The 72,089-nt window shown below is 39.3% G+C and overlaps 2 protein-coding genes and 1 long non-coding RNA gene across 7 annotated transcripts; 2 read left to right on the top strand and 1 right to left on the bottom strand.

Annotated features, from left to right (window-relative positions):
- Window positions 1-680: 680 nt before the first annotated feature.
- esrrgr (estrogen-related receptor gamma-related) lies at window positions 681-26,084 on the top strand. 3 transcript variants are annotated; one of them, XM_031892097.1, is made up of 7 exons: window positions 681-1,384; window positions 12,320-12,693; window positions 18,106-18,222; window positions 18,725-18,844; window positions 19,209-19,370; window positions 22,305-22,574; window positions 25,022-26,084. In XM_031892097.1, exons 2-7 carry the CDS (start codon window positions 12,390-12,392, stop codon window positions 25,264-25,266), a joined length of 1,218 nt encoding a protein of 405 aa, XP_031747957.1. In that variant the 5' UTR covers window positions 681-1,384; window positions 12,320-12,389; the 3' UTR covers window positions 25,267-26,084. The 3 variants fall into 3 exon arrangements, with proteins under 3 accessions (XP_031747957.1, XP_012825111.1, XP_002938860.2); XM_012969657.3 differs by lacking the exon at window positions 681-1,384 and adding an exon at window positions 1,428-1,811; XM_002938814.5 differs by lacking the exon at window positions 681-1,384 and adding an exon at window positions 7,785-7,977.
- A 12,265-nt stretch (window positions 26,085-38,349) lies between these two features.
- On the top strand, window positions 38,350-41,950 carry LOC101735137. The gene is made up of 3 exons (XR_208944.4): window positions 38,350-38,511; window positions 38,918-39,143; window positions 41,499-41,950. It is a non-coding gene; the product is annotated as an uncharacterized LOC101735137 (long non-coding RNA).
- Window positions 41,951-42,273: 323 nt separating this feature from the next.
- shkbp1 (SH3KBP1 binding protein 1) lies at window positions 42,274-61,989 on the bottom strand. 3 transcript variants are annotated; one of them, XM_012969277.3, is made up of 18 exons: window positions 61,517-61,989; window positions 59,988-60,041; window positions 59,284-59,329; window positions 58,984-59,057; window positions 58,838-58,896; window positions 58,680-58,760; window positions 58,143-58,313; window positions 53,281-53,371; window positions 52,585-52,775; window positions 51,716-51,831; window positions 51,037-51,124; window positions 50,161-50,277; window positions 49,496-49,666; window positions 48,420-48,575; window positions 47,815-47,911; window positions 46,410-46,594; window positions 46,172-46,304; window positions 42,274-45,727 (listed from the first exon to the last, which is right to left on the bottom strand). In XM_012969277.3, the coding sequence occupies exons 1-18, from the start codon at window positions 61,573-61,575 to the stop codon at window positions 45,172-45,174; spliced, it is 2,445 nt and encodes an 814-aa protein (XP_012824731.1). In that variant the 5' UTR covers window positions 61,576-61,989; the 3' UTR covers window positions 42,274-45,171. The 3 variants fall into 3 exon arrangements, with proteins under 3 accessions (XP_012824731.1, XP_002938848.1, XP_012824732.1); XM_002938802.5 differs by having other exon boundaries at window positions 53,281-53,374; XM_012969278.3 differs by lacking the exon at window positions 61,517-61,989 and adding an exon at window positions 61,360-61,436 and having other exon boundaries at window positions 53,281-53,374.
- Window positions 61,990-72,089: the final 10,100 nt, after the last annotated feature.

Below are 72,089 nucleotides of genomic sequence, written 5' to 3' on the forward strand. Positions count from 1 at the left end.
ATATATGCGTTCCACCAACATTCAGTAGTTCCAAGTGAGTAAAGCCGCTATTGGAAACAACGGCCTCTGTTAAGTAATTCATTCCTCATACAGAAGTCAGGGGAACGCATGAGAATATGCTCACATATAGGAGCCCTAAATAAAATCTCACAATACACATCTGTTTCTATAGCATTGCAGAGTACAACAAAGTATAACTATTACTTAGGGCCCTTCACTGCACTTTTTTTTTTTTGTTTAAATGGGATAAGAAAAAAATAAAACATTGCATAATCAAAATAAAAAAAATTATTCTTAGGAACTCTCCAATATACATTAATGAGACATTTTTAAATTAGATACTGTATGCAATTAAGGTACAGGTATTGGATCCTTTATCCGGAAACCCGTTGTCCAGAAACCTCAGAAACCTGTCTCCCATAGACTCCATTTTAATCAAATAATTTGATTTTTTAAATCGATTTCCTTCTTTTTCTCTGTCATAATGCCTTGTAGGCAAAACAAGCCTATTGGGTTTATTAATGTTTTACTGATTTTTTAGTAGACTTAAGGTATAGAGATCCTAATTATGGAAAGACCCCTTATCTGGAATACCATTAGTCCCGAGCATTCTGGATAATGGGTCCTATACGTGTATTTGTATGCTGATTTCTGCACATGTGGTTTTAAAAAGGGTATTACAAGTCAGCTGTCTTCCAGCCAAGATACTTTTTTTTTCTTCCCATTGGCCATCCCCAACAAAATTGGCTATCATTCCCAAACTGCACACAACCTCGGTATGTACTTAACCAAAAGGAGAAAGAAAAACTTCAAGTGATTCTAATTGCTAACCACAGACCCTATGTTGCCATCTTGTCTCCTGTCCCCAGGATACCCTGGGCTTTGCACATGCACAATAGAGTAAAATTGGAACATAGAGGAAAAAAGCCACATTTTTGGTCTACTGCACAGGGCAACAGCAAGGATCCTGACAGAAAAAGATGTCATGAAGCACACAAGGCCAGTGTGATTATTAGGGAAGAGGAGCACCAGACTAGTCTGAGGTTAGCAATCATAATCATTGGGGGGTGCCTTAAAAATTGGCATCCCCTGCAACTTTCCTTCTCTTATAATCACAAGGGTGCCAATGTTAGGCATCACCCATTGATTGTAATCACTTACCTGATACCTGGGGCTGGTGCTCCTGTTATATAAAAACTGCACTGGCCTGGGGTACCTGCAGTCTTCTTTCTACTGTCTTTCTTCGTGATCATGGAGCCAACACATGTGCCAAAGTTCAGCTTTTCTATTTTTTATGTGCAAACGATGTGAAGGTAAAAGAAGGAAGAGGATCGCTCTCTCACAGCTACCCGGGGCTGGTGCGGTATCAGGCCTGGGGTATCAGGTAAGTGATTACAATTACGGGGGGGTCTAATATTTTTGCTACCCCCCCTCAGTGATTGTACCTTTCCCTTCTTCTTTAAAGCTGTTATTGCTATAAAAGGCAGCTCACAGAATATGGGGACTGAAATCTGTTTTTCTTTCAAGATAAAAATATCACAAAGATTTGAGCCTTGGAACTCTGCTTGCTGTATAACAAATTGATATGGCCTAAAATACTAAAACAGGGAATTTCACATTGTGTACCTTATGTGTGCAAGATGATTTTGTAATGTGCTTAGACGCAGTGTGTAGAGCACCTGAATTATTCCTGTTGTTAATGCCTAATTGGATTATCTCTGTCCTGCTGCCCATCTTGTCAACCTGGGAGGAGTAGGATGAGCAAACACACTCATCTGCATCCGCGGGCTTGGCCGGAGCACTGTGAACATGTAAGTGCAGATCCTGTCCACTGATCAATACTTTTAGGTTTATTATTATTGTGTGAATATTTTATTGGCAAGAGTGATGATTTACAGAGGGCTGGGAAAATGTTATGAATGGAAAAGTAAGTCCTTGCTGTGGATGTTGTATACTTTGTAGTATGACTGTTTTGCAAAAGTCTCCTGGCCAGAAACCTCTGCCTCACTCATGCCCTGCACAATGCCAAGACTATATCAATGTCTAATTCTTCTTAAATGTATCCAACAAGTGTACTGTTAGTAGCTAAATTGTGTGTATAGGTATTACATTTAGTGCATGACTGGTTTAAAAAAAAATATAGAAAATGGGTTATTTATTTTACTTTATTATTCACGTTTTAGTGTCTTGCTGCAAGTTTTGTTAGTTACACACACACTACATCACATACATGTGCTGCACCTTAAGAGGGTTTCTTTATAGCAGGTTCTCAACCTAGAGAACAGAGACAAGAATTTCTTATCCACCTCTATTTTTTTCTGGGAATGAGTTATTGTAAGTCATTTTTTGCTTAATTTAAACAGCTCAAAATAAAATTATCAATAAAAATAGTGGTCTTAGAGAAGCAGTTTGTTGGTAGCTGGGGTTGCTTAAATGCAAACAATTCTACACCAATAAAAAAATATGAACACTGACAAGTTGCTAGTAATAGGCTAAAATACTAGAAGGCAAAATTGTGTGCATTTAAATTATAATAACAAAGGTTTTCTTGACAATTTATACACCTTTTGCTGGTTCAGCCTATGCTGGTGAATAGCTAGTAAGGTGCAAGGCAGAGGGTACATGGATGCAAGGGAACATTGGAATTACCACCTACCTGGAAGAGGTGTTACTACTAGGGTTCCATATTTCCCAGCATTTGGAAAATGTAAAGAAGAACAACAAGAAATGACGCATGAAGCGCGGCTAAATGGTTTTTGACAATGCCCATTTTTGCAACCACACCCCCTAAATACCACTTCCATTTTTAAAAATTTGGCAGGTTATTTTGGCACTTTGAACACATTTTTGGGGGTTTTGGGGTCTTGTTTTATATAGTATTGCTAAAAAGGTGAAATTGCCATTTGAGCTGCAAGTCTCAGTTCCCCCAATAGACCTGTTTAGCTCATTAGTTACAATTGTATCTAAGTGCAGGTGTTGTCTGTTAGCTTTTCTGGGCTCTCTGCCAAGAGCTACTTATTTAGTTTAGTTTGAGAAACATTGTACCTTTTTTAGTGTTCAGTGCAGGAGATCAAAGGAAAATGAGGGACTTTTCAGTAAGAATCCAGGACTGCAGGCTGAGCTGTTAACATCAGGACTGTCCAGCAAAAATCGGGACAGTTGGGAGGTATGGGTTCCCTTAGTATGTTGCACCAACTCTGGCTTGTGTCTGTTAAATCGCACTATGTAATGAAGCACCTGAAAGAGATGCTTTTCACACAATGGAAAACTTGCGTTACAATTCACGGAAAAACATTTCAACACCAGTACATAGTAATTTACTGAAGACCACAGTTTCTGTGACTTGTATTTGTATCTTTAGTTTTAATGCTTTTTTGCCAAGCACAGGGCCCAGCACAGCTGCCCCTATTCGCCTGCCAACAATTTCATTTGTGTTGTGGTACTTTGTCCTAAAGTGAAACCCTGCCATTTTAACACAGAACAAAACCCAGAGAAGAGAGGGAGGCCTGAATCTAGATGCTTCCATCCAGAACTGCCCTTTCGTCAGGGAATGTCCCTGACAAAAGTTTCAATCAGGAACTAAAACGTTGGACTAAATAAAACCTCATATTTATTTAATTCTGCGACTCCTGCATGAAAATTCCTGCGTGTGCCGTTACTCTATATCTGTATACCTACTATTTTTTGCACTGGCACCCAGGTATCATCTGTATCTCATGGTGTGCAGCTTACTGGCAATTTGTATATATATATATATATATATATAAAATGCAGCAGACAGCACGCACCACAATTCAAATACAATTACCCTTGTGCCCAGTAAAACTTGGCCTATGAAAGTAGAAAAGACCAGCAGGGAGTTTCCAGTGAGTATATCATGTATATTATAAACAAAACAAAAAAAAAACAGAGGCACACATACATGCTAGGTTACAGCAACCAATTAAGGGACAGAGGCATGACTTTACTCCCACATTTCTTCCTGTTACAGTTAGAACCTTTTTTTCCTGTCAGTGAGTGAGCACAAAAATGATTGTGCATCAAGGTAAAAATATATATAAGGGCCATATTTCTGATATGTATATCTGAATAAGGATATATATTATCTGTTTGTTATGGTTAAGTATAATTCTCCTTGGTGATGTTACAAGAGTCATAGTTGCAGTGCAGTACAACCAAAGAGAGAATCCAGTTTACCAGTGTAAAGGAGAAGAATGACTCCCTCCTTTTGTGAATCTCTACCCCTTTTAATACAGGACATATCTTGCTGACCCTTCTGCTACTGATTGGCATTGCATTCATCAACTATGTTTATTATTTATATATACCATTAAGTCCTCCTCGATGATTTGGCTAACTAAGGGCTCTTACTGACAAGTTCCACTTGAGTTCAGCGCTTACATGTGTCTGTGTTAGTACAGCCCCATAAGGAAGAATGGGGTGCATGTCCACCTGTGGTGGATGAGAGGAGAACACCACTACAGTGGATCACAGGAAAAATATTTGTCTGTACAAGCTCTTACAGACAAAGGTGTTAAATAAAGGACCCACTTTATGTAGCATATTGTGGCGTTTGTGAGATGCTGCAGTTTTCCAGTTGGCCTCTAGATGGAACCCTACTCTCAACTTTTTTATGTAAATGCTGGGTTAATATGAATAGGAGACATTCAACAGACAGTTTAACACAGCTTTCCTAAAATAATAAATAAAAAACACAAATACAAAGGTATTGTAGAAATGATACAGTTTTTGTTTTGTGATTAACACAGATTTCCTGTAAGGATATCATGTATTGTTATAAGAAAGGATGGTATTAAGTTATTAGAAAGGATGGTCAGAAATATAGTAAAATTACAACACATGGCACAGGGTGTTCTAAGTTTGATTCCCATGAGGGGACTAGCTGTAAGGTTCAGGGCCACTCCTGCCATGCACGGCGATAACCTTGTCACAGATGGCAGTGTGTGGCACTTTATAGTTTTTTTTTTTTTATTTGGGAATTAAAAATTACACTATTGATGCAGCACCACCCCTCCAGCATGAAATAATAAAACATACAGACAGGTTTATTAAATCAATTTGTGTGTGGATACATGAAAGGGACCAGAGATTGCAAGCTCTTTGAAATCCCTGTATTACAGGTCAGTGCTATCAGGGCCAGGACTAGGGGCAGGCAGGGTCATATTTATATTAAGCCCTGTGCCTAGTGCCCCTAGTCTGCTCTCTATTGCCTTAGGTGCTTGTCGTCATTGTGTGACATCCCCCCCCCCCAGAAAGTCACTGCGCATGCGCTTCTCTATGTGTACATGTGGAGGGGCAAGGTGGCCAACTGGGTTGCCTAGGGCGTCCGGTCAGCTTGGCCGCCTCTGAGTGCTATATAAGTAAAGGATAGTGAATTTTACATAGTTTTTTGAGAGTGATTGGCTTTTTGTATGTAATCTATATCTTCAATAGTGTAAATGGGTTTTATTAACAATAATATAGGGATGCACCGCATCCAGGATTCGGTTCAGGATTCGGCCAGGATTCGGGCTTTTTCGCCAGGGTTCGGATTCGGCTGAATCCATGGTCCTGGCTAAACCGATAAATATCCACGTGAACGCATAAGGGAAAAAATTTTCGCTGTGCACGCCGACATTTACCCCTCCCAGATTCTGATTCGGTGGGGATTCCCTTGGGATGGATTTGGGGGTTTGGCCAAACCCAAAAATCTGGGTTTGGTGCATTCCTACAATAATACAAACATAAACTTATTTAAAGCTTTAAATTTATCACTAGCTACTTTCTACTCCATTGGTCCCATTTACTGTTTTTCTTTCTCCAGTGCCCCTAACTGATGCTCTTAATAGAAATTGTTGTCCAGGGTTTTCCTTTAAAACGTAATCTGGTCCCTTAAGACAGTGAAAAAAATAGTGTGTTACTATGTTATATAAAAATATAAATTATTAAGGATTTGTTCAGGGCTAGTTTGAGATCCTTGGGCCCCTGTAAAAGTATTCCTTCCTTCTTTGCATGTTTTTTTATTGGCCTGGAAGGTAAACATGCTGTTTGATGACAATGTTATTGATAAGTAAGAAGCATAAAATATAGAAAAGCTGGTATTTTTTCTGGAAAATGGGGTAACCCTAACCACTACCCCCATGATTATTGGTCATTTCATACTAAAGTTTTGTCTTCTGCTGTGAAAGGCCTTCATTTTGGGCCATGGTGGGCAGCCAGCACAATGCAGCTCATTCAAGCAACTTATTTTTGTTTTTACCCCACAATCACAGTTTACAACTATTTTTAATCTTTCCTAGTAATTCTGCCTGGTGACAGGTTTGCTATAAGCTCTATCTTAGCCTTTTTTTTATCTTATTTATTCTTTATTATTTTTATTTTTTATTTTTATTATAGAATTTCCAAGTGGGCTAAACATGGGACGAGACAGGAAATTAAACGAGACATGAAAGCCCTTTGGGGCAATTACCCAATAGCATTTCCTTGTGTCATTGCTATGAGCTACTTTTCAATATATTCCACCTCACAGCACTGCATGTGTTAATTTGTCTCACTCATCGCTGTGGGTCTGTACCCCCAGGGAAGAGACCGATGCTCAATGCATAAAAATAAGTCTTGATCTATTTATTTCTGCATTTAGGGTTGCTCTCCACTCCTGTGAGTAGTGAAGTATTGAACTAATTAACACATGCGTGGGCATATGTCCTAAATGCTCAAATGCAGTGAATGGGTAACAGGGTCACCAGCAACCTATGGGCTTATATGAATTGTTCTAAAAGCAGGAGCAATTCCACATGCATGCGTCCTAATCAGTGTGGGCAACAAGGCAAAACTTTGTACAACATGCCACTTAACCATAATAGATTTTGTCTTTGTGTAAATCAGCACTTTTTACTGACTTTTATATCCATGAAATGCAAGAAAATGAAACAAATATAGGTATAGTATCTGTAATACCGAAAACTCTAAATTACATAAAGGCCTTCTCCAATGGACTCTATTTTAATCAAATAACTGAAATTTTTAAAAATGATTTTTCTCTGTAATTATAAAACAGTACCTTGTACTTGATCCCAATTAAGGTATAATTAATCATTATTTGAGGCAAAACAGTCCTATTGGGTTTATTTCATATTTAATTCTTAGCAGACAGGTTAAAGTATGGTTATCTAAATTAAGGAGATACCCCATATCCTGAGCATTCTGAATAACAGGTTCCATACCTGTACAATGGTGTTTATCTGGAACTTTGATAAAAGGGTGTCAGTTTGTAGTAACAAATTTATGTGGGTACAGTAACCCAGAAAAAACAATCAGCAGTTAGCTGGCCTAGTATTATTAGAATATTAAAAGCAAACATAGGATCGGTTGCAAAGGGTGGAAAAGGAGGGGACAGGGTTGCCAGTACTGCACTTTTGTACCCCTTAGTGCTCTAGCATTTGAGGTCAGTAGTAAACAACCCTTTCTATAAATTACCCTTTTACCCCCCCAATGGCCACCTTAATTGCCCCATTGCACTACTGGCATACTGAATTCAGGTTGTAAGTTAGCCTCATTGATTTATAAAATTCATAAGAAAATATGTGGCTTATCTGCTGCTGGGAGATGTTGCTTTGCCACTGGGTGGGTATACCTGCACTAAAATGCCAACATCTTGTGTTAGGTGATTGCCGCAGATTTGGGTTATTCTTTCCTACAGAGCTATGCCTGCAAATAGCTAGCAGCCTGCTGTGTCCCCTCTATCCCCCCAGCACATCCTATGCAAATCCATGCGGGAGGGGTGGAGGGAAGGATGGAGGAAGAGCGGTGCAGTGACACCCAGCACAGTGTGTTGGACATTGGATGAGCAGAGCATTTTCCTGCCTGGAGTCTCACAAGTCAGTCAGGGTTACAGAACCTGCCCCTATCTATGGACTACCTAGAACTTTCTTGGCTAGATATACCTATGAACCAGCAGGACAAGGACCATCCAATATCGTAAGTAGTGAATAACTTATCTGCAGAAACTTATTGTGGCTGAACATAACCATACAGGATTTTATTTTCCCATTTAACAGAAATACAACTTTGTCAGCTTCAAACACAGTATTGTGATACAGAAACGGGCACTGGTAGAAAATTATTTTAAACTAAAAACTGAAAACAAAAAAAAACTAGCAGAATCTGCCCTGCCACAGCCAAGTCTCTGCCTTCTTGTTTGTTCTGGATATTATAGTGTTTTCGCTCTACATCCAGGTTGTGTCCTGAATCCACCACTTTGTACATTGTATAAATATTACTTCTGTTATTATTTGTTAAAAAAATTTCAACTTTTTACACAGTTAAGGAAAAGCAAACATTTTTTGCACTTAAATGTTGTATATGATTCCATTGGGTTAATCATGGTACTGACTTTGTAAATGAGAGCTTTAGATATTTGATAATTACTGGATTGCCTATGTAAGAAACTGAACACAATCAGATGTGTAAGAAATGCCAGTTAGTTCACTCTATCTGTAGCAGGATCTGTAGTTCAAATGGTTTCACAGGCACCATCTGTCGGACTTTGACGAATATGAAATCTGCAATTTTCCACAAATTATATTATTATCCGATAATCCTAAATCTCCTTGATTGCTCCTGATGTTTAGATAATTAAGATTTGGAAGTATTGGAAGAACACTGGTGGTAACTACTCAACTTCATGAGATATAGTGCAAGATCCAACTGAATGTGCATGAAACAGAGAATGGCAGTGCTCTGAAAGGGTTGGCTGGGAATCAAGAGGAATGTCAGTGTACTGTTATAAACCTCAAACAGTAGAATACATTGAATTCTGGAAAGCAAGGAAGTTAAGGCAATCAGACCAGTAAAACAATAAATTATTATTATCCTTTATAAAGTACTGGAATATTCCGTAGCACTTTATAGAAATGATACAGTTTAACATCCCTATTGCATTGTCAATTTTATGAGGAGTCAATTAGCCTTCTTATATGTTTTTCAAGTGTAGGATAAAACTGCAGTGCCTACAGGAATCTCACACAGATGCAGTGCCCTGGCTGGAATTTAACCTAGGACAAGCGCTGCTAGTCTGTTCACTGAATTAACTGCAGATACTTTGTACTGTGGGACACGCAAACCCCCTATATTTTCCAAGGGCATTCACTTGCAGGTAGATTTCCCTACTGTCATGCTGTAGTGCATATCCAACATGCTTTTACCTGTACAGCCACCAGTAGATGAATCCAGAGGTTTAACACAGTGTAGATAAAACCTAAATATTGTTTTTGATACAGCTTTTAAAAATACATCTGTGACTTTTGTCCAAGAGTCCTAGTTAGAGTGTTCTTTGACATTTCATGCAAATGCATATACATGTGGAGCATTTTATTATCATGCAACTGAACCAAACTAATAACTCTATTGTTCTTCCAGGTGTATCTAGTGTATTAAATAATCATTCACTCCAAATCTCACCCTGACTGGCCTTTTGGCTAAGTCCCAAATACCATATACCTACATAGCTAGGAGGGGGGCTTAATACGCTGGGAGTTTTTGTTATACCATTCAAAACAGAGGAATAACTAGCAGTTATTTGGCCACACAGCCAAATAAGCAAAATACATTTGTGGACAAAAGTACATTAATAAGAGATGCTGCCCAGTTTTCACTGAAGAATACATATTTTTACATAAAAAACAGCCAATATCCGATACAAGTGATGAAGAGGGACCTTACAATCTTATAGATAACTATAGAAAAAAGAGAATCTATAATCATGAACCTGCAGCTTCACTTGTCATAAGTCCAACCATTATATTTGTAAAAGATTTTATCCTATCATTTCTATCCCACAACCCAAATGAACAGAGTCTGGTCAGTTATAAGTTCCAAGGTGGAGCTCTAATTGGCACTTCAAGTGCTGTGTGTTTAATTGTGGGAACTACTGCAACACACAAAGATCCCCTCTTTAGTTCTTGAAGCCATTACTGATTTGCTTCCTATATTAGTTTTAAGTTTTATTATTAAGATTAAATTACCCCGTATGCGCAAATCATGTAGATATTGTTTTCAAATAATAGGAAAGAGACTTTGTTATTTTGCTTTGAGTGATGAAGAATGATAGATTTTTATATTTACAAATCACAGCAGGCACCCCTAGCCATCCATCTTATGGTAGTTACCATGCTCAACATTGGTACATCACCTAAAGTAGCTCTGCAGTAAGTAGAGACCTTGCCTTCTAGACGGAGAATGCTGCATTTGATGTTAAAAAAGTCTAGCAATTAAATTTGCATTCAAGGAGATTTTGTCTGTATTCCCGGAACAATTCTTGTGATACAGGGCCATCGCTTCATCTGAAGAATATTTTAACATCTTGTCTGATGGATATTGGAAACTAAATGTTTCTGTACTTAATAGAATTAAATTAAATTAGATTATTGGTTGACAAAGAAATCTGCTTTTTGTGTTTGGACCTGGATAGAGTTATTAATAGTAAAGATCAGCGGAGAGGGAGATGGTGGCTCTATGAGGTATAGTTTGCCCTTGTCCCTACCTGGACCAAGAATATATATTCTTACCTATGGGGCCCTCAAATATTTTTGCTAGCTCCTGCAGTGCTTGTTTTCTACATACTGTATTGAAGTAACCTCAACTGCATTTTAGGGGAAGCTGTAATTCACAATAATGTCTGTACAACTATAGGGCTGGGAATAGAGAAATAGAGTTCTATGCATGAATATTGTGCATAGGATACCTGTAACCTTCCAACTGCTTAACTTTAATACCCTGATCCTCTTTAACACTTTTGGCTGTAGATTGGCATCTAAAGGGTTGCAGATTGGATATCCATGATGTAAAGACATAATAGTGAAGGAAAAAAGTACTCTTGTTCCCTCACTCTCGTGCCCTAATGCCAGTCCTGTGATACAGTAGAGGTTTGTGTTGAAAAAGAGTCTCCAGAAAATAAAATGGGTGCAGGGAACAATGCATTCACCCAAAGAACTTTGTTTGCCTCAGCTCCATTAAGTTGTGATCTCCTGTATCCCCAATGTGCCATATTCGCTCACTTTCTGCACATGCACTGACACAAGTGCTTACAATTACAATTAAGCTTCTTTAGATAGGTGATCAGGGATCATATCCTATACATTTTATCTGTATTTCACTTTACGAGTGTTAAATTCAAACCAAACAAAACAAGCTCCGGTGATTGGATAAACAATATCAAGAGGGTGCTGACATCCAAATGGATAGAATCTATGTTAAGCATCTCTTTCAAAGGCCATTGAACTGTATTGATCAGGACGTCAACGGAGGAAAGGGAAAGACAGACAATCCTTTCATGTCAAGCCTCCATAATAGGGTTTCTTTCTGTCTGTCCTACCTTCTATCTGTGTTTATCTCTCTCCCTCCTTCTCCATACAGACAGTTGATATTATGGGATATTTTCTTTTTCTTTGACCCTAACAAATTTTCCTTGGAGATTGGGATCACACACTTGTTAGAGAATGCACTGGCAAGTACCAGTCTCAGTGAATGTTGAATGGTAGTTTTCTAGTTTACAAATATATCCTGCAATGCCAGAGGGAGTGCTGTGACCATATCTAATGCTCTAATTTGTGGCTAATGCTTCAGGGGAGTTGGTGAAGGGCATTTCATTTCTGGCATAGAACGTGTTATAGCAGCAATCTTTATCAAAATGAAGACCGGAAATTATATTACCTACCAGGCATTTTGATCAGCCAAATGCTGCTATTTTTAACCCTTCAATTTAAATGCTTCTTTCTTATTTTAGGCCTGTAGATGCTCTGGCAGTGAAATTGTTTGAGGTTTCAATGCCATTTTACAATTTTAAAGAACTGAAACAGGTAGAGCATTACTGGTGGATTAACATATGGGTCACATAAGAAATCCTGACAATGGAACACTTGTTAGGAGATGTAATAAGGTTTTAAGTTTGCCACTTGTTTAGTAACCCTTAGCAATCAATCAGCTATTTGTTTTTAAATAGCTGACCAGTAAATGCTGCATGCTGTTTGGATGCTAAGGGTTACTTAGACAACTAACACACTTAAGACCATTTATTACATTACCTCCATAGAACATAAAGCATAACAGAATATAAAATCTTTTCTCTTTCCAGTGCAAGCACTGATCCTGACTGATTGCATCATTGAAAATATCCTTAATCCGCTAATATTGCAACCAAAAAACTATTCATTCCCGTGCAATAACTAGTAAATGACTTGCTATTAAGTTGTTTGTTTTTTTAACTAATGATCAACATAAGTTCCATATGCAAATATGCAAAGTGATTTTCATTAAATTATAGGTACCTGTGTGGACTATCCCAGAGCCTGGGCCTTCAGGTGAAAGCTGAACCCTACAGCCCCACCTTTCAGATGGACACTGGAGGTTATTTCAGCCCAGGAGGACTGTCTGACACCAGCAGCAGTTATGGAGTATCTGTTGGGGGTCAGTCTCAAGGCCTTGACTCTCCTACTGCCCTGCTGGGATATTCTGACTCTGGGGATAAGATGCTTGCAGACAGCCCACCATCCCTTGTAGAAGACCCAACAATACAGTGTGCCCTACGATCTGTCCCCAAGCGTCTCTGCCTTGTTTGTGGGGATACAGCCTCTGGATATCACTATGGGGTAGCATCTTGTGAGGCATGCAAGGCATTCTTCAAACGCACCATACAAGGTAGAGATGAGGACTTTTCAATTTTCTCAATTTTGCTTCCCACAGGTTTTCCTCTTAATTAATAGTTTCTTTCTTCCTTTAACATCCTGTCAGATAAAAACCATATTGTCCTGTTGATGTTGTCCTCTTCCGACAGTCCTGCATAGACTGATTTGTCTCATGAGATAGGTGACAAGATCAGGCAAGATCCACTTAATTTGGCAACTTGTGTATTACCAGCTTTACATAGGCACCTAAACAATTCATCAAATCCTTATTTCTAATGGAGCCAGTGTTGAACATGATCATCACAGGCCTAGAATAATAATGACATATGCTAGAATATCTTGGAAAATAGGAAGCACTCAAAACATTCAAAACAGTGATGTATTCCACTCATTTCTGTTATTTACACACCTTGTTCCTAGTTAGCGTGAAAATCTGCGAGAGTGAATTAATATCTAAAGTCATGAATATTAATAGACCATTGAGTAACATGGCAGCCTGTCTATAGATATATGTCTCACATGAACCCAGAGCCACTGGTTCCACCCCCTGCCCTTACGTTCTGCACTAAGACAATGTAGTGTGACAGTTCTACGATGGAGGAGGCCAGAGGTTAGAGCAACGTAATTAAATCTTTATTGATCGTTTGTTGAAACTAAATACAGTATGAGAAAAAAAATACCCATACTTTCACAGTTTAACAAAATGCGTAAGTAACATATATGTTTTTTCTAACATTTGCAGACCATAATGAGACCTTATAAGCCAAAAGTCTGAAAGGGGTAAAGTATTCCACTGTGTGAGTTAGCCCCTTGTTTACATGAATAGAATAAAAACACAAGTGCACAGCGCTGCGGAATATGTTGGCGCTTTATAAATAAATGTTAATGTAATGTAATGTAAAAAGTGCTATTTCTCTTCTTTCTGAAAGAGACCATAGAAAAAGGTCAATTAAATGGTATAAAGAGTAATAATGGTATACATTTAATCCAGTACCAAATATATACACTGCTCTAAGTGTGATTTCTAGAAGTTTCTACTCCAGTGTATTATGTCAAATATATATATCAGTGCTCAATATACTTAATGCCAGTATGTATTTTTTACTGTAAGTGGGAAACCTAATAACCACACCTATAGCTTAGTGTTTACAAAGTCGTCCAGCATATTAATTGACTAAGCACACTCACTGTGCAAGCAACCTGTGTGCCAGGCTAATAACCCTTTGTACTGCCATATGCAAATACCCATCCACCCACTCAACCTCTGTGCATGTTTGATTAAGTAAAATTATAATGGTTGAAATTTATAAAAAGCATGCATAATTTCATTTATATTGCAAGTGTAACAGTATGCTTTTCATTTACAATCAAGGGAAGAGCAAACAAGAGGTGTCAGGAATTAGTTTGTAGTGATTTTGGGTTCAAAAGGATGTAATAACATACTTGCCAAGATACAAAACTTATGTTTCTTATCTTGAAGAAAGTCAGCCCAAATAAAGTTTTTACTTGTTTTGTCCAAATGGGGGTGGAAAAAAAATCTCATTCCAGTTCATTTTTTCTGTTTTACCAATAAACAGTATTCTACCCTAATGCCACATGTGTCTGTGCAGGGCATTAACAATAATCATCTATGGACAGAATCTTTTTACATTTCTCATTTGCCAACTTTTCCTTCTCTTTGTGCACTGAGCACCTGTCTGCTAGTAGTAAAAGGGGGCATCCATATGTTATGGCCAAGAAAGAAGCTTAAAATTGGTTAAATAATCCTATTGATCTGTGTGTGAAGGCAAAATGTGGCCAGTGTAAGGGAAATGCATCAAAGTTTAACCTCTTTGATGTTCCCCATCAAGCTTACGCCCTGAGTTATTCTGTTTATTGATCACTAATGGGATCATCTTGTTTGGCAGAAGGATAACAACTTCCTTCATCTGAGGATTACAGGAACAATTTAGTTATAGGTGTGTAGAAAGAGACTTCACTACCAGGGGAATATGATGATACTGTTCAGTCTCTGGTGAGACTAAATCAACAGTCTTTAATTTATGGCTCTCCTGATCTTCATATATCCCTGCATGCCTCAGTGTATTCTGGCTGGCGAGGATTCTAAGCATTGTAGTTCAGCAACAGCTAGGTAAATGAAAGTGAATGATATCTGAATGTAAGGGCTGGCTAACCATGGGAATTTCTTACTGGAAGCCACTACTGAGAGACCCAATTACATTTGCTCATAAGTACAAACTATAAGGGTATGTCTAAATAACCTCTATGTTTTTTTAATCTGTGGGTTATATATGCAATATAATAAGTAGTTGCTCTTTAAACTGAACATACAGAATACCCGAGAAAATATCCCCATTTTAGAATACTTCAGGGCTCATTTACAACTGCAGAGTGCAGGCACAGTTTGCTGCAGTTGTTGCACAAATATATGCCATTCTTTAAAGGAACTTGCATCTATAGACACTTCTCGCACTTCCACTTGGCACAGCAACTTTAATCCTGTCTCCTCTTGCAAATGATTTGCAGTGCACCTAGTGACACAGAGGAACACTGGACTTAACACCACCCTTGTAGCAGTAGCTCCAGGGTTTCCACAGCAGCCTTAGTCAATTGATACAAATCTGAGCCTAAAGAAATGGCCAAGCACCAGAAATATAACATCTAAACATCAAGCATTTACAGCTCAATAGTGTCTGATACAGAAGATGTCCATGTGCAACTACACAAGTTTTAATGCATCAGCAATTGCATTAGGCGCATCACCGCCGAACATCTGCAATGGTACTGGACTTATGGGAAAAAATGCTGCAATATGGGTAGAAACATGCTGACTTGTCCAAAAGGCCATCATAAGCAAATAATTCTATTTTTTTAATTATTTCCTTTTTCTCTGTAATAATAAAATAGTACCTTGTGCTTGATCCAAACTAAGCAGTTGGATTTTGGTGGAAAAAGCAATCCTATTGGGTTTATTTGTTTTTTTAGCAGTCTTAAGGTATGGTGATCTTATTAAGCAACAATCCCCTATCCAGAAAATCCCAGCTCCTAAGCTTTCTTTATACAGTGAAATCTCAATTATACATGCCCTGATTTTAAGTTTTCCCTCATTTTACACTGTTTTTTGAGGTCCCACCAAGATATAATACATAATACATTTCCTGGATTTTACACCATTTTTTCTGGTCCCCTAAAATACATAAAATAGGGGTTTTGTTGTAATAAATTCTGTACCTTTGTTGCTACTCATCCAGTATTGGTGGCCAGGCAGGAAGTTACTTTATTGATCATAAATAAGACCTCAAGAATAGATTTGTATTCATTAGTAGCCAACTTATCTTAATCAGAGATGGGGGTTGGTGGATAAATAAGAAACTCTCACATGTATAATTGTCATGGGAAAAGTAAATAGCGCTCCTCCAGCAGAATTTTGTTCTGAAATCTGTTTTTCACAAGAGAAAACAGTTTTTTTTTATGTTTAATTTTGAAATTTGGCTAGCCATTAGTTTGCCTCAGCTTTGTAACTTGTCAAACCTCCCTAAATTCCCCCCTAGCAATCTATGAATGCTTTAGGGTGATGGGACATGGTGAGACTTGTTGGCGACAAAACACCCATTTGCCTAAGGACCACAGCACACTGGAGGATGTGAGGGTATTACGGTCACTGTCAGGAAAAAACATTAGTTCAAATGGCCTGTCACAGTTTCTGCTCATATAAAATATGTTGTGGGTAACACACAAGTAGATGTGACAGACACTGCAGCTTAAGACCCTCTCTCCCCAGGTTACCTGGAGGCTGGAGAAGGTTTGAGCATTGCATAGATCAAAATGAACTCAGAAATTGTTTGCATTGCAAAAGCATCGCTAAAAATGCTCCCATGCTTCTAGTGGTAGATATAAAAATAGCACATAAGCAGGAGAAATAGGTGCAAACTTCTTCAGACTGAATAGCCTAAAATCAGTTGCATTGTGCAGTGCTGGCTCTTTCTGAAAGCACAGGATTATGTATAAAAACTAAGACGGCTGCCTACACACCAATATTAAAACTTATACAACACATTCATTAGTTCAAGAATAACATTTTAAATGGTGAATTACATGCAATATGTAGTGTAATATAGTATTACAGAGAATCATTTTGTATTACAAGTTATGAAATGGACGCAAATTAAATTGCTTACTTCAACCACTACATGGCTACTGTATTAATAAACAATAAAATGGGCTTCAGAGTGCTAATTGGTGAACACATGCCAAGTTTCCACTGGATCTGATTGCCTCTGTCCCACTCTCCCCCATTCAGGGGCCCGAGGAGGAATCCATCAGGCAGAAGCAAACAGTCAATAGTCATTAGTGTGTGAGTTCTGAGTGGCAGTGCAGCCCAACACATCCTAACACGGAAACCCCCAGGGGAGGCTCTGCCTTATATGCTAGGCTCTGCCTCCTCATCCCCTCATTTGTAATTAAACAAGCAGCAGATACCCCAAAGGAATGAGAGGGAAAGGGATGGAACTAGAGTAGACTGAACCATCATTTCCACCAACCTCCTGCGCATGCCATTCTTGTCATTCATACAGGGCTCTACAGTGCTCTTAAAAGTGCTTCTCTTCAAAGCTGCTGTATTAAAAGTGCTACATCCCAAAACGTACCCTCCAACTTCTCCAGTGGTTACATATACTACCTACTGCTGTCAATGATTATTTTACTGGTTTAGATATCTTGTTAATAATAACCATAGCTCTATTTGTTTTTACCTTTAACTTTCATATTTCATCCTTATACCTTTCCTTGTTATTTCATGAAACCAGCCCTTACCCCCCCTACACCCCCTTGCACCTTCCTCGCCTACTGCTGGTCCTGTACCCCAATCACTGGCACTGGGGACTAGGTTGGAGGAAGGTTCAAACAACTGTCAAAATCTCCTGCCCTGTCCTCAGTTCCGATGCGGCCAGTGGGTGGCATGCTGTCGCCAGATCTTTCCCACCCTAGGCCTGGGTTTTTGTAGACTGCAGACAATTCCGGGTCTGAAAGCAGACTCTGGGATTGCTGGGACCCAGGAGTGGGTGTCCATTAGAGGCTTAAAAGATGTTCAATTTCTAAAATACATTTTCAGTAAAGTAAATCTTACAGGAGTTATAGGCACCTTAGGAAGATTTTGCTGTGAGGCCCTGTAAATTCTAGTTACATATCTGACAATACCTGGGACATTACCTGTTGTCTCATATAACCCTTTAAGTTCTCGATTGCTCTATTGAAATCCTTCTACTGCTCATGCAATTACTTTTCCTACAACTTCATATAAAACCAGTCTATAAGTATCTTTGTTGCTTCACACAACCACTCACTATACTTCTTTTCAATGCTGCATATAACAACAGCTACATCAGTATGCTACTGTTGACCCTACCTTTCTGTTCTGCTTTTTCAGGTAATATTGAGTACAGTTGCCCAGTGGTAAATGACTGTGAAATCACAAAGAGAAGAAGGAAGTCTTGTCAAGCCTGCCGCTTCCGAAAATGCCTTAATGTAGGCATGATGAAAGAAGGTAGTCATATTAGAATAACACCAAACATTATTATGGCTCATTTTGCCCCACAATTTGAGAACTACTATTTAAGAGGGTATTAGTGACTGATCAGCATACAGTATATATGCATTCTTTGGGAATAATATTTGGTATAGCTACTTAATGTAAATCTCCTGGTGCGTAGCATGCTGATGTCTTTTTTGTGAATTTTAGAGGCTCTCTTTAAGCCCTTCATAATATTTTTATTATTTACTATTCACAATAGGGCCACCATGACTTCTAAAACTATCTTTATTTGCCTTACCTTTGTATAGCAATGTATGTTGCAAAGAAAAAATACAGCTTCTAATTACTGGTTTCTATTCTGCCCGTATCGTCACCCTTGCACCATGCTACAGAAATGTGTTTCGGACCAAATGGAAAGCTTTTTTACTTACATCTAAATACATTTCCTGGTCCATAATTAGATCAAAAGGGCAACTACTGATACTAGAAAATGAATCATACATGTTGTTCCCAGGAGTACGGCTGGACCGTGTTCGAGGCGGTCGACAAAAATACAGACGCCCTGTGGAAGTGGATACAGCAGATCCCTGTTCCTATATTACGTCTCATCACTCAGTCTTAGGGAAAAAGACAAGTAAGTATATAGATAGTATGTGTAGTGGAGGGAGTTGCTAAAAAATGACTAATATACTCCTGTTCAGTTCTGCAATATAAGAGAGAATTATAAGAGTTAAGATGTCATATGTGTATCTGTCAAATAAAATACTCCTCTGATTCTGATGCCAGGTTACCTGATTTGTATTACTTCATACTGTATACTATGTTTTTTATTAACTTAGAGGGTAATATAATAACAGGACTATATCATGGTGGAAATTTGCTGTTGCACTCCTGGTAGCTACGCCAGAAAATATATGTTTGGAGTCTAGTAACCCTTTAAGTTTGGGGTCTAGTAGCCCCTAAAGTCACTGTAGTAATTTCTTTCTTGCCTCTTACAGTGAACAAGGTGGTGTCACACTTAATCCTTGTGGAGCCAGGAGACATTTTTGCTACTCCAGACCCCAGTGTTCTTGACAATGACCTCCGCACACTGACCACTTTATGTGAACTCATCAACCGTAAACTCCTGATGACCATTGGCTGGGCCAAACACGTTCCAGGTTTGTTTTACTTCAGTACCCATAACCACTATCTCACCCATGTATAAATTAATACATATGAGATTATTATTCAAGGAACAGATTTGATCTTGCTAAGGGATATAGAGTTTCACCATACTACGTTTGCTGTCTGTCATTTATTCTCAAAATTCTCTTTTTGCACAATATATATACAGGTATAGGACCCATTATCCAGAATGCTCGGGACCAAGGGTATTCCGGATAAGGGGTCTTTCCGTAATTTGGATCTCAATACCTTAAGTCTACTAAAAAATCAATAAAACATTAATTAAACCCAATAGGATTGTTTTGCATCCAATAAGGATTAATTATATCTTAGTTGGAATCAATTACAAGGTTCTGTTTTATTTCTACATAGAAAAAGAAAATCAGTTTTAAAATTCTGAATTATTTGATTAAAATGGAGTCTATGGGAGACGGGCATTCCGTAATTCGGAGCTTTCTGGATAACGGGTTTCCGGATAAGGGGGTCCGATACCTGTATATATATATATATATATATATATATATATATATATATATACAGTCCAGAGTGGGAGGCACACCATAAAATAAAAATAAACCTAGGTGCCAGAGCTAGAAAATCTTCAGATAGGTAAAGGATGTCGGCACTCTTAGGATTTCCACAAAAAGTCACAAAAATAAAGCTTCTTTTTTAAATGCAAGTGGTGAGTTTTATTATTTCCAATGTTTCAGTCCTTTACTAGGACTTCCTGACTTAAGTCCTAGTAAAGGACTGAAACGTTGGAAATAATAAAACTCACCACTTGCATTTAAAAAAGAAGCTTTATTTTTGTGACTTTATGTGGAAATCCTAAGAGTGCCGACATCCTTTACCTATATATATATATATATATATATATATATATATATATATATATATATAAATAAGACTCTTTTAAAGACCCATGTTGATGCAACTATCTTATATATAATGCTATGTAATTTTAGCGAATTAAATAACAAGTTGGCAAAATCTAGACTCATACAAAGTGAGACAAGTAACATGGTGTGAAGGTATCGAAAATATATAGTAAGTCATTTTGCAAAATTGTAGCTTGGAGAAATGGAGTCGTGGGTAGGGAATCAGATCTGATCTTTAACCAGGGTACAAGGCTGCAACCTATGTAAATATATATGTAAGTATCCTAATATACTCGCTCGAGGATACAAATAGATTGACACTGTGTTTCTACCTGAATAACCGAGCAGTAAAATATAAGGTACAACCCACATGGTAAAACACAGAAAGAAAGTATTGCTTTTAATGCAATGGGGAGTTCTTGAAAGTCATTAGTAGCATTGGAGCCTTACCTGCAGATCTATCTCAGACTTTAACCTGGGTTCGTTTATACAGTGGCACTGGCAAGCTACAGCAAAATGATTCTGCAGGGATATTCACCCAAGGACTAAATAAAATTAAAAATTGGAAAGGGTGGATAAAATGTGAGAGAAAAGTCTTGGATATTCTAGAAGCTTTAAATGTTACATAGTTACATAGTTAAGATGGGGTATGAGTGCACATTACTATAAGTAAAGAAGGAAGACAAAATAAAGAAACAGAGTTGGAGAAACTTAGGGAGAAAAGGGAGAATAGGTACAGTATAAGTACCAAATACTAAACTAAATATGAAAAAGGAGAGCAGGGAAGAGAAATTTGCATTTCAGCATTAGGTGAATTAAAGGAGAAATCCTATATTACAAGAAACGGCTGGCTGCACTGCTCTGAAGAGGGCACTGAATCCAATGCCCTGGTGTGTGGAATTTGATCAGATTGATTTATTTGGGTGTTTTTTCCATGGAGAGAAAGACAGTGGACCATACTAGCTTACCACATAAATGTTGGTTTAACAAAATACTTTGTACAAGGCTGCATGTTTTCTCCAGTTATTCTCCTCCTGGCAGATTCTGTGCTATCAGCGCTGGCATCTATTGAGTGGCTCAGAAAAGGAGACAGATTGCCATCTCCCAATTAATGGTATTCAGGGTCTCTTCAGCATTTGTGTCCTGAGAATGACACAGTAGACCCCGTTAACAAGAATGGCTGCCCCTTCCCTCCTGTGATAAAAATCTCCAATATTTCCCAATTAAGTTAACCACTCAATAAAAAAAAGAAACAATTGTATTCAGATGTTTGAAAAAAACAGTCTAGGTAATGGGTAGATGACAGCACAAAGAGGAGGTAATTGAAAAAATAAAAACAGTGCGTGAGAGGGCATTCGGTGCCCCTGTGATATTCTGCAGATGAAAAGCTGTTAAAGGGCAAATCCCATGCAGAGAGAATAGAAGGTTATACTGTTGCCCATAGAAGGTGAATTTTTTTACAGATGTAAATGCCGGCAGCATGACATACAGAATGATTTGTATGACCCAAACACTGTATAACTCTTTATTGCGTTTGCATGTAACTACGTGCTATTTCACCTAGTATTCCTGTTTAGTGTGTCCACCTCTGCCTTTTGTTACTGTATTGTAATTACCAAATGCATATTTCTTCCCCAATTGCTTTTTAGCCTACCCCTGTAACCATGATTAAGTCCTTAAATCATGCCTTTTTTTGTTTCATACATGCTCTCTATGCAACATCTAGTGCTCCACATACCCCCATCACTCTTTAGTTTGCTCACTGTAACTAGTATGTATGTATATTATTTGATCGGCTATATTTCCATCTATTGCTCTGCCATAACCCATAACTTCCTGTATATTACCCATTCAAAAACTTTGTTTTCCTGCAGTAGTTTCTAAATTTTATATATATATTATATATATCAGCCAATTACTTCTATTCATAGATTTTCTATATGATGCTCCATATAACTTCTAATATTGCTCAATATCAATATCAGTCCTAGACTGACACAATGTCTCTTTCAGTTGCTTTACATGAAAACTCTGTGTTTCTCTCTATAGGATTCTCCGCACTATCACTTGCAGACCAGATGGCTCTGCTGCAGAGTGCGTGGATGGAAATTCTCGTCTTAGGGATAGTCTTCCGCTCCGTGACACTGAGCGAGGAACTGGCTGTGGCAGAAAACTTTCTGCTTGGCAGAGAACAGTGCAGGAGCACCGGGCTGCTCCACCTTTACAATGTGTTGCTTCAGTTAGTGAAGAAATACAAAAAGACCAGGCTGGACAAGGAAGAATATGTCACACTTAAAGCAATGGCTTTGGCCAACTCAGGTAACTACCACAATTTTTAGTACACTATGTCCATTATAATATATAATAACTGTATTTACTTTCTACACAACACTCGTGAATTTTCAGTATAGTCAAAAATATATCTTGTCATTTTTTTACACTGAAAAAATCTCCACCCTACAAATAAAATGTACTTTTTCTCAGAATACATTTTATGCCTTTAGCAGTACAATCTGTGTCCCAGTGCTGGCATTGGAAGGACTATTGGACTAAAAATATCCATGAGTTCAGAATACACAATTAGAGAATACAATATCACCAGGCTTCCCATAAATAAATGTGTGTTAGCTGAAAGCACCGATAGTTTTGCTTATGGTTTTCTATTTTTTGGCTTGTTTTGACTGCCATAACCTGCCAGTACACACCCCTTCCTGCCCTAATCATCCAAGTACCTGAATATAAATTCACTGGATATCAGTAATAGAATAAGCAAATTGAGTTGGTTTGGAGTTTTTTGCTTACAAATTATACAAGTGAATTGTGAGTTTGTTTTATCAATTTCTCACAGGGATGAGGTGTTGCATGTTGCAACTGTTTAATTTAAACCAATATAATTTAATCAAACACATGCACAAGCAATGACAAATTAAAAATATTTGGTAAATCAGGCAAAAACATTATATTTTGGCTCTTTCAACTTTCTTCATCATGTGAGACTGAAGCCATGAGAGGTTCTTTATTGACATCTGTCACTGACTCTTACAAATAGGCAGCTCTGCTTTATCGATGGCCGTCTCTTAGAGTCTGGCACTGCCAATCAATAATGTCCCAGGGTGTTTTGTGTGCTGGATGGATTGGACAAAAACAGGAAGGGGGGCAGAGAGAGTTCTCTACTCGCAGAGTAAGCAAATGCTTTGAAGCCTCAAGCGATCTATGCATCAAATGGATTAGCTTTATTTAGATTTGAGCTTTATTTGGCTCTGTGTTCTTTATCAGAATTAAACATTAAATTCAATTTTTTAAAGTGTGAAAACTCAGCAGGGAAAACAAATTCTTTATATGTTGCCTTTATACAGTGACCCAAAAGAGTGGCAGATGCAAAGTTATGGTAAAGCTCCATGAAAGCTTTTATAAAAATGAGTCTCTAGATGAATCATTTGACATATGAATAGCTATGTGTTGGAATATGTGGTTAATTCCACTTTAATTCAAATCAGTTACTCTAATCCATCCTCTAGGTCAGATGTTATATCATTTGATACGATATGCATAAAATGGTGAAAGTGTGTTTAGTTTGAGAACCTTAAAGATAAAAATGGTCAGCATGGACTGTACCATATTGAAGCAGTGGTTACTGCATCTGCAACTCCAAGATTGATCCCCTTATAATTAAATAATCCATTAAACTTATTGATTAGTGACTTCTTCGTGGTTTACTCTTCTTTAAAGCCCTAGAATATACATACATACATACAAATGTTCATACATGCAGGCAGGTGTGTGTGGATAACCCTTCAAGGAATAATCTTAGTGATGCCATAGTAACCTTTTCACAGCATATTTGTACACAATGACCAAGACTTTGTACCCTGGTGGGTTACACTTCCATAGACTCTGTATCCACAGGGACAGAGACAAGTAGGAGACGCAGGAAACTAATTTACACATTTTTTTTTTCTGAATTTATTATTTGTCTTCATCCATCTTGGTACATTTCAGTTAGACTAATTGTTAAATATGGCACTGTCTAGTTGAGTACAGAAAATCAGACTAAATGGCAGCCTTCCTTCCAACCACCTGTGAGTAGGTAGCCTTAGAAAATCTCGTCTGAGTGAACTCATTACAGGTACCAGAAGTTAGATTGTTTTATGAAAAAAATTATGGTGATGCTGTAATACAGACAGGGCATACCCAGATTTTTCCCAAGAAGTTATTATCTATTAGTATGAGTATATTGAATGCTAACGTCCACTGTTTGCTCATTGGTTCATCCCCTGACAAGCATACAAATATGTTTCTGTTTCATTTAGGTTTCCTCTCTGATCAGAGTTTTTGGAAATAAAAAAAAGGAAAGTCATATAGGCAGATCTGAAAAAATAAAGTTCCCATAAATAGTGAGATATATATTAGAGCAAGGAGGTATCCATTCAGAAGAGCAAATGATGAAGTCAAGAAAAGAGGCTGGATATCATGAAGCATAAAGACAAAGGGGCCTATTTATTATGCTGTGTAAAAGGGGCCAAAATTTGCCACACATCTGGCATTCGGATGGCAAACTTCTCCATTTATTTCATACAGCTTTTTATCCCCTTTTTTTTTTAGCAAATTTCATTTTACACTGCATAATAAATAGGCCCCTAAATGTAAAGAGGAAAGAAGTGATAATGACATAAATGCAGATATGGATGGAAGAACAGAGGAAAATAGCAAAAAGGCAAAAATATTGTTTAATGCTACTAACAAAACGCTTATTTTTTATCTGGTAGACTCCACTAGCATTGAGAATATGGAGGCTGTCTTGAGTCTACAAGACCATCTACACGAGGCCCTGCAGGATTACGAGAGGGAAAACCATGGAGAGGACAATCACCGCTCTGGAAAACTTCTCATGACTTTGCCTCTGCTGCGCCAGACAGCCAATGAGGCTGTACGCACCTTTTGCCAGATCCGGCTGGAGGGGAGAATCCCCATGCACAAACTCTTTCTTGAAATGCTGGAGGCAAAAATGTGACTTAATGTGTGGCCCTCTCATCTTACTCTCAAAAGACTGAGCCAAATTGCAACAAACCAAAATGCAGGGCAAACTTGACTGATGTTGACACATGGGCTTATTGTTTATTGAAAAAAAAAAACAAGCATCCCATAATTCCTGGAATTGTGGGTTAATCACAGTGAGATTTAACTGCACAGTCTAACTTGTAAATAGATATTTTGCCAAGAAAAACTAGTTTGTTATGTTTGCTGTTTAGCTGGAATAATGTTTTGCAAACAATATCACAGATTACTGTATTTCAGTGTACTGGCATTTTGGTACCGCTCTTATTGTTGATGTATATGTGGTAGATACAGAAACAGAGGCGTGGCACTTTGTCAGGAAGTGTTTGCATAAAATCAACATCTGTCTGTGTACAAGGAAGCAAAGTTTAATCGTTGATTCCAGTACATTCCATTACCATATACTGTTAACATGAAGAACTGCATGACAGTAATCACCCATTTTTCTGTGATCTTCTCCTCAGCAAAAAAAGTATAAAATGGCATATCTTAAATATGACTGGATCCTGGAAAAAGCATCCAATCACAGCTTTGTTCACAAAAAGTGATAGCAATAGTTTAAAGAGTACCCTAAATGAAATACCCTACTGGGCTGGTGCCCAGAGGAAGTTTATCACAATGATTCCCTACCTGATGAAAAGACTTACAATCAATGAGTCCAATGAGTAAATAAGTAAACTAGTTTTACCTCTTAGCAAATTCATTTTAGATAGAAGCTTAAAGGTCCCCATACACTATAAGATCCGCTCGCTTGGCGATGTCGCCAAGCGAGCGGATCTTTACCCAATATCCCCACCTACGGGTGGGCAATATCGGGTAGGAAGTTGCTTTAAAAAAAAATAATCCAATCGTTTGGCCCTGAGGCCAAACGGTCGGATTACATTTGCGGCCATGGGCAGTCGGTTCGGGGACCGCATCAACGAGCCGATGCGGTCCCCGATCCGACCGGATTTTCTAACCTGGCCGATCGATATCTGCCCAATTTCAGGCCAGATATCGGTCGGCCAGGCCGCTCGTTTCTGTCCATACACGGGCCGATTAGCTGCCGAATCGGTCCAAGGGACCGATATCGGCAGCTTCTATCTGCCCGTGTATGGGGGCCTTAAGTTCTCAAGTTTGCTTTTGCCTGAACACCTTTCAACCATAATTTACACTTTTAACAAGAGTTGATATTCTTGTTGAACTTCAATCTGTTCAGATCATAGGGGGGTATTGAACACTGGGATGTGAAAAGAACTAGGTTTACTATGAAGTAGGTAAGGTTACTGCATGATGCCAATGATATTTTGAATTTGGAGATGTTGGTAGGTATGTTGGCTAGTCATCTGAAATATCTTATATTTGCAGGTTAGATTGAACTCAAATCATTATGTCATATAATGGAATCTATAGAGCCTTGGGTAGGCTAGAGGCCATAAAGAATCTCTCTAGTTGATTCATTGGGATATATTTAGAACATGCCCCTTACTACACAATTTACAAAAATAGTGGTTTAATTAGCCTTTGTAATATTACCATTGGAGTTATAAAATCAGAGTGTGTGGACTATATGGCTTGCAAATGCCCAGGAATATGCACTAATCACTTCTTATGTTAAAAGAATCAGGAAATGGTTATGGACCACTGGGGGCAAAGAATGGAATTCATCCCCAATTCTGCTCTGTAATCTATCTGAATATCTGATTTAGAAAATTATAAACTAGTAATGTGTCACATTTTAATATATTGCACTTACAATAACTAACATTTCAATTGTCTCTAAAATCTGCTGGCTTCCTAAAACCACAATTCTAAGAATTACTGTTCTGTTAAAGGACATGGCAAGCCAACAAATAATTTTTGTCTAATAAAAGAATAATAAAAAGAAGAAGAATTCTAAGCAACTTTGCAATATACATTCATTACAAATGTATAATTTTGAGTTATTTGTATATATAATTGCTATTAAAAGCAGTGTCTGTCTGTCCTTTTCTGGCCTCTGCCCTGGTGGCTCTGGCACTTGAAACAATGTAACATAAGGCAGCAGACTGACAGACCTGACTTGCTGGAGGAGACTGACCTTTGCAACGTTGTTTTAAAAATCATAACCAGGAGTTCAGCAAATGCTGCTTTTAGTAGCAATTACATTTACAAATAACTTTTACAGCACTAAAAATAATAAATTCATATTGGAAAGTTGCTTAGAATCATGTTTCTTTTATTAGGAAAAAATGGGTTTTTTTGGGTTGACGTGCCCTTTAAATAACTGTTGATTTTTTTTACCAAAATATTGTGCTTTTCTTATATATTAGCCGCTGTCAGCGGCACTAAAATAAATTAAATTGAAACATATTCTGCCTCATTACTGGGAATGGGGACAGGACTCCCTTAAAGTTAGAAAAGAACTATAGTAGAAGATCTATAAAAAAGACTTAAATGAGAAGGGGTAGACTTGTATTAGGGGGCTAATATTTACAAACTTGATGAGTTGTCCAAAACAGAAGATTTAGGGTTGTGGCACACAGGACAACCAATCTCCCTGAAATGCCATCCCACCGCCGTTTCCTGTCAAGGCAACTTCCACAATTTCGGGGAAATCGCGGCGCCGTGTATGCCATCCCACCGGCGATTTACATTCTCGGCAGTGGGATGGCATTTCGGGGAGTCCGCGAGTCGCGGGCGACTAATCTACCCGTGTGCCACAGCCCTTAGGAGCAGTATCCAAAATTCAAATTGTACTATTGCCCATGTATGTGTAGTTGTAGTATGTGTAGTTAAAACAACTACAATGGGTTATTCTGGGAGGGAACTGATGCACCCAAAATAAATCCCCAGGGTGAACAAATAAACACTCATGCATTAGTTTGCCTAACCTCTGACAGGATTGTCCGAAAACAGCCTAGTTATCATGAAACACAATGCCATCTAGAAATAGGACCTACCTTTGTATACAAGGTGGCATAAAAAGGGTTAAGGGCAAACTGAATAAAGTGTTGCTAGTACTCAAAAAACTAAGGGGTATCTTCAAAGTGTTAACAATCAGCGTGAGACCTGATAGAAAATCAAAGGCCCCAATTTAAGATGATGTGTTTGTTAATTAGAGAAGATCGTTAGGTGCTGGCGTTGGTCATTACTTTAGCTGGCATGCATCAAATACTCCTGTGTGAGTGGTGGAGATGCATAATGAAAGGGTTATTTTGCATTCTGCTTGGATTTTAATGAATATATTTGAATGCTAATCAAAGCTTGGACACAGTGCAAAGATTTGATGAGATATACATTTGCCTGTTTGATTAGTGAGGTAAGTACTTCATACATCTGAGGGTGGTCTTTAAAATTTTTGGACTAAATACTGGAAAATGCTGGTGGCACCTTTAGGGCTCTGGTACATGGGGAGATTATTCGCCTGTGACAAATCTCCCTTGTTGCGGGCGACTAATCTCCCTGATATGACATCCCACCGGCGAAAATGTAAATCGGCGGTGGGATGGAATACGTGGTGGTGTGATTTGCGGAAATCGCCGAAGTTGCCTCGGGAGGCGACTAATCTCCCGTGTACCAGACCCCTTAGGTGCCTTTGGCCTGAGTGACAACATGTAACGAACAGCCCCCCATTTGGGCTGCACCAACAAGTTGTCTTGGGCACAAATGAACAGATGCCACAAAAGATAAAGGGGGTTAGGTAATAAAAGGCACTAAATGTGGCCATACAGGATAAGATCCGCTTGATTGGTGAGGTCACCAAGTGAGCACATCTACTCCCTGCGGGTGGGCAATATCAGGCTAATTCAGTCATTTGTCCCTGAGGCCAAATGGTCGAATTAGAACAGCGGGCATAGGCGCTCGTCGATCCAGGGACCGCATCAACAATCCGATGCAGTCCCCGATCCAATGAAAAATCAAGTCTCTCTGATTTCAGGGCTGTAGTTATTGCCCATAACACAGGCAGATGAGCTGTCGAATCAGTCTCAAGGACCGATATGGGCAGCTAGAAACGGCCTGTGTACGGCCACCTTTATTTTGTCCAGGAGCAGTAACCCATAGCAGGCATAACCCATCAACAGGCAGTATTTGCAGGTCACCTGTTTAAAAGGAAAATCTTATTGGTTGCTATGGGTTACTGATACTGGGCAAACTTAGTGCCTTTTATTACATATGGGGGAAAGAGAGCAAGACCTTTAGGAAAACCATTAGTACAATGATAGGTTGGCAAGCTATTTTAACTTGATTTCTCAAGTTCTCCATCGCTGCGTCGCCATGGCGTGTGCGCATGCGCCACCTACAGTAACAAGTCGCCAGGTCTGGGAAATAGCGATGCATTATGGGAATCTTCTCTACACTGCTCAACGTTTTTTTTCCTGTTTGGCTTCTGATCTTTTGAACAGGTGAAGTATGGGGAGAGTTAAGGGCACTATTGAGACAACTAAAGGTATGTCTGCAGCTTGAGATTAACTCTTTATTAGCCTTTCCTTCTCCTTTAAAGGGGTAGCATTACTTATTGTCAGACTGGGACAACTGGAGCCCACCAGAGATTGAAAAGATAAAAATGTATAAAATTTTACGAAGCTTCTATATATATTTTCATTGATTGTCCCCTTAGACATGATTACATCCCTCACTAGTAATAATAAAAAGCATTATAGGTGGCCTTTAATAACCCTGTTTTGGTTTTGCTAAGGCTGCTGTAGAAAAGTCATCCAACTATTCAGGCTGTTAATTTATTTTCTTTTGTACTGTTGCAACTCTGAGTGGATGGATAAAACATCAGGCCAGAGTACTTATGGTTAAGACTGCTTATTACACTTAGCCTATCCGTAGGAAAGTCCAACTTACAATGTCTTTAGAGTCTATGGCATGATACAGCAGTACTTCTGGCATTTGCCAGAATCCACAAATTGACAGTCCGTAGGAGTGCAAGATTTAAATGGTGTGTGGCTAGCAGTGTAGGACATAAGGTACAGCCCACACCCTGATCGCCCCAATATCACTCCCCCTAGTAAGCAGAGTTTGCTTATTCTTTTCCGTTCTATGGGTCTAAATCTGGCCATACACATTAAGATCTGCTCATTTGTTGAGATCACCTACATGCTGGGCCAAATCAAGCTGCTCTGATGGCTTGTCCCATATTTTCAGCCAGATATCTCTCATGGAGGAAGTCAGGGAAGACCCATACACATGCAGATAAGCTGCCGATTTAGTCTAAAGATCTGAAGGGCAAACCGGCATATTATTACTATTACACAATGATAATATTTTCTCAGTATATGTAACACTGACGCTCTTCCTTTATGAGGTTCTAAGGCCTGTTAAAACTCTGCCTTTCATGATTTGAAGCCCAGCTTTTTTCTAAAGTATAGCTGAGCCCTGAGAGCTAGCTGAGCCAGGAGGTGAGGACTACAGTGTCTTACTGTGTCACGTGAGCAGGAATTGTTGGGCAAGAGGTTTCAATAGTTACTGATAAGCAAATGCACAGATATTCCATTGTGGCATTGTGGTCAGCATTATTATAAATGTCATCAGAAATTGTCCAATTTTTTTTCCTGCTTTTTTTTTTTTTAATAAATTGCCATTAACGAACCATTCTCCACTTCAGTAGAACATTCCGGTTTAGGAATACCATACCAAAGAGTGGAGATGAAACACCTGCTTGGTTATTGCTGGCTTTTCCTGGGGCAGGGCTCTGAAGCAGGGCTTATTCCACTGAGTATGTTGTACTAGCCTATGGCAATTCCTACATAATTGTTTCCCAGATCTAAGGATTTATGATTATGACATGTCTAATTAAGCCAAAAGGAACAAACAACTGATTTTATGGATTGCATATCTGTTCCACAGAAATGGAGAGCCAATGTCTGCTTTTATTTGTAGCATTGTACAAGCACCAAGCATAAAGTTGAATAATATTGATCCTTATACAGACCTAACATATATGCAACACTAGATTCATATTTAGTCAAGCTAAATAGGTCTCTGCCCTATATAGATTGCAGTCTAATTTTGGAGTTTCAGGGATATAAAGTGACTTGCCCAAAGGCACAATGGGCTAGCACAGTCATTGATTTGAAAACCAACTATGGTGCCTAGCTAATACACTGTCATCTGCATTCCACATGAGCTAGATCTGACCAGAGCATAGGAATATTTTCCATTTTTTAAACGCTGCAGAACTATTTGAGCTTCACGCTAGTTTTGGGTTCATTGTTTATCGTTGTTTAGTTAAAACTTCAGGTCCCAAGCAAAAATGTGCCCGTCTATTAGATTTTATTTAAAAAGATATTTCTTTTTAATCCTATGGATTAGGTATTCTTATTATAGGATGTTTTGGCAGTGAAGATGTATGCTTTTAAAGATGCTCCCATGTTCTTTTCTGCCTATTGACAGGGTTGCTGTCAGTTATCTGAGCTCTAAATTCACAGTTGATTACTATTGGTGAATAATCAGCCCTATAGTGTAGCTTTTCAACAGTAGCCCAGAGCAAACTAAGCATGTGCAGTGCCACTGACACTCAAACGATGGTCTAACAAGAACAGGAGATGGGGAGCTGCTGCAGACAACTTTGAAGGTTTGGATCATTACTGTTATAGGGCTGATAAACTTCTCTGCTGGTACAGTTAGTTTAGTATACAACAGACAGCATTGTTGTTAGCCATAATCTTTTTATAGTGTTCTTTTTTCCATAAGGTGCTGCAGCCATGCTGCCTTGACGCAGTCCAGAGAGTAGTTCCTTACTACTTGCATATATGTAACAGAAGCACCTTGTAATGTAATGTACTTACAAAAATACAAAAATGGAGTGTGGAAAGCTTGTTTGGTAGATTTTACAATACTGGTATGACTATAGTAAGACTTCAAAATACTGTTATTGGTTTGACCACAAAAAACCTTTATATGTTTTTTTGTTTTTTTTAACTTGGGATGGGGTTAAAATGCCAGATAATAAATAACAGTGCACCTTTAATATTTTTTTCTGTGGGCACAGCAGGAGCAGGGCCACTTTAAAGGGACAGTTCACCAATAAGTTAAGTGTTTGTAGGTTATAGAATGGTCAATTCTAAGCAACTTTACAGTTGGTGTTGATTCTTTGTTTTTATAGTTTTTGAAGTATTTGCCTTATTCTTTTGACTCTTTTCAGCTTTCAAAGGGTGGTTACCCCCCTCCCCCAGCAGGCAAAAAACTGTGAGGCTACAATGTTATTTTTAATTTTTATTACTTATTTTTTTATTCAGGTCTTCTCCTAATAATATGCCTGTCTTCCATTTAAACCACTCCCGGGTTTATAATAAAAAATGAAATACTAAAAGTTAACTCAAAGTTGAATAACCCTTTAAGGTACCACTGGGACCAGGGTAAAGGTCTTGTGGTGGGCCCCAAGCAAATAAACCATAGTAACAAACATTTTCTCCACTAAAGAAAACCATTTTTATTAAAATAGACACCTAAAAAAGGTAAGAAATTGTAGTGGGGTCCTTATAGAACTATTCCAGATGATTAAAATAAGTCTGACATTTTGGAAGGATGCTTCAGCAGTCAAATGTTAGAAAAATTATAGCAGGTCTGATAATGGGACCTCTAGCAGTATTGGGGAGCTCAACCCTCTGTTAACTTACCCAAACGGGTATCAGGTGCAAATACTGGAAGAACCTCACCTTGCATGGGGGTCAATATCCAACAGCAAAAAAATCCAGTAGCACACTGAAGATGTAAATCGTGAAAAAATTGTATTTTATTTGCCCAAGTACATAAAAACAAGCAAAGAGCTTGATAATGGGACCTCTGTCTTGGTGAGACTTGGACAAATGCTGGTGGGACCAGGGCCACATTTATTAAGGTGGTCCTAAATAGAGAAATCAACCAAACTGATTTCCAAACTTAACTGTAATCTGTTTAATTTTGAGTAGATTCCATCTTCTTTAAGAAACACAAATAGCCACCAAGCCAGATCTGGCTAACATTATCTTCCACTGTCTTTGGGAGATCTTATGTATGTATGTATAATGTATGTATGTATAACTTTATTTATAAAGCGCCACAAGGGTACGCAGCGCTGTACAGTCTTACAGAATACAAAATTACACACAGGGAGGACAAGTGATATAATAAATAAATACAATAAATACATATATGTAAACATTTGGCTTTAAATATCATCTGTGTGCTGATGATATCCAAATTTACTTATCGACCCCTTCATTAACGGTCAAAACTGAGACTCAAATTTCTAACTGCCTCCTGGCTATCTCCAATTGGATGAAACAGCCACCTCAAACTGAACCTAACAAAAACTGAACTAATGATCTTTCCGCCTAAGCCTGGTCCTACCTTTTCTATCTCTATTGATGGCACCCTCATCAACCCGGTCGATTCGGTGCGTTGTTTGGGGGGTGATCTTTGACTCCTGTCTCTCCTTCTCTGACTATATTAACATCACTGTCAAAACCTGTTACTTTTTCTTACGCAATATTGCCTAAATCTGTCCCTTTCTTTCTACTGCAACAGCCAGGCTGCTCATGCATGCGCTCATCCTATCCCAACTTGACTACTGTAACCTGCTACTAACCGGCCTCCCTAACTCCCATCTTTCCCCCCTACAGTCTATATTAAATACTGCTGCCAGAATTCCTTCTTCTCTTAACCTTCAAAGCTCTCCATTCCTCTGCCCCTCACTACATCTCTTCTCTTGTGTCTCCATACTTTCCTGGCCGACTCCTTCGTTCCTCGCAGAGGAATCGTTTGGTTGCGCCCCCCACTACTACTGCTGTTTCCTGCCTTAAACCTTTCTGCCTTGCTGCCCCTTACATTTGGAATGCCCTCCCTGATTTCCTCCAGAGAGAATCCTCCCTCAGTCTTTTTAAAACTAAACTTAAAGACTACCTTTTGGAGCACTCACCCAGCACCTGATCTGGGAACTAACACTTATATTGTAGTGTCACCCACTGTGACCTACAGCACTTATATTTGCCTACTTGTGTCTGTAAGTTACCCTCCCATATAGATTGTAAGCTCTATGGGGCAGGACCTCCATCCTCTTGTGTCTTTGACTCTTAACTTATTGCAACTGTATCTTGTATTTATTTGTATTTATTGTTATACTGTGTATATTATTATCTTAATAACCCCCTGTTTGTATTAATGTATTCTACAGTACAGCGCTGCGTACATAAGTAGCCTTTATAAATAAAGATATACATACATTGAGATGACCACTTTCATCTTACTAAGGGGTAGAGATGGTTGGGAATATATATTATAGTCCAGGGAGCAGTCTGCCCAGCAGTTATAGCTGACATCATCTTTGATAGTTGAAGCTGTAAATTGGATAGTAATTTGCAGTAGCTACTGGTCTGTGGCTTCACATTTTTGGTATTTATACCAAATATTTTTTATCGCATGCAAATGACATCCTGTGGACCCCTCTCAGAAGCTGTTAACTCCTAGGGGCAGATTTACTAGAACTCAAATTTATCTTGTATTAATTTTTTTAAAACCACAAATAAACTCGTTTCCACCAACATCAGACATTAACCAAAAAATCTGAAGTAAAAAAGCATGTGCGGGAAAACTTTTTGCCACTTTTTCAACTAACCACAACATTTTCAAACTGTCGCAGTAAAAACAGTGTCAAAAATCCGAACACCTCTAAAAGTTTGAGGAAAAGAAAAATCTTCCAGGCAAGGAAAGGGACATCTGACATTGACTTCTACATGATCTCAACAGGTTTTAGCTGGCGAGTTGTCGGATTCGGATTCGAAAAAGTTGTGACCATTTTTTTTCTCGAGTTTTGGTGCTAAAAAATAAGAATCGTAAAAAAAAAGAAAAAAATATGAAAGTTAGTAAATGCCCCCTTAAGGTGGCCATACATGGGCCGGACCTTCGCAAAAAGCAATCTTTGTTTCAGACAACCAAGGGAGATTTTTGATAAAGACTGGAATTTCTCAGTCCAGTGAGTTATGCCAATACACTATGACAAGCCATACATACCCAGGTACTTGGGAAATATGGGCTAAATATGGTGTTTGTCCAGTCCACACAGTAGAATATCATACAAGGAGAAAAGTCATATGCTTTTTTCTAACGTTTTATAATTTACTCCCAAAAAATATCAGTTTTTCCTTTGTGTAAAGGCCTTGTTATTCTGCCAATTTCTAGAGTCTAACCAAACTTACATATTTCTGTATTGTGTTCATCTTATATCTAACTATGGAACCAACTCCCATTTCTTAGCAATCTTGGTCTGCCACCTAGTGAATAATTACAGTACCACACATAGAATTCTTATTTATGTCAACCCAAAAATACAAAACAATTTTGCCTCATGAAAACTAAAGTAATCCTAAGCACTTTCCCGTATATATAAATATACAGTGGCTTGCAAAAGTATTCAGCCCCCTTGAACTTTTCCACATTTTGTCACATTACAGCCACAAACATGAATCAATTTTATTGGAATTCCATGTGAAAGACCAATACAAAGTGGTGTACACGTGAGAAGTGGAACGAAAATCATACATGATTCCAAACATTTTTTACAAATAAATAACTGCAAAGTGGGGTGTGCGTAATTATTCAGCCCCCTGAGTCAATATTTTGTAGAACCACCTTTTGCTGCAATTCCAGCTGCCAGTCTTTTAGGGTATGTCTTTCCCAGCTTTGCACATCTAGAGACTGAAATCCTTGCCCATTCTTCTTTGCAAAACAGCTCCAGCTCAGTCAGATTAGATGGACAGCATTTGTGAACAGCAGTTTTCAGATCTTGCCACAGATTCTCCATTGGATTTAGATCTGGACTTTGACTGGACCATTCTAACACATGGATATGTTTTGTTTTAAACCATTCCATTGTTGCCCTGGCTTTATGTTTAGGGTCGTTGTCCTGCTGGAAGGTGAACCTCCGCCCCAGTCTCAAGTCTTTTGCAGACTCCAAGAGGTTTTCTTCCAAGATTGCCCTGTATTTGGCTCCATCCATCTTCCCATCAACTCTGACCAGCTTCCCTGTCCCTGCTAAAGAGAAGCACCCCCAGAGCATGATGCTGCCACCACCATATTTGACAGTGGGGATGGTGTGTTCAGAGTGATGTCTGTGCAGTGTTAGTTTTCCGCCACACATAGCGTTTTGCATTTTGGCCAAAAAGTTCCATTTTGGTCTCATCTGACCAGAGCACCTTCTTCCACATGTTTGCTGTGTCCCCCACATGGCTTGTGGCAAACTGCAAACGGGACTTCTTATGGTTTTCTGTTAACAATGGCTTTCTTCTTGCCACTCTTCCATAAAGGCCAACTTTGTGCAGTGCACGACTAATAGTTGTCCTATGGACAGATTCCCCCACCTGAGCTGTAGATCTCTGCAGCTCGTCCAGAGTCACCATGGGCCTCTTGGCTGCATTTCTGATCAGCGCTCTCCTTGTTCGGCCTGTGAGTTTAGGGGGACGGCCTTGTCTTGGTAGGTTTACAGTTGCGCCATACTCCTTCCATTTCTGAATGATCGCTTGAACAGTGCTCAGTGGGATGTTCAAGGCTTTGGAAATCTTTTTGTAGCCTAAGCCTGCTTTAAATTTCTCAATAATTTTATCCCTGACCTGTCTGGTGTGTTCTTTGGACTTCATGGTGTTGTTGCTCCCAATATTCTCTTAGGCTGATGCCACACATGGCGTAGGGCTGATTTTTTCAGCAAGCGGATAAACGCTTGCCGAGAATTCAGCCCTACGCCTGCTACTTGTGCCTGCACCCGAATGAATGAGATACGCTCGGGTGCAGGCACAAGTAGCAGGCCTAGGGCTGAATTTTCGCCAAGCGTTTTTCCGCTTTCCGAAAAAATCAGCCCTAGACAACCAGCCTTAGACAACCTCTGAGGCCGTCACAGAGCAGCTGTATTTGTACTGACATTAGATTACACACAGGTGCACTCTAGTCATTAGCACTCATCAGGCAATGTCTATGGGCAACTGACTGCACTCAGACCAAAGGGGGCTGAATAATTACGCACACCCCACTTTGCACTTCTCACGTGTACACCACTTTGTATTGGTCTTTCACGTGGAATTCCAATAAAATTGATTAAATAAATTGATTCCAATAAATTGATTCATGTTTGTGGCTGTAATGTGACAAAATGTGGAAAAGTTCAAGGGGGCCGAATACTTTTGCAAGCCCCTGTATATATATATATATATACAGTAAATGTTCGATGGTTTTAAAATTATGTTTTGTGTAAATCTAATTGCTACTGGAAACTATATCTGTGTCCCGGTTGCTCTTACTTTTGAAGCAATGTACCAGAAGCCAGATGATTATCAGACCTGTCTTAGCTGGAGAAAAGCTTACTTTTGTGACATTGTTTAAAAAGTCAGAGCCACCAGCTATAGAAATGAGACCTAATGATGTTTGGGACTCTTCAGAGCACAATGACAGTAGGTGCTGAGGCACCAAATCTTGGACACCAAAATCCACTACAGATCTCACAATGCAAACAGTAAGGAGACAACAGCTACAGGCATAAAGTAAATAAAGACATCTGTGCCAGGAAGAAATGCAAGAAACAGATTACTGGCAAAAACATGAATGAATATCATTAAAAAGAATACATGGAGCCAAAAATAAATTGACTAGTTTATCTAAAGAATCATGGACACTTCTGTGAAATTCACACGCCGGCTCAGTTGTGTCCTGATTGTAAACAGACTGGATTTAAATCTGCAATCAATGCAGCTATTCCTGCTATTGTTTCACTAAGACTTGGGCCTGATGTGATTTCCAGTTGGCCAAACTGCACTTGTAACAAGGTTCACTTCAGAAGTCAGTGCAGTTTAATTAATTGCATTTTATTTCTAATAGCATATCTGCCCATTTGAATGGCAAATTCACTGAAGGGTATACTCGTCCTCTGCTATGTGTCCTTTAAATCCTGCTCATAGTGCCAGCGTAAAGGGTTTCACCAGGGCAGGAAGATATTTTCTAATCCTATTTTCATGCAAAATTCTATCAATCCCCTAACATCTGGAGAGATTTAGTAAATTAAACCTCCTCTTGCCAGCTGCCCAGGGTTAAATCCAGAGCCTCCATTTGAGGCAGGAGCTTTCCTACTCAGGGAAGTATAATGGCAATAACACAACCTATTTTGTTTTTCTCAAGCCTGTGTCTATTTGAATGAAGTCCTCTGCGTTTGGAAGGTCAAGCACTGGCATCAGAACATCCCAGATCAGACTTCTCACTGGCAAACGATTAGGAGGTACGGACATGCAATTTATTGTTTACTTTAAATGTGTTCCAATAAGTAAATGAGGTTGCATATCTGCTAGAGACTTATTCCCTAGGAAATGACTGATCCATTTAGGGTTAGAATTTTAAATGCAGTCAAGAAAGAATCTCTCACATTGGAGCAGGGTGTATTAGATCAAGCGGTCACACTGGGAGCTCTCCATCTGCTGTAAATGAGAGCTTAGCAGCAGAAAGCTATTGTGCTGTGCTGAGATACAGTCCCCAACAGGACCATGTATCTGGCAACCCAAATTAGTGTGTGTTTGCATCATATTCATCCCTTGATGATCACTCATACAAATGCACCAGTGCTTTTTGTTACATACAGAACCCCTTGAAGTGCAATAATATAATGTAATAAATGTTACTTTCCCCAGCTCAAGCAATGAGTGCCATTTTTGCAGAGTTTTCCTACAACAACAGCAACCTGTCATACCAGACATCCTTCACTACACTCAGCTCTGGTGCTCTTGAGAGGACGCAGCTCGGTGATGGGGGGCGATTATCCTGTGAGACCGTCTGGATGTGGATTGCAATAGCAGCCACATTAGGCAATCTGGTTGTGGTTGGCATAGTGTGTGCATGTACCTTCTGAGGGAGCAGGTATGGGAGAGAACTGCTGTTAACAGCATATTATTCCATTTATCACAAGGAAATAACCTGTTAATGCTCACCAAATGGCACCTCTTTCTGCTCTTCTAAATGTTATATTGCCTCTACTGTTGACACTGCATGCTTGAGCTCACTTCATAAATACTCTTCATAGTCCTTCCAACATGCTCAAAAACCAAACTTGGCTATTGAACAGGAGTGTAAGTAAAGATTGGTTCTCATAGCAACTAGTTATTTACTTTCATTAATCTCCCTACACTAGACAGGTACAAACTAACTGCCGATTGGCTGCACCTGACAGTGTTGCTATCAATTTCACTCTCCCCTTTGCCATGGGAGACAAACTGAACACATATGCCTAATAGCCATGCCACAGGGGTGTCCTGAAGATGGCTAGAGTCTACTGAAACATTGAATTAAACACCATTTTTTTTTTTGCTTCATACAAGTCCTGTGAGTGCGGTTTGTTTGTTCTTACTAAATATGTTATGTACCCAGCCAGTACCTAGAGTTCTCTGAGTGCACCATTCCTGGACTTTTCATGAATAAATATATATATATATATATATATATATATATATATAGAAACAACAACAAGAGATCCTCTGCACTCACCCATTATCAATATATAGAACATTAAGACATTCGGTGCATTTAAGCTACTAAGAAATGCCCTTCCCTTTAAGCAAAACAGGGATTGTTTGTCCATATATTGCAATATACTTCAAGCTGGCCAACTGCGTCAAAGTCATGCCTTTTGACCAGTTCCTACACTGACTTATGCGATTCATTAAGAATTCTACTAAAAGGGCAACCATATGGGGGTTTTAACCTTGAAAGCAAGAAAGTTGCAGGTAAAACTTAGTCCCTTGGCTAAATGTATATTGAAGCAGTAGAATTCTTAATGAATCGCATAAGTCAGTGTAGGAACTGGTCAAAAGGGATGACTTTGACGCAGTTGGCCAGCTTGAAGTATATTGCAATATATGGACAAACAATCCCTGTTTTGCTTAAAGGGAAGGGCATTTCTTAGTAGCTTAAATGCACCGAATGTCTTAATGTTCTATATATTGATAATGGGTGAGTGCAGAGGATCTCTTGTTGTTGTTTCTATGTATTTCGTGGTCACAACCTCATTGCACCCCCGCCTAATGGTTTAAAATTTAGTGGTTGAGCACAACTTTCCCTTTTTTTGCTATTATATATATATATATATATATATATATATATATAATATCCACAAAAAGACCAGCAATACCGGGATTTTTTCGTGAAACACCAAATGTGTATTTAGTAAGAACATATAGCCAGTGTTCCTACTAAATAGACATTTGTTTTTTTACTAAAAAATCTCAGTGTTACTGGTCTTTTTGTGAATTCTATGTTTACCGTGCACCTGGGTAGAGCATTCATGTAGTGAACAAATGCAGGTATCGAAGAAGCCGCTCAACACAGGACTTACGAAAAATTCAGTTGTACTTTTTTACAAGCCTTTCTCAAAGCTCGATACCTGCATATGTATATATATATATTATAGGTCGCCCCCCCCCACGCATGCGCATTACACTCTACGCACATTTGCGAATCCCGACATCGCCCGCAGGGCGCATGCGCGTCAATTTATACTCACATACGGAGCAGTGGGGAGGAGAGGTCCCCATTGCTCCGTATGGCAGCAAATTTCAGAATAAACTGTTGGCACCACAAACCCGGGCCTGAATATATATATATATATATATATATATAGACAGTCAGTTGGTGCACACCACTAACAATGATTATACTTGGGTGCAAGAGCAAATATAGTACAATAAGACAAAAAAGTGTCAGCACTCACAGGATTTAAATTATTTGAAAAAAGATAAATTGTATTACAAAAAAGAGAGAGAGAGAGAGAGAGAGAGAGAGAGAGAGAGAGAGAGAGAGAGAGAGAGAGAGAGAGAGAGAGAGAGAGAGAGAGAGAGAGTGTGAGTGTGTGTGTGTGTAAATCTACTATAACTTTAGAGGTGCCCAGAACAGATTAGCAAGCTCCCCAATATTAACCAACAAGCTTCAGCCTTTAGAGAGGCTCTTTAATGCAGGTTTGCTCAATCCTTTGCAGAATCATATAGAATACAGACTTTTTCAATCTGCCCTCTAGGTATAAAGAGAAATGTGTCTGGGTCCTGTACAGTGCTTGGTGCGCCGCTATGCTATATCCTACCAGCACTGTTAAATAGAAAACCTTGCAGAGTGCCAGTATTGGAGCAGTAAAGACCTGCCATTTGCAAATGTAAAATTGACTGTGCTATTTAAGCAGGAAAAGTACTGGTGTTATTTTAACCAATTATCTGTTTTGTTTTGCAGGGTCTTTTTCCTGAGTAAGAACCCACACGTAGAAAAGGGCAAAGCGATTCCCATCTATAAAAGTGACAAGTTGTTATCTAGTGTCTCAATCCAGAAAGATTAGTTGGAAAAAGTTATTTAAGTTGTAAGTGTGGCCTAGCAGTGAGAATCGGACTGTTGCACTATGATATTGAGAATGCTGGGGTCCTATGTGTAAATATAGAGAGGGAGGAAGGTATGATGGCAAGCAGCTCCTTTCCCAGTATGTCAATTAGCACACAGACAAGCAAGCGCCCCAACACTTCTGCTGAGTCTCACATTTTATTAGCTTTGTCACATTCCTAAAACCTTGCCCAGAAATGTGTCAATGTTCCCACTTGTTACTTTCATTGCAGCAACATTGGATTTTAGTCTGAAACAGGCCTGAACACACTTTTTTTTTTTTTTAATTGGGTTGTCCTTTTAGGCTGATGCCACACCAGGCGTAGGGCTGATTTTTTTCGGCAAGCGGATAAACGCTTGCCGAAAATTCAGCCCTGCGCCTGCTACTTGTGCCTGCACCCGAATGAATGAGATACGCTCGGGTGCAGGCACATGTAGCCAATATACGCATGAAAACGCGAGACTTTGCATTCTTTGCTTGTTATACTGGGTCAAAGACTAGGGTGGCTGTGTCATTACCAGCCAACTGCACAGCAGGATTTTCCCCACACAGTAATATTAAGAATTGTGTTTACTTAAAGATATCTTTAATAATTTAGATTATATACACTGCACATGATAAAAAGGAAACATGTATTCTAAAAAAAAAAAAAGTTTATTGCTGTCCGTGAACGGTGGAACACAATATTAAAACAATTATTTGTTAACAAACACTTAGTTGAGTTTTCTTTGGAGCATCATAGCATTGCTTTATGTGCTGCTATACAAAATGGGCATTTACGGACAGAGATGCTAATAAGCACTACTCAGAACTATATACATTCCATATGAATACCACAGAGGATTTCAGCACAAAACCTCATCATGTTAATTTTCAGTTCCTTCACAATTGCCTACTTTGGGAATGAGGTCTGAAGTGCATGCTCTAAACTCAGCCCAATCTGCCAGTCCCAAAGAACAAATTTGTGTGGAACCAAACTAGCTTTATACAGAGGGTAGCATTTCACTCCAGTGATTCACAAGCAATCCTCTTCCTTTTTTAAAAATTCCAGAGCCAACATGTATAGTAGAGTGAAAAACCCAGCTTTTTGTTAAAGTTTGGCTTTCCACTCTACTGAATATGAACAAAAACAGGAAGAAGACATTTGCTCGCATGTGCAGTAGAGTGGAAAGCCGAACTTTAATAAAAAGCTGGGTTTTTCACTCTACTACACATGCATCTGCCCTAGGATTTTAAAGGAAAGTAACCCAGGCCGGTGGAGTTTTCTGCTAACAGGAGCACAGGCCGGGGGTATCAGGTAATTATAATTAGGGGGGTGTAGCCCAATATTTGGTGTACCCCCCAGTGATTGTTGCTTATCCTCCTTTAAAGGAACCAGTTCTACCAAAAATCTGAAAGTTGTTCTATAAAGAGTGCTGGAACCTAGGCTAAAAAGAACAGATATACAGATATCAGAGGCGGTGGTCAAAGAGACTATAAGGCCCCTCCCTCCTCATGTCCCCTGGTGTCTCTGATAAGCAAGCCAGCCCCCTAGTTTGCACATCACAGACACATGAGTCAGTGAATATGAGGAGCTAGGTAGCCCTGTATGTAACCTTTACTTATGGTAGGAGCTTTATGACCCATGAGACATGTCAAACATCTATTGCCAATATGGCAATAGTTAAAAAAAGTATGGAAGTTAAAAAAAAAAATCCTGAAAGATGTCAATGACTGTTATATATTTCCTCAAGCACCCAATGTGGTCACTGTAGAATTACATGCGAGAGGTGTCTGCAGCTTGAAGAAGTTCAGCAGCTTCAGCATCTGGCAGTTTTTGCTCAGTCATGTTGACCAGAAACCTCACAGTGCTATTGATGTGGTACTTCTTATATAGTCTGTGATTCCTCTATAAGTTAGTACTGGAACCTATGCTAAATGAACAGGAAAAAAAACCACCACCTCTGATCTTATTATTCAGATGCTGGTTTAAGAAGGATAGGATTCTAAACCCAGTGGAAACAAACTCAGGGGAATTGACAGAAGAAACCAAAGCCAATACAACTGGGCCTATAGCTACTCAACATGCCTTTGTGGTACCTGACCAAAATATAAGAATGGTTGAGCTCTGTAAGCAGAGGGACACCAAGATTTCAGAGCTTCAGGATCTATAGAGACAATCTCCTCCTGGTTTATGAAAAGAAGGCCTTGCTGCATTTACTGAGGAGCTAGACCATTGTGGAAGCCAAAAAAGTGCAGAACAGTGGTTAAAAAGTGGTTAAGGGGAAGAGTAGGAGACCACAAGAAAATGCTGTTGCAGGAAATGTGATCCCCGCATGGCAGGCGTGTTATCCCAGATTCACAACAGCCATCAAGTGGAAGCCACCAAAAAGAAAGAAGATTAAGAGTGAGATGTTGCTAAAAAGATGGAGTTTGAAGACTATGGTGGTGGTGATGGTAGTAGTGGTGAAGCTTGAATTTGCCAGAACAAACTCTAGAGACCTAACATGGAAAGATTATGTAAACCTATCAGTCCTGTTTCACATTGTTTAAAAAAATTTAACACAAAGTTTACAAAGATGTAGAATTTGACTTTAGTACAGCTGTAAAAGCTTTATTCAGAGACATGTAGTCATCCCAATTTACATGAAAAAAAATATATGTAGCAGATAAGGCCACGTTACTGCTGTTAAACCCTAAGCATTGTGACCAGGGTAGACCACAGTTATCTCCAGATTACAGAAAACAAAATTTCCTTCAAAAGAAAAATGATAATGAAACCAATGTGCATCCTCAGTTCTTAACCAAGTATTTGGTTGCAAAGCAGTGCGTAGCAAAGTGATGCCTGGTTCAAGGCAGCCCTATATATAAGTCCCACTATAAATAAAGGTTACATACAGGGCTAACCTGCTCCTCATGTCCCCCGACTTGTGTGTGTGATATGCAAGCCAGTCACCTAGTTTGCACATCAGACAGACAATTAAGGGGGGCATAAGGAGCTGGGTAGTCCTTTATTCATGTTACCCATGAGATATGATATACATTTGTTGCCCTTTTTGTATGCAGCACATTGAATGTAGGCAGCATACAGCAATGCAGTGTAAGGCACACGTTTTTGTGCTCCATTCTAGAAGTACAAATTGCTGAGCCTCAGACTGGAGCAAGACACAAAGAGGGTGCTTTCTGTTGCATTTTCCCCCTTGCTTTTTCTGTTCTTTAGCAGCTTTCATGTCACTTTGCACCTTGTAGTTTCTAGTTAAACGTGGGAAGGAATAATACTATTCAAACCATGTGCTCTTAATGACTACACAACTGTAGAGACATTACCAAGGGCAACAACTGATCGTTTATACTGACTATATCTGTATGAATCAGAGATTTATTAATACAAATAAAATACAGTTGTGTATATTTAGAGCAGTAATTGCATGGTTTTATAAATCCAGTACTAAAAATACTGCCAAATCTACACAATTATAAATACTAATGGTGTAAGGATTTCTATCAAAATAGCTGCCAATTGTTTAGCAATGCAACTCACAGAAGACTATTTTAAAAGGAGGTCTCATTTAACCTAGGTTTGAGTGTAAGCTTAGGAGCAGTTGGAGAAGAGGCAGATGCCTCCCCCACAGCAGAGAAACAAGTAGGAGGTAAACATGGAGCTAAAGAAGTGGCAATACCAAGTGGAGGAGGTTGTGGAGGTGTAGGAGAGCCTGGTCGCCTTGCTGAAGTAGAACCCCGAGGGGTTTTTATTCTGGTGGCTACAGTCTCATAACTTGACCTTTGTGAACCCAGATATTGGGACTCTGTGTAACGTGCAAGCTCTTGGCAGCGCTCCACAAAGCTGCCACTGGCACGAGCTGAAGTAGAATCTGTGGAAGCCATTCCATTAACCTCCATTTGTGGTTGGTTACGCAGTGCTCTGCAAGGCCTGGAGCCAGAGCGGGGCAAAGTGTCAGACTTCTGGAGAGAGCCAAAGCTACCAGAAAGGTTAGGCTGGAGACTACACAAAGAAGCCCATCCTTCTGAGGGTCGTCCATTAAGAACTGGAGGTCGAGAGGAAGGAAAAGCAGTCCTGGAGAATCTCTCACTCGGCTGGGACTGAAGGCTGCAGAAGGAAGGTATTGGGAAGTTAATGGATATTAAATATGTCATTAAACCACAGTGCTTCACAAACAGACAACTGGAAAACTTGTCTCTGCAGAAAGTGGAAAATATACTTGCCATTAAGCTAACCAGGAACAGTCTAACATATACATGGTGTGCATATGCACTTTTAAAAACACAAAAGTAACAAAGTTTAAATTTCTTTGTAAAATAATTTACTTTCAAATAGCCCCGCTTGTCTGCAACAGCCTTTGCCAAAACAGATATGGTGAATGCTTTACCGGAAATATGAAAAATGCTGGTTATGGGCTTTACGTTAAAAAGATCCTGCAGAGTATGTGGAACAAATCAAACTCTGAACAGCTTGACTGACCAAGCTGCTTTAACGAAGCATGATCACAGAAAATGCACTACTCTATTAGAAAGTGTGTGGCAGTGGAAATACCTGGTTATGGAGGCACGAGGGTTGGCTGAATGGGAGAAAGATGCAGCAGGGCTCAATTCAGGCGTGCGGGTCAAAGCCAAGTCACACTGTTCCAACTGCTCCAGCAGCTCTTTTTCTGTAAGGCCACCAAGTTCTGTTGGACAGGCAAAAGCATGATTAAAACAAGTACCTTGGAGGGGTACAAAAAGCTCAAATAATTGCCTACCCCTTCCTAAAAAAACAGGATTTTAATTTTTACCTCTGCTTTCCCCTTTGCTTGCTACTTCCATTGCAGTGGTAAGATCCCACATCTGGATACATCCACTGGCATGACCAGTAAAGAGGTACCGTCGTGGACGGGAGCCAATGCGGCTTGAGCCCTCACATTCATGTACGGTAAAAGATGTGATAGGGGTGCAGTCTACAGAACGGATCTCACAGATTCTAAACCAAACACAATCAGGCAATAAGATAAATAATATTTTCCTTTAATGGGGACCTAAAGCGAAAAAAATTTAACGAGAGCTTCATTTCTTGAAAATATTTTAAAAAGTTCTACATTTCTGAAATCATGCTATTATACTTTATAATATGCTCCTCTCAATCTCCCCCTTCATGCAGGAGTTGAATCTCAATTGACAGATTGGTGAAAAATATGGTGTGTGTGCTTTCTTTGTCTAACCGACTGATAGATAATTGAAAGGGACATAATCTGAAGACTAATAATCTTGATTTTAAAATTCTGAAAGACAGTTAGCTCCACCATAGATAATGTATTTGACCTTCCCAACAGACTGCTCAAGAACTCCAGTAACATGATTTTATTCTGACCTGTAACCAGTATGCAGAATTCTTATATCCTTATTTTATTACATTGTTTTTACGATAGCCAAGGTTAGTTTTTTTAGCTTGTATTCAAAAGGGCGAGAATCATTTTCAGTGGTGTATGGTGGATTGCATGCTTACAGCAAGAAAGACTGCATAAGGACTTGACATATGGATTGGTGTTGGACTTACTGCCAGGCGTACAGTAAGGGGGTGATTTATCAGCAGTCTAGTTTTTTTTTTTTTTTCCTCGATTCAAGTTTTTTTGTGCTTAAAAAAACCCTCAAATTTGAGTTATGGTTTGAAAAGCCAGATGTCTGGTATTGGAAAATTCGAGTTTATCTGAATAAGTTTTCCTTAATAAGTAAGCGATCGTTCGATATGAGAGTTCTTTGATTTAGAAAAACAATGTCAAATTCAAAAGCTCGATAACTGACAAACAAGCTCATTAGTATTGAATATCAGCGACATCTCCATTACATCACAATCAATAGGGAACCTGGGAAGATGGGCCTTTATTTATGCGACTATAATTAGCAGCACCACTGCCACAAGAGTTTTGGGGGCAAAATATTAGGGACCATGGCCCCCCTGGTTCTGATGCCTATGACACACTATATGAAAGGGGACAGCCTAATGATGTATTAGCGCTACATATGCATCAAAATAAAATGACCAGACAGAAAAAAAAAAATGGCCGCAACAAAGCCAAACACACGGACGGAGAATGCTCTGGACACAGAAAATTATGCCATATTGTTCTTAGTATTGAGAGAGATTTAAAATAATTTGTTTTTTTTAACCTTTAAAATCTTAGGACACCTAACAAAAACAATTACCTTTTCCCGGTTGAAGACAAGCGGACATAGACAATATTAGAATCAGGGACCACACGCTGGATAAAAACTTGCTGATCATCACGTTCTCCAAAAGGACCTTATGGGAAAAAAAAAATCTGGCATAATCCAGAAAGAGAAAGCCAAGAGAATTGTGCTATAAGCTTTGGAAACATTAAAGGGTAGTCACTTGAGAAAACAAAGCTTGCAAGCACTAGGCCTATACCACATTGGTTATTTTTGACAACTGCTGCCATCCAGCAACAAACTGCAGCAGTCACACACTTCTGTGCTACTGTCACTTCTAATATTAAGTGTCATGCCTGAAGCATAAGAAAAGACGGAATCTCCACTTCAAGATGCTCCATCTTCTACAGACAAGCTGCACATAGAACATTAGATGTGACAGGTGCCTTTTGACTGGTGGCTTTATTTCCCCCACTGAATGGCAGCGGTCAATACCTCAAGCCTTTGATCATTCTCCAGAAGTGGCCCCAGTACAGATCTGTACTGTAAACCTTAGTCCAGCTCGAATATGCACTTGTAAGCAAAAAAAAAAAAAAAAAAAAAAAACAACAACAATCTTTTCTCCCAAAAATGAAGCTTACCAATGTCATTTCCTGCACTGGATCCAGCATGCCCATCAACGTCTTCCAGGGAAAGGATTTTAAATGAAGCCAGAGGAGTTGAACCAGGCTGGGTTGAGATCATACCACGAAATCGAGTCACAGTCCATGTCCGTACATGGTTATTATCTGCACATACTATATAAAACACGTTATACACGTTGAAACAATTTTCGCTCTGTAAACGCAATCCAAAGGAGCAGTGAATGACTTGATACCAGTTAAACATACGACCAGATCTCTAGGAATCTGTGGTTTGCCAGTAATTAGCCAGAACAGCAGTCAGGAGTTTCAGACAATATCATCCGATACAAATGGCTATCATTTGGTTACCTAATACCCATAAAATACATCAGGGTTATCCCTGCTTCTACCAGTGAGAAAACATTTATTCAAATAATTTAAACTTGTGCAAATAATCCTCTCATAATTGCATAGCTTAACATGTTGGCAATTGTCAACTCAAAATCAAAAAAATAGTGAACGTCAACATAAGGGGCCTAGTAACACTAGAAGATGAAAATGTTCAGTTAAACAATGTTCACTTGTAAAAATTCCAAATTTCTAGAAAGTGTTACATCTCCTATTTAAAATGTAGCTGCTAAATGAGAATTACTGTCATGGAAAACTAGAATGAATTTTAGTTTCCAATTCTTTAAACCCCTTACTGCAGAAGGTGACTGAAAATGTTTACGTATTTTACAGAACACACAGAAAGCTGATGAACAGAAGGCTCATTTACTAAAGCAACTGCAAAGCTTAAGGTGCAAAAATTCATGCATACAGCATTAAAAACAGTATGAGGATGCAATTAAGTAGATTAAGAAGAATGAACCACAAAGAAACAGAGCCTTAAAACTAGCACCTCGTAAAGGCCAGTGTTATTTCCAGGGCTTTCTTATGCCTCATCTTATATCAAACATAGCAGCCAAATTATTTATTCACACAAGAAAAAGTGAAAACAAAAAGTGGTTTTATGTCTTTACAAATAACTTTAAAATAGCTACAACGCTAGAGGAGGATATAAGAACTATGCTTTAGTTTCTCTTTATACATACCCGAGATTAGGTGTCTCTCAGAGAGCATTATTTTGGTGACAGAGCTGCGATGGACTGTAAATGTCTGGAAGAGCTGGGGACCAGACCCAACAGTTTCTGGGTGCTGTACAATGACTCGCACCACTCCAGAGCTTGTGCCATATGCAATCTCTATCCAGTTGCCACTGTCACCTACAGTAGGAAAGAATCTGATCAAGCAAACATGCAACTAAATGACATCTGTAGGGTTGCTTTTAAAAATGTATATATTAAGTAATGTAAACATGCATTATGCAGGGGGATTATCTGTGCACTGATAATTCCCTGTTAGTCTTATTTAGCTAAAAATAAAACGCAAGCTCTATTTTATGAGCTCATGTATATCACCCTTTAAATTAACCAAGAACTACTAAAATACCAAGATAGTGATTTCCTTTCAATGCTGTCTGTGTGTGGGGGCCCTCTACATAAGCATTTAAAGCAATCACTCTATTGCATTATCAAAATGAATCTACTTAGTTAAATATCCATATCAGCAAAGAAATGGGTTACTGGACACCCAGAAATATAAGGAAACTGCAGTGATCCAATCAGGTGGCCTCACTAACAACACTGCACAATCATTAGTAGCAAACAAGCACAAATATTTAAGACATGTTTTGTGAGGGTATCAAAGGATCACCAACTTGTTTTGGGAGTGAGGTAGACGCTCAGAGCAGTAATTGCATCCTCTGATGGGTCACGGTAAAGCTCTGTAACAAGAAGGTCATTGTCCTTCATGCGCAGTGGGAATTTCTGGACATCTAAAGCAAGAAGAGTGTGTTTAGGTTGTATAATGACAGATTTAGAGGCAGGCAGATGGACTGAATAATATTTCTACATTCTGATCTCTAATATTTGTATAAAGCTTTTCCCGATTACCTGGTTTTAAACATTAACAAATAGTATCAGGAAAGAATTAAAATGCCAAGTTACAGGCGTTTAATGTACTTCAGACACCAGCCTCTTGCCTTGCATGAACCCACAACCACTGAATTATCAGACTAGGTGCAAGCACATACACGGCTGATGTCAGCATTAGGCTTACAGTATATAAACAGACAATTAGTCCATTAGTCCAACCTGCAGTCCTCCAGCAATATCTAGAATTAAACTTCAATTTTTCTCACTCTCGCCCCCACAGCCAATACACTGACCCCTCTATGTTGGCTTTGATTAGCTGCTTGACTGGTTTCACCTCCTTTTGGTCAGGAGCAATTTTAAATTAGTTTTATTTGTTTTGGGGTTTTTTTTTTTTGAAGAGGTAATTCTGTTTCAACAAGGCACTATGTAAGCCACAGTAAAAGATAGTAACCAATACCACAAGTAAGCATTGACATCAGTGAAATTAACTTGTCAAGTCTCACTGCTTACAGCACTGTGCAGTTCGGTGTGTTACCAGTGCATATTTTCATAGTACTTCATAAAAATAGGGCTATCAAATAGGCTATTATACAAATAAAAGTGATCATAGTCAAATTCCTTTTCAGTATTGTCCACAGAAGTGTGTGGGGGCTTCTTACCTACATAATAAATAGACCCGTTATTACATCCCAACAGAAGAAAGGAACCAGCAGTGTCATAGCTGTTAATTGGTACAACGTCCTGAATCTGCCACAAAATACAATGTAGGTAATGGTAAGAGTAGTATATAGTACTGTCAAAAGCACAAGAAGTGGTGTAAAAGTACTGAGTCCAGCACTGGACAGCTGAGACTGGCTGAAAGAATATGAATACACAAAATTGTGTTATATATATATATATATTTAAAAAACACAAAAACCACTAGGGCTCATTTAGGTCCGCAAGTGAATCGAGCAAAGTGCAATTCTGAGTGCAAACCACTATGATTTTCCCCACAATAGACAACTGCATGTACACCTGGAGTCACTTCCAGTGTTCAAGGGATGTTTGTACCTAATTCTTTAGCTGTATGTGTGTTGCTCCTAAGGATACCCTGGAGCTCCTGTCTGGTCAGGAGTTGGTGGTAGCTCCAGGGTTCCCCTGCATTAACAGGTGCTGCAGCACTCAATTCAGAACGAAAGGCCAAGAGCAACCTTAAATAAAATGGGTTTTACATAGTCTTACTACTGGGATATTAATAGAACTGCAACTACACTTTGCAAATTACCCCTACTGACATTTAGTAAAATATAGCAAAAGATCCTTAGTATTGGAAAGAAGGAAATCAATAGTCATCACCTGCCAGTGTTTAGTCACAGCATTCCATACACCAATTTTCCCTGTGTGGCTTGTGGCTATTAGCTGGTTGCCTACAAAAAACAAGGCCTCTACAGGTACCCCAAGACTAAACACACCTGGAAAAAAAAAATTTGACACTTGAGAACAGTGGTTAAATCAAAAATCATAGCTCATAAGAAGCTCTGTAGAAAGACAGTTGGAAGTTTAATTGGCTACAATAAAAGGAGCACTTATGATGCACATTTTACACATCCTAAAAAGACTAGTAAACTAATGCCTTTATAACTATTTATACAGTTTTTCGAGTTAAAGTTATGATCAGGACAGCCTTAAAAGATGGGGCACGCCTGTGGTGCATGCCCTAGGTCCCAACATTCACACACATAGTACGGTCAATTTTATCAGCAAACAATTAACCTACATGTATGTTTTAGCGCGGAAGGAAACCAGAGTACCTATATGAAAGCCATGCAAGCCTGAGGAGAACATACAGATTCCTTGCGGTGCCGCGATTTCCCCCGAAATTGTGGAAGTTGCCTTGGGAGGAAACTTCCGCGATTTCGGGGAAATTACGGCGGCGCGTATGCCATCCCACTGGTGATTTACGTTCTTGCCGGTGGGATGGCATTTCGGCGAGATTTGTCGTGGGAGACTAATCTCCCCGTGTGCCAGAGCCCTTAAGGATTTACCACAAACGCTTGTTTGAAAGTGGGTTCAAAAGTCTCAATAGTGATTGAAACACATTCATATTTGTTGCAAATGTAGGCAAAAGCTTAATGCAGACAAGATAAAAGTGCATGACTATTAAAAAAAACACACCTCTGCATGCAAGCATATTTAAAAAAAACTCCATTGCAGCTACAGCTTACCGATCTCACTCCCACTGCTGTCCCCACTAATGGCCCAAAGGATGATCTCGCTACAGGAGGAGACTGCCAGCATCTTATCATTATCTCCCAGTGTTCCAACCATTGCCTTGGCATTCAGAGCAACCCTTTCTATCACCCAGTCCAGGCAAGGGCTAGTGAAGACCAGCTGCCAACCTGATGTTTCCTTCATCCTAGATAAATAACAGGATGGAAGAACAGAAAGGAATATTAAAACAAAATAAAACCTTCCAAGCACAAATGCAAAAAATCAGCTAGGAGATAAAGAATGTCACCCCTACTAACTATGGGAATTAAGTGGAAAGTGGCTTAAGTCAGGTTAAAGGTCTTAATAAACTAGTTCACCCTATGTTAACCTTAATATGTTTTATGTCCTATTAACATTTCAATTGGACTTCTATTTTTAATTATATGGTATTTTGCCATCTTGCGCTTTAAAATATTGTATGGTTGTTGGGGGGCGGTCACTGACCCAAGCAAATAAAAAAAAAACAAAAAACATTGCTCTGAGAGCCTTAGGACAATCGCACATTGAGAGATCTGCTGCCCACTGTTAAATTGGCACTACTGACCATATTATATATATATATATATATATCTTAGAATCAGACTTTCTGCTAGTCTGCCATACATGCATTTCTGTGCAGTATATCTAGTTTGGTTATCTGCCTTTCTCACCTGTAACAGACTATGAACTGAGCATAGGCCACAGCAATCCAATTATGATGTCCACATATGATCCTCACCATGCCAGGATCAGAGGGAAACACTGCTAGAAACAAATTACACAAGAAGTTATAGAACACTATTTTTAATCCAAAATTGTTTAGACCTTTTCTGGCCTGTGAGGTTTATCATGGCAATTGAATTCTTAAGAGGGTTATGAAAAAAAATTACAGATTTATAAAAACGTTGCTGCAAGTTCACTTTAAATTTTACCCTAAATTTTGCTGCACTAAGAGCAAGTATTTTCAGAAAACCTCAGCCAAACTACCTTTTCTTACGATTCTGTAACGCTACCACAAAAAGCTGCTCAAGTATCCCAGCAGTCTTGTCTGAGCACCCATTTAGCTACAGTATCAGCTTCCTAAGAGGACTGATATGATTATTGCCAAGCCAGAAAGGAAATGTTGTTAAAGGAGAAGGAAAGTCATTTTGTAATTTTTTTACTGCCAATAGATTGGCCACATCAGTGCCACCTAGAACAATACATTTATTCGTCAGAAACCATTACCATACCTGAGTAAACAGCTTTAGAAGCATTCTCCCTTTGCTTATGATAACAGCTGCCATTTTAAGTAGCTTCCTGTCTGCAGTCTAGCCGTTATAGCTGAGATCACACATTCCTAAGGCAGGGGGGAGTGAATTCTTAGCATTCTGGTGGGAGGGGGGAGCAGGAGAGGGGGGAGAGAAGAGAACTGCGCAGACGCTGGCCACATGAATTAAGGATGTTTCCGAGAGAAGAAGTCAGACACTGGAACATCATGTTTACAAAAAAAGAGACAAGAAATCCTGTGTTTCCTTTGATAGAGGACTTACAGCATTACTGTGAGTGCTTATGGCTGTATTTACATAGACCTTTCTCATAAAGCTTACTTAGTTTTTACCTTTCCTTCTCCTTTAAAGTGATACGGACACAATAAAAACTACTTTTCAAAATATTTAAGGACATGTAAACCCCACACACAAAAATTTAATCAGTGAACAGCCTCTTTGAAATCTTTTAATACCTGCCACTCTGGTTGTCCAGAGATTAATAGTAAGGCTGCAGCATTCCCTTAGTCACTTAGATTTCCTTCTCCTCCTGTAACCCACTTGGCCCCCTCCTTCAGGAATTTGCTTTGGCTGTTGGCTTGTGGGCATGCTCAGTTGTTCTAAATTCAGATTACTAAACACACTCCCTAGTCTAGCAGCAAATGAAGACATGGCATTGTTGGTTCCCATAGAAACTCAGCTTCTAACCCCCTTTCCTCAGTTTAGCTTAACCATTACAGTGCTCAAACAAATTAGAACTTTTATAAAAGACAGTTCTGCCTGTGTGAGCCTTGACCCTTGATGAAATTTATACTGAATAAGGGTCTGTGTGTGTGTGCTCTTTGCAGATTTATATGTAACTGATGAGTTGTCAGAAAAAAATGGCTGCTGGGTGAAAGCTGCTATTTGCTTTAGGAAAATGTGATGGTGCTGGCAAACGGAGGGGATATATGCAGTACACATGATGCCATTTGGGTGGGGGAGACGTGCCCAACTGACATACAATGTAGGCAAATGTTGGCTTTACATGTCCTTTTAAGTATGGAAAAAGTTACCTATAGGTTGCGTTGATCATTTTTCACCAACTTTTCACCAGCTTTTGTAAGTAATTGTGTTGGGTTGAAAACCCCAACATACTGTTCTTTGACTTTGGCTTATTCTTCAGCTTCTTCTTCTTCTTAGTGCCCCCCATATTCTAAATGCTACTCCTCCTACAGTTTTAGGGGTACAACACCCAAACTCTCCACACTTCTTCGCCCTTCGCCTCCTTCTTCGACTGCAGTTTTGAAAAAGTGGGCGGAGCCACCAACAGCCAATCAGATTTCACCTATTGAATTTTATTGGTTAGGTGTCAGGGTTCCCAAACTTTGCACATTCAGCCACTGGGTGACTTCGTACTCAAGATTAAAAAAAGTGGGTGGGGCCGCCAAAAGCCAATCACATATCTTTCATTGTTTTCAATGGGGAAATTTTAACTGTTGCCATTCTTCACATGTTTAATGTCAGGGTCCCCAAACTTTGCACAGTTTGCCACTGGGTGACTATGTTCCAAGTTTAGAAAAGTGAGCGGGGTCAACAACAGCCAATCAGATTTCACCTATAGACTTCATATGTTTAAATTTAAACTGCTGCCATCCTTTAAATATTAATACTAAGGTCCCCAAACTTTGCAGAGTTAGTCACCAGGTAACTGCGGTTCAGTGTTGGAAAAAGTGGGTGGAGCCACCAGCAGCCAATCAGATTTCAACTATTGGTTTTCAATGGGGAAATTCAACCTGATGCCATTCTCCCAGTATTAACACCAGGGCCACTAGGGGACTGCATTTTTAGGTTTTAAAAAGTGGGTGGCGAACCAACAGCCAATCAGACTTCACCTTTTGAATTTTTTTGGTTTAAATTTAAAATGCTGCCTTTCTCACACTATTTATGTCAGGGTTCCCAAACTTTTCACAGTCAGTCACTGGCTGACTACATATTCAGGGTTAGAACAAGTGGATGGAGCCACCAACAGCCAATCCATTTCCACCCATTACATTTCATTGGTTTATATTTAACTGATTCCATTATTTAAGTATTAATTCCTAATACTTAAACTTTCCAGAGTTACTCACTGGGTATTTGCCGTTCAAAGTTAGAAAAAAGTGGGCGGAGACACCAACAGCCAATCAAATTTCACCTATTTACTTTCAATGGTTAAGTGTAAAATGCTGTCAGTCTCACAATTTTTATGCCTAAGTCCCCAAACTTTGCACAGTTGGCCACTAACAGCCAATCAGATTCCATCCATTGAATTTTAGTGATTTAAATTTAGAATGCTGTCATTCTCACACTATTTATGCCAGGGTGCCCACTTTTTGTCACTGGTTAGAAAAAGCCCAGGGTAGCTGCATCGCTTCCTTCTTCCTGGTTCGCGAGCGTGCGCATGCGCAGTAGAGTGAAAAGCCGAACTTTAACAGAGAAGTCGGCTTTTTCACTCTACTGCGAATGTGCAGGAAGGAGGAAGCGCATCACTCCAGGTACCCCGGGCTGGTGCTGTTTTCTCTTAACAGAGGCACGGGGTACAAGGTAAGTGATTAAAGTCACTTGGGGGTGCCTGACATTTTGGCCTTTCCTTGTCCTTTAAATTTAAACTGCTGCCATTCTGTAACTATTACTCCTAAGGTCCCTAAACTTTGCAGAGTTAGTCACTGGGTAACTGCAGTTCTAGGTTCGAAAAAGTGGGTGGAACCACCAATCAGATGTCACTCGTTGACTTTCAGAGGGGAAATTTAAATTGCTGCCATTCAGACACTATTAAAACCAGGGTCCCCAAACTTTGCACAGTGGTTTTACTATATAACTGTGGTCCAAGGTTAGAAAAAGTGGGTGGAGCCAACAACAGATCAGATTTCATTCAGTGACTTCACGTTTTTCAACCCAACATGAAGTTTGTTCTCAAACTTCCCTTTCTAGTTGTTACATAAACTTCCTATACCTGACTGTTTTGCCAACATGACTGTCCCTATGCAACTTGTCATTTATAGTTTCTAATGCTACAGGACAAATGCCCCCCTCAGAGGAACATGGGGGAATCAGATTGCCCAATGCTTTTGCATTACCTAATACGTTTAAGGCAAAATTATAAGGCTCATGCAAAGAAAATGTTATGATATATTTAAAAAACTATTTCTGGTGTCTGTATCTCTTACGTAGAGTTCTGGTTAATAGCTTTTGAGAATTGCGTCATGACGACAGCAGCTTCATTCTAAAGATAGTGCAGATTTTTTTATAATCCTGATAAAAAGTAATGCTACCTGCTCCTTCAGCACTCAAGCAAGAACAGAAAAGTGCAGTCATGGGGTGTCATTTTAAAACTACTCTTCTGCAAAGGACATTAGCTCAGCCAGATATTACAAATATCTTTTAAACTGTGCATTCATCAAATTCTGCATTTTCATTATCAGGAGCATTATTTCTACAAGAAATTCTTGTCTTGCAATTTTTCCTTTGCATGCCTGTACCAGATTTTTTCCCATTTGTTGCAAAATACTGATCATTCTTATACAAACCTACAAACTGTACACAGTACTGCACATTAAAGGCACAGTTAATTCCTGCCAAGACCTGCCAAGGCCACAAGAGGTTTACTCAGGTGCTATCACTATTATATCCTGTCCATACAGTGCATTATATTCCCAAGAAGTGTGCTTAAAAAGTGGTGCTGTTGGGATGATTTCTGAAAATGTCTCCAAAAACCCTACTAGCCTTGACCATGCATTCCACTTCCTGCTGCCTCCTTTCCCAAGCTGTCCAGGGAAGCATGTGGCACTCTACACTGTAGAATTGGAAAAAATCAGTAGCTAGGTTGACCGGATAGAGAACTGAAGCTGGTCTTTGCTTGTGTGACTGCAAGGCTGGGATTGGCTACCCCACTCCAACTGTGCTGATAAGAACACGTCCACAAGTCATGAACCGTAGCAGATCTATAGGGAGCTTCAATAAATAGGCCATTTTTAAAGATAATTGAAACATGCACCAAATAGTGTACATTACTGCCTACAAGACAGAGTGACAGGCAAGGGTCCTGAATGAGAGCTAGCATGAAAATCAAATTGCTGTGTAGACAAAGTGGTTTTACTGTTCATCCATGAAATTGTTCAAACACCTGACGCCTGTCTGCAGCCACTTGTAACTACTAAGCAATTCCTTGCCTTTATCGAATAGCAAACAAGCAACAATTATAGTATATTTGAACGCAATAAATAAGAAGTATTATTGAACATAAAAGTAAGTCAGATACACCCAACCTCCATTTCCAAAGCATCGGTCTTCTATCAAACGCCCCAGGAGACCAGCTCCACCTAGGTTGGGAGGCATTGTGTTACTCCTTCGTACAGGAGCCCGCTCATTAAATCCACTTCTGGAGTTGACCTGCAGACCAGAAACACTGTGCCGATTCCTCCTTTTAGCAGGAAAAACTGAATAAAGGGAATAAAAGGTTTCAGTGAATAAGGTGTTTCTTATAAATATAAAAGGTCACTGGTAACAGTAAACATTTGTAAGATTTGCTAGTTTGGCAAAAGCCAACCAATTGCATTGCAATGAAGGGGAAAGGAAAAGTTGGAGCGAGGACTGCGCCAGTGAGTCAATGCAGTCCCTGATCCAACGAAAAATTAAGCCTGCCCAATTATTAGGGAGGCTTGCTGGAGGGCCCCATCCACAGGCAGATAAGCTGCAGAGTCAGTCTTAAGGACCCAAATTGGCAGCTAAAATCTGCCAGTGTATGGCCACCTTAAGGTAGTTCTGACAATCTGCCTTCAGTTAATCAATATAACATAACTTACTTGGTGCATGCAAGTATCCATTGAACAAGACACTGCCACAAGAGGAGCGTTCCAACTCCTCACACAGCTGCAAACGCCTGACTGAGAATGGGAAATATATAGTTAATAACGAGTACCACTAAATGGCAAAGTAAAGTGAAAGAGTAACCTAGAATTACCTAGTGGAGTAATGCCATAAAATTCTGCTTCATGCAGCAGGACAGAACTTTTCACACCTCTAGAAAGAATATGAATAAAAGACAAGTGAGGAAAAAGGGGATGTAATCCCACTAACACACTAGATAAAAGCCTGTAGAATTCCAACCTGTTATCAAGTTCTTTGGTGCGGAGAAAGTTTAATATTGGACCAAAGACTGTAGGGTCTCGATCTATGAAAATCTGAAATGGCATTTGTAACAGAGGAGATTAAAATTGACAACCATATTCAAAAAAAAAAATAAAAAAAGCTTTACTTCCAAACTTTGTATTCATTGTGCATGGTGTCCCTATAAAACACACTACTAGATAGAGTAACTGTTTGAAGCAAATATTACAATAGATCTAGTTATATAGATGAATTTTGTTAAAAGTGCAATGAGAAAGAAAATACATAAATAAAACTCACAGCCCCAGTTTCATCTTTCAAAGTAGGGATGCGACCACTCAGGAGGCTGGAGGAATAAAAAAAGACAATATTTTGCTTTTCATTTGTATTTTGTCAGTAATGCAGTAAATCTGCTTTCAAATTGTTACATTTCTTTGACATTCTACATGGTTGACTGTGATGTAAAGGATTTTGAACTTTCTAAAAGGATGTCCATTTTGTTCCTTCAGATATGTGTTGATTATGGCACAAGAAAAAGACAACTTTTTTGAGCTTTGACACTTATCCCAAACTTTAAGAATGTATGCCTCTTGGCTTTAGGCTCCACAGAGCCATGAGTCCCTATCTGTACTGCCTATATTATAACTAGACACTTGTCATTACTTAGCTGAATAACTGCTTTTATCTTTCCTTAAATGAGCCAACCCATTTCAAAGGATTCTATCCTAAAGCATCTGCTCCATTATTTAGATAACACCCTTACTAAGAATATCAACACTTCGTTTTCTATGGGTATATAGGTAAGTGCTAGCTTCAAATAGGGCCATGATGGAAATTCATAACCCAAAGCTAAGGTATTGAGTCAAATGCTTGACACCCTCTCCCCTTTAACAAGTTTTACATTAATTATTCTTTAACTGTGTGAAAGTTGAACTGTATTCCTGTACAATCAATAAATTGCTTAAAAACTATTTTTCTTCATCTTTCAACAATTTTATACTGACCTTGAAAAGAAAGATTCAGATGCCCACGTCAGGGTCCGTCTGGAGGTACTGAACCTACAATTAAAAAATGTATGATTGCCATAAGACCTGTGACACAGAATTAAACATTCAAAGTATGTGCAATTCCCATTTCTAAAAGTGTTATCATATGGCTGCCATTCATTAATTCCATTTAAAATAAAGAATATTTATTCTCAAGTTCACTTAGATTCATACTGTTGGCCAGTTTGTTACATACTTAAACCACACACACATACAACAAGCGCGCACTAAATTCAACCCCTCCACCCTCAATGTATATGCATAATTATATATACATAAACCTATACAGACCTACAGATACACTTAAATATATAATGACACCTACACCTGTAGCCTTGGATAGATCTTGTTCAGTTCCTCAAATTTAAAGGGGTGGCCTTTAGTACTTTTTTTTTTCTTCCCCCAACAGAAAAGATCAAAAGATCCCCTGCTATCTGTCTATGCCATTTAATGTATTTGTAAAGAGCATTCATGTCCCCTCCAGAAAAAAAAACCAATCCCAACTCAACAGGGGCACATTTATCAAAGTACGACAGGTACGAAATACAAAACATTTGTATTTGGTTGTACTGTGCATATTTTCTGCTACTTTTTCGTACTTTGTGTGACTTTTTCGTACATTTGCAACAAAATCGTATTTTCGCGCCGAGTACAAAATTTTCTGATTCATTCAAGCTTCGGTATCGTGACTTTCCTTGGCCCAGGTTCGAGCTTCAGAGTGTCATTCATTCCTATGGGAGGCTTCCAAAATCATGCACAGAAGGATCAAAGTCAGAAAGGTTTTCCCACCCATATTATCGTGACTATTCTGATTTTTTCGTAAGCATTTTCGTGATATTTGCGATCATCAGAAATTATTGTATCTGAATTTTTCCCATTTCGGGATTGAAACGCGTACTTTGATGAATGTCCCCCTCAGTGTCATCAATAGTTTAACTCTTCCATTCCTGTTTAGATACATGTCTCTGCACACTTTCAGGCTCATTAAAAGTGACCTCCATCCTCTTGTCTCTTGTCCCTTGTATTTAAATGTACCTTGTATTTATTTGTATTTCTTGTTAAACTTTGTATTTATCTATTATTTTAATAACCCCCTGTTGTATTAATCTATTCTAGTGCACAGCTTGGCTTAGATAAGTAGCACTTTATAAAAAGATTTACATCCATACAGCCACACTAAGGCAGACTTTCCTCACACCTCTAATGACACGTTCTCTCCCACACACGCCCCATCACTGCACCAGAAAGGGATACACAAATAGCAAGGAACATGCCACCTAAGAGCACCTAATTACACACCGGCAACCAGGCACTGATTCACAGTACCCACCCCATCCTATACAATGCGTGAAGCACACTACAACTGAGTATGCAAACAGGATGCCACTCAATAACACTCTCCCGTCCATAAGTTCTCCTCACAACATTGAACACAATCCGCTTATCATTTAGCGTTACAAACGCATGCGTACTAGCTAATAACTCACCTCTTTCCCCCCACATTGAGGTGTATCACATCCCCACTGCAGCCCTCAAGCCCTTCCATGCCCGGCTATCCCTTTCTCTCCTCACTAGGCAGCCATGCTTCCGGCAACACCGGACACTTCGCCCGAGTGACGTTCCCTCAGCTCATTGGCTCACAAGTTCAGCAGATTAATCCTGCCCCTTCCTTTTTTTCATTCGCCTTTGTGTCTGCTCCGTTCCTTATCGTTTACTTTGTATAGCTATTGATTTTTATTCGCGTCCATCGTCTGTCTGTGCTAAGCACACAAGGTAAAGTGCAGTCCAGACGTCGAATTAATACCGAAAAAAAGCTTCACAAAATGAGGCGTCGGAAAGAATTTTATAGCGCGCTGTCCTTTTCCAGAAGTATATAACAATTAGCAAAAGAAAACGGTTTTTAAGCTTTTCCACCTGCACCCCTAGCACTGAACGGCCCGGAGATGGATTAAAGGGTTAAAGGAGGGGCTTGGGTTCATTAGACCCTCACAGCATGCTCGTATTTTAAATCACGGCGCACCTTTTGCTAAGCCCCTCCCAGCTGGGGGTCTTTGCTTCGTGACTACCCTGCCAACACTGGGTATGTCGGTGGTGTTAAACTTTCAACCCTTTGTGTCCCCAGTATTGTTCTCTCTACACATACACTAATGTTGAGACCAGTGCACAAGCACTGCACACATGGTTTTAAAAAGTGTAAACTTTTGTTTTTAACGCAGAGCCAAGTAGTAGTTAGAGGGAACATAGGGCAGGCCCTCTAGTCTTCAGTTACCTTTGCTTCTGCTTTCTCCGCATTCAGTAATTAATCAGGACCCAGAGCTATCTGTAGAATAAATATAATAAACAATATAATGTTTTACTTCATTTCACAAATATTCTCTTGCATACCTAATAACTGAAATATATAATATTAGCTATATCATCGAATTTACTAGTGAATGCCTAGTCATATCCTAAACCAGTGCTGTCCAACTGGCGGCCCGCGACCCCCCTCTGTGTGGCCCCCCACCTGTCTGGCTGCTTTGATGGCTTACCTTTGTGTAAGCATTAAATGGTATCAGTACTGGGATTAACTGGCCCCCTGCATGGTTCTCACCTCAGAGTCAGGCTGTAATCCCCCTGTATTGTTTAAAAATGTAATCCCCTGTATTTTTCACACCTTTTAACTCTTTTACTGCCAAGCACGTATGGCATACGTGCTGGCAGTAAAAGGGCTTAAACGCCAACGACGTGTCTCATACGTCGTTGGCGTTTAAGCGCTGCCCTCTGCAGCGGCGGCATGTACACACACTTACAGCACACATTTTAGCATTTTTTTATTTTATTTTTTTTTTTTTTTTTCATTTTTCACACTTTTATACACTTATTTACACTCATATACACACTTACACACTATCACACAACTTTTACACATGTACACACATGTATACACAAACACTTTGGTTTTTTTTTGTTTTGCTTTTTTTTTTTTTTTTTTTTCATTTTACCACTTTGTTTTTATTTTCTTTTACCTAAAAACTGTTTATTTTGACAGCGTAACTATTGGATCAGATATTCTGGCCACTAATTACACTGTCATGTAACTTATTTTGTTGTTTCACTGATTTGCACAATTTTTGTGGTTTTATCACATTTTATCCCTATATAAGTGTTCCTGATCTGTTTTTAGCGTAGCTTTGCCAGGTGTAACTTTGGTGTACAAAAATAACTTTACCTATTTTGAATTCATCAGAATGTGTACTTTCCAAAAATATATGGTTTTCTGGGGGTCACTGTATAGTTAGGGGGGGGTTACTGCACATAATACACTGACAGGGGGCTCTGTGTGCAAAAGCTGAGCTGGCAGGCGAGAAATCCTTATGCGCTATTTTCATTTAGGGTTCAGTACATACCGCAGACTTTGGTATATCTATGCATATTGGGCATCAATCTGTTCAGTAGACCTCTGGTGTTCCTATTTGGGGTGACTTGCCTTTGTACGCAAGAAATTGTGTGAGATAAATGCGGCAAATTGCAACATTTTTAGGCGATTTTCTGAAATCTCATAAAAACCGATAACTTTAGGAAAGCTTTGCGGCTTGGTACTTTGGTGTAGAAAGGACTCTTTACCCTTGTTGGATTTGTCAGAATGTGTACTTTCCAAAAATATATGGTTTTGTGGGGGTCTCTGTATAGTTAGGGGAAGTTTTGGCACATAATACACTGACAGGGGGCTCTGTGTGCAAAAGCTGAGCTGGCAGGTGAGAAATCCTTATGCGCTATTTTCATTTAGGGTTCGGTACATACTGCAGACTTTGGTATATCTATGCATATTGGGCATCAAACTGTTCAGTAGGCCTCTGGTGTTCCTATTTGGGGTGACTTGCCTTTGTACGCAAGAAATTGTGTGAGATAAATGCGACAAATTGCAACATTTTTAGGCAATTTTCTGAAATGTCATAAAAACCAATAACTTTAGGAAAGCTCTGCAGATTGGTACTTTGGTGTAGAAAGGACTCTTTACCCTTGTTGGATTTGTCAGAATGTGTACTTTCCAAAAATATATGGTTTTGTGGGGGATCTGTATAGTTAGGGGAAGTTTTGGCACATAATACACTGACAGGGGGCTCTGTGTGCAAAAGCTGAGCTGGCAGGCGAGAAATCCTTATGCGCTATTTTCATTTAGGGTTCAGTACATACCGCAGACTTTGGTATATCTATGCATATTGGGCATCAAACTGTTCAGTAGGCCTCTGGTGTTCCTATTGGGGGTGATTTGCCTTTGTACGCAAGAAATTGTGTGAGATAAATGTGACAAATTGCAACATTTTTAGGCAATTTTCTGAAATGTCATAAAAACCAATAACTTTAGGAAAGCTCTGCAGATTGGTACTTTGGTGTAGAAAGGACTCTTTACCCTTGTTGGATTTGTCAGAATGTGTACTTTCCAAAAATATATGGTTTTGTGGGGGATCTGTATAGTTAGGGGAAGTTTTGGCACATAATACACTGACAGGGGGCTCTGTGTGCAAAAGCTGAGCTGGCAGGCGAGAAATCCTTATGCGCTATTTTCATTTTGGGTTCAGTACATACCGCAGACTTTGGTATATCTATGCATATTGGGCATCAATCTGTTCAGTAGACCTCTGGTGTTCCTATTTGGGGTGACTTGCCTTTGTACGCAAGAAATTGTGTGAGATAAATGCGGCAAATTGCAACATTTTTAGGCGATTTTCTGAAATGTCATAAAAACCGATAACTTTAGGAAAGCTTTGCGGCTTGGTACTTTGGTGTAGAAAGGACTCTTTACCCTTGTTGGATTTGTCAGAATGTGTACTTTCCAAAAATATATGGTTTTGTGGGGGTCTCTGTATAGTTAGGGGAAGTTTTGGCACATAATACACTGACAGGGGGCTCTGTGTGCAAAAGCTGAGCTGGCAGGCGAGAAATCCTTATGCGCTATTTTCATTTAGGGGCTGATTTACTAACCCACGAATCCGACCCGAATTGGAAAAGTTCCGACTTGAAAACGAACATTTTGCGACTTTTTCGTATGTTTTGCGATTTTTTCGGATTCTGTACGAATTTTTCGTTACCAATACGATTTTTGCGTAAAAACGCGAGTTTTTCGTATCCATTACGAAAGTTGCATAAAAAGTTGCGCATTTTTCGTAGCGTTAAAACTTACGTGAAAAATGCGCAACTTTTCGCGTAAGTTTTAACGCTACGCAAAATGCGCAACTTTTTACGCAACTTTCGTAATGGATAGGAAAACTCGCGTTTTTACGCAAAAATCGTATTGGATCCGAAAAATTCGTAAAGAATCCGAAAAAATCGCAAAACATACGAAAAAATCGCAAAGTACCGATCATTACGAAAAAAACGCAATCGGACTCCATTCGACTCGTTCGTGGGTAAGTAAATCAGCCCCTTAGGGTTCAGTACATACCGCAGACTTTGGTATATCTATGCATATTGGGCATCAAACTGTTCAGTAGGCCTCTGGTGTTCCTATTTGGGGTGACTTGCTTTTGTACGCAAGAAATTGTGTGAGATAAATGCGACAAATTGCAACATTTTTAGGCAATTTTCTGAAATGTCATAAAAACCAATAACTTTAGGAAAGCTCTGCAGATTGGTACTTTGGTGTAGAAAGGACTCTTTACCCTTGTTGGATTTGTCAGAATGTGTACTTTCCAAAAATATATGGTTTTGTGGGGGATCTGTATAGTTAGGGGAAGTTTTGGCACATAATACACTGACAGGGGGCTCTGTGTGCAAAAGCTGAGCTGGCAGGCGAGAAATCCTTATGCGCTATTTTCATTTAGGGTTCAGTACATACCGCAGACTTTGGTATATCTATGCATATTGGGCATCAAACTGTTCAGTAGGCCTCTGGTGTTCCTATTGGGGGTGATTTGCCTTTGTACGCAAGAAATTGTGTGAGATAAATGTGACAAATTGCAACATTTTTAGGCAATTTTCTGAAATGTCATAAAAACCAATAACTTTAGGAAAGCTCTGCAGATTGGTACTTTGGTGTAGAAAGGACTCTTTACCCTTGTTGGATTTGTCAGAATGTGTACTTTCCAAAAATATATGGTTTTGTGGGGGATCTGTATAGTTAGGGGAAGTTTTGGCACATAATACACTGACAGGGGGCTCTGTGTGCAAAAGCTGAGCTGGCAGGCGAGAAATCCTTATGCGCTATTTTCATTTTGGGTTCAGTACATACCGCAGACTTTGGTATATCTATGCATATTGGGCATCAATCTGTTCAGTAGACCTCTGGTGTTCCTATTTGGGGTGACTTGCCTTTGTACGCAAGAAATTGTGTGAGATAAATGCGGCAAATTGCAACATTTTTAGGCGATTTTCTGAAATGTCATAAAAACCGATAACTTTAGGAAAGCTTTGCGGCTTGGTACTTTGGTGTAGAAAGGACTCTTTACCCTTGTTGGATTTGTCAGAATGTGTACTTTCCAAAAATATATGGTTTTGTGGGGGTCTCTGTATAGTTAGGGGAAGTTTTGGCACATAATACACTGACAGGGGGCTCTGTGTGCAAAAGCTGAGCTGGCAGGCGAGAAATCCTTATGCGCTATTTTCATTTAGGGTTCAGTACATACCGCAGACTTTGGTATATCTATGCATATTGGGCATGAAACTGTTCAGTAGGCCTCTGGTGTTCCTATTTGGGGTGACTTGCCTTTGTACGCAAGAAATTGTGTGAGATAAATGCGACAAATTGCAACATTTTTAGGCGATTTTCTGAAATGTCATAAAAACCAATAACTTTAGGAAAGCTCTGCAGATTGGTACTTTGGTGTAGAAAGGACTCTTTACCCTTGTTGGATTTGTCAGAATGTGTACTTTCCAAAAATATATGGTTTTGTGGGGGATCTGTATAGTTAGGGGAAGTTTTGGCACATAATACACTGACAGGGGGCTCTGTGTGCAAAAGCTGAGCTGGCAGGCGAGAAATCCTTATGCGCTATTTTCATTTTGGGTTCAGTACATACCGCAGACTTTGGTATATCTATGCATATTGGGCATCAAACTGTTCAGTAGACCTCTGGTGTTCCTTTTTGGGGTGATTTGTCTTTATCTGATCTTTATCAAGAAATTGTGAGAGATAAATGCGGCAAATTGCAACATTTTTATGCGATTTTCGAAAATGTCATATAAATCTGCAAACTTAGGAAAGCTTTACAGCTTGGTACTTTGTAGCAATAAGAAATATTTACCCATTATAGATTCGGGGGGATGTGTATTTTCCAAAAATATATGGCTTTCTGGGGTGAATGTACTTTTTTTGTAGCATTATCCCACATAAAGGATGTAAATGTGTTGATTTTGCAGGAGCTGAAATGATAGATCATATGGGGGTATGTTCCCATTGGGGCCCCTACATGCCACATACTTAGGTAAACCTATACATATTGGGCATCAAACTGTTCAGTGGACCCCTGGCGTTCAAATTTAGGGTGTTTTATCTTAGTACCTAACACTATGTGGGAGATAAGATGCTGCAAAGTGGAAGCTTTGAGGGGATTTTTGGAAATGTCATCAAAATTGCTAACTTTAGAAAAGCTGTGCGGCTTGGTACTTTGGAGTAGAAAGACATGGGTACCCATTTTAGATTCGGGGGAATGTGTACTTTCCAAAAATATATGACTTTCTGGGGTGAGCTTACTTTTTTGTAGCTTTATCCCACATATAATGATGTAAATGTGTTGATTTTGCATGAGCTGAAATGACAGAAATGACAGTATATATGGGGGTATGTTCACATTGGGGCCCCTACATGCCACATACTTAGGTAAACCTATACATATTGGGCATCAAACTGTTCAGTGGACCCCTGGCGTTCAAATTCAGGGTGTTTTATCTTGGTACCTAATGCTATGTGGGAGATAAGATGCTTCAAAATGGAAGCTTTGAGGGGATTTTTGGAAATGTCATCAAAATTGCTAATTTAGAAAAGCTGTGCGGCTTGGTACTTTGGAGTAGAAAGACATGGGTACCCATTTTAGATTCGGGGGAATGTGTACTTTCCAAAAATATATGGCTTTCTGGGGTGAGCGTACTTTTTTGTAGCTTTATCTCACATATAATGATGTAAATGTGTTGATTTTGCAGGAGCTGAAATGACAGTATATATGGGGGTATGTTCACATTGGGGCCCCTACATGCCACATACTTAGGTAAACCTATACATATTGGGCATCAAACTGTTCAGTGGACCCCTGGCGTTCAAATTCAGGGTGTTTTATCTTGGTACCTAATGCTATGTGGGAGATAAGATGCTTCAAAATGGAAGCTTTGAGGGGATTTTTGGAAATGTCATCAAAATTGCTAACTTTAGAAAAGCTGTGCGGCTTGGTACTTTGGAGTAGAAAGACATGGGTACCCATTTTAGATTCGGGGGAATGTGTACTTTCCAAAAATATATGGCTTTCTGGGGTGAGCGTACTTTTTTGTAGCTTTATCTCACATATAATGATGTAAATGTGTTGATTTTGCAGGAGCTGAAATGACAGAAATGACAGTATATATGGGGGTATGTTCACATTCGGGCCCCTACATGCCACATACTTGGGTAAACCTATACATATTGGGCATCAAACTGTTCAGTGGACCCCTGGTGTTCAAATTCAGGGTGTTTTATCTTGGTACCTAATGCTATGTGGGAGATAAGATGCTTCAAATTGGAAGCTTTGAGGGGATTTTTGGAAATGTCATCAAAATTGCTAACTTTAGAAAAGCTGTGCGGCTTGGTACTTTGGAGTAGAAAGACATGGGTACCCATTTTAGATTCGGGGGAATGTGTACTTTCCAAAAATATATGACTTTCTGGGGTGAGCGTACTTTTTTGTAGCTTTATCCCACATATAATAATGTAAATGTGTTGATTTTGCAGGAGCTGAAATGACAGAAATGACAGTTCATATGGGGGTATGTTCACATTGGGGCCCCTACATGCCACATACTTAGGTAAACCTATACATATTGGGCATCAAACTGTTCAGTGGACCCCTGGCGTTCAAATTCAGGGTGTTTTATCTTGGTACCTAATGCTATGTGGGAGATAAGATGCTTCAAAGTGGAAGCTTTGAGGGGATTTTTGGAAATGTCATCAAAATTGCTAACTTTAGAAAAGCTGTGCGGCTTGGTACTTTGGAGTAGAAAGACATGGGTACCCATTTTAGATTCGGGGGAATGTGTACTTTCCAAAAATATATGACTTTCTGGGGTGAGCGTACTTTTTACTAGCTTCATCCCACATATAATGATGTAAATGTGTTGATTTTGCAGAAGCTGAAATGACAGAAATGACAGTTCATATGGGGTATGTTCACATTGGGGCCCCTACATGCCACATACTTAGGTAAACCTATACATATTGGGCATCAAACTGTTCAGTGGACCCCAGGCATTCATATTTAGGGTGTTTTATTTGGTTACTTTATGACCTGTAGGAGATAAGATACTATAGACTAGAAGCTTTGAAGCGATTTTTAAAAAAAATCACAAATTTTGATAAAAACCAATAACTTTAGGAAAGCATTGCGACTTGATAGTTTGGAGTAGACAGACAGTTGTGCCTATTCTGTATTCCCCAGAATCTGTTCTTTCCAAAAATGTACAATTTTCTGGGATAAACCTTCTGTTAGTGGAATTTTGGCCTTGAAATCCAAAGTATGCAGTTTTTTTGGAGCAATGCTTTGGGAATTTGGTAGTGTACTGCTGGGAGTTTTTGACCTATACAAGTGAGAAATCTCCATAAAACTATATATATTTGGTATTGGCACGTTCAGGAGACATGGGACTTTCCAAATCAGTTGTATATTCGTGCATAAAATAATTTTTGTTTCTAGTATGTGTGATTATATTATGGAAAATTTGATTTTTTTTGCATTTTAAGACATTTAGAAGCCTATATCTTGTTACAGAATTGGAATTACACAAAAATTCTACCATATTTTGAAAGCTTAGGTTGTTCTGAAAAAAACGATATATTGTTTTCCTTGGTAAACTAAAAGTCCCCCCGAGGAAAGGCCCCTAAAGTGAAACAGTGCAAAATGTTCAAAAACTGTCTGGCAATACAAGTTCCGCTTTGGCCAAAATGGCTGGCAGTAAAAGGGTTAATACCTGCATTGTTCCCCCCTGCAGTGTTCACACCTCAGGCTCAGACTGTAATCACTCCCATTGTTCACTTCTTCACACCTCAGACATAGGTACTGTAGGCAGAGTATGGCACATACAGCCAGCATAGGGCAGGTAGAGTATGGCACACACAGGCAGCATAGGTCAGGGAGGGTATGGCACACACAGGAAGGGTAGGGCAGGCTGAGTATGGCACACACAGGAAGGGTAGGGCAGGTTGAGTATGGCACACACAGGCAGGGTAGGGCAGGCAGAGTATGGCACACAGAGGCAGCATAGGGAAGGCAGAGTATGGCACACACAGGCAGCATAGGTCAGGGAGCGTATGGCACACATAGGAAGGGTAGGGCAGGCAGAGTATGGCACACACAGGCAGGGTAGGGCAGGCAGAGTATGGCACACACAGGCAGGGTAGGGAAGGCAGAGTATGGCACACAGAGGCAGCATAGGGAAGGCAGAGTATGGCACACACAGACAGCATAGGACAGGCAGAGTGCTGCCTGTGTCTGCCATACTCTGCTTGCCCTATGCTGCTTGTGGGAGGTGAACCTGGCAGGGGTTTGTTGTGGGAGTTTGTTAGCAGTTGGAAATAGCCATTAAATGGTCCCTAAGATGTGTAATTATGTACTGGGGGTTGCTGTGCTATCCACAGGGGAGGAGGAGGCATATGGAATTTAAGGGTATATCTTAGTATGACATAATTCTTTCACATATGAATGATGGTTGATATCCCCACAGTAAGGACCAAGCATTTGGGATTTTGCTGTGCTACCACCATTGTGATAAAATAGGTGTGGTTTGAAGTGGGTGTGGTTTCAAAAAGGGGAGTGGTCAAAACTGGCTTCCATTAGCGGCCCTCCACCATGTATGCTAGAGAAATTCCGGCCCTCGGCACCGTAGAAGTTGGACAGCACTGTCCTAAACTAATCCTCCAATACCTATTATTAACTATTCCCCCTTTCAGAGCCAGACTAGGAAGTTTTATCAAACATCTGTTGTGCCATAGTGTCAGGTCCCTACAGTACATTCAAGTATTCATGACCAAACCACTCGGACTATGAATAATACATTTTTCAACATTTCTCTTATAAGGCTTAAGCATGCATGCATTAAAAACTAACCTAAAACAGCACTCGTTCTCTGGAATTCCCTTTCTTGTACAGAGTTTCTCCCTATTTTTCAGCCTTATTAACATTTAACGGGACATTATACTCCTTGTATAATATTAAAGTAGTTAATCTAATCCTCCCCCCACCCTCTTAAGCTCACAGTCTATTAAATTTATCTGTAAGACACGTTGCTGCTGGGGAAGTAGATATAGTACATAGTTCATTATCTCTATTTAAACAAACTCTTAATTACAAAAAAGAATATTTTTTTTTATGAAAAATTGTTTATATTGTGGTTATGCTGAACAAAGGTCTATATCATCCCTTTAACACAACTTCTTACCTTCCTTTAGTCTAGCATCTTCAATACATTTTATATACTGTATTACACTATACATGATTTTTTTTTTACCCAGTTCTTGATCAACTGCTGCCCTGTTTGCTTAGTCAATGTTTCCTTCCTCTCCTGTGGTCCACAAGCAGAGTATGCCACCTCACTGCTTTTATACTGACCACATATTTAATTTCTAATTAGTAATACATTTAGATGCATGCTACAAACTATACAGATTTATATTTTCTGCTTGCCGAAAATATACGCCCTATGCCTCATCTGGCATTAGCCTAAGGGGGTAAGGTGACAACCCTATCTACAATACAAAGGGAAAGTCAAAATTGGCAGCATTGCAAATATGTAGTACACAGCACTAAACTTCTGTCTTCAAACTGCAGAAGTTATGTGTGTGTGCCATCAGGATAAGGGCCTACAGCTGGTACACTGCTTATATTGTACTTTTAAAGCCAG

The sequence above is a fragment of the Xenopus tropicalis genome, chromosome 8 (genome assembly GCF_000004195.4).
Source record: "Xenopus tropicalis strain Nigerian chromosome 8, UCB_Xtro_10.0, whole genome shotgun sequence".
Taxonomy (NCBI): domain Eukaryota; kingdom Metazoa; phylum Chordata; class Amphibia; order Anura; family Pipidae; genus Xenopus; species Xenopus tropicalis.

Excerpts from the sequence above, each read along its gene's own strand:
- shkbp1 (XM_002938802.5), bottom strand. The coding sequence starts at position 61,575 with ATGGAAGGGCTTGAGGGCTGCAGTGGGGATGTGATACACCTCAATGTG. Across the intron at positions 58,897-58,983 it reads ACCAAAGAACTTGATAACAG|AGGTGTGAAAAGTTCTGTCC; the intron begins GTTGGAATTCTA and ends TATTCTTTCTAG. Across the intron at positions 53,375-58,142 it reads CCGATGCTTTGGAAATGGAG|CAGTGTTTCCCTCTGATCCT; the intron begins GTTGGGTGTATC and ends ATTTGTTTCTAG.
- esrrgr (XM_002938814.5), top strand. The coding sequence starts at position 7,910 with ATGGACTACCTAGAACTTTCTTGGCTAGATATACCTATGAACCAGCAG. Across the intron at positions 12,694-18,105 it reads CTTCAAACGCACCATACAAG|GTAATATTGAGTACAGTTGC; the intron begins GTAGAGATGAGG and ends CTGCTTTTTCAG. Across the intron at positions 18,223-18,724 it reads TGTAGGCATGATGAAAGAAG|GAGTACGGCTGGACCGTGTT; the intron begins GTAGTCATATTA and ends TGTTGTTCCCAG.